Consider the following 72,089-nt stretch of genomic DNA (forward strand, 5'->3'; position numbering starts at 1 on the left):
TGAAATGTAGTTTCAATTATACCAGGGTTCAGTTTGGAAGAGAAGTGCTGACTTTTAATGGTTCACATTTTCAGCAAACTATTGGATTGCTGACAAACTCTAAACTTCTGTAGAAAATTGATTTCATAAAAAGAAATTTTGAAATTGTATTTTAAAAAGAAGAACAAAAAATTTCAGTAAAAAGGTTTTAATAAAAAGGTAACAACTTTAAGATTTGACCAAAAAAAAAACATTATTACTGAACTGAACAGAAGTATTGTAATAAAATGTTTAGACTAATGGTAAGGCGACATAAAATAGACGATGCGTGGGCCACGGCGAAGAGTTAAAGGGGGAAAGCCCGAAGGGATCATGCCTCTCCCCCCCTCCCCGCCTTCCTTAAGAATTTTTTAAAGTTATGTTATACTTGAATACTGTTATATAAGTAGAAACACTTTTATCTTTTTATAAATGTCAGACATCATAAATACACTTTACAATGCAAACTGAAAAATCCTAATTTAATTTTTTGGCTAGTTTATTATTTTTTTTTAAGTTACACAATTAATTTCTATACTTTTTATACCTAGATCCAGATCAGATTAGGCGAATTGACCACTTGGTTCCATACTACTTTAGGCATATTTTAACTTTCCTTAGATAATGTGATTTAAATCTACACCTCGTACCGAGATTAGATTAGGCAAAACTTATTTCGCCTATTACATGAAAAAGCCAATATGTCTTGCCTGATAATAGTTTGTAAGACTCCCGCGCTTGTCTTAGTTACTCGTCAGCAACTCTGTAACCGTGAATAATAAAAATGCCCAATAGAATTTGAAATGTAAAGTAAATTAAACCTTAATAGTAGCACATTTGGCCGCAGGCGGCCGAATGTGCTACTATTAAAAATTAATTTAAAAATCTCATTTAAAAATTTCATTTTTTATTACAAACTTAATAAAGGAATTTAACAATTTCATCGTATTTAAATTAAAATAGACAAATTTTAATTTAAATTCGGTGATTAAATTTTTTTAAGTACAAATAAAATAGTACAAATAAAATTGAATAATGTTTTTAACCCCCAGGAAGAAATTATGTCTCTAGACAAAATAAAAATATAAAATTTTCGAAAAAAATACTGCTACCAAATTTTTAAAAGCATATTTAAGTTTGTTCTCTTTTTAAGGGCACTATACCTGTACCGCGGATTAAAAGTATGGAACGCATTTTTTTCACTTTGAAATTCACAAAAGTAAATAGTATATGTTGTATCTGTGACTTAGAGTAATAATTAACAAATTCATTCAAATAATTTAGAAGTGATATAGAATTATAACTTTGAAATGTGTTATAATTTGATTTAAAAATAATAATTTTAATGACTATTCACTTTCAGATGATCTTGCAAAAGAACTGGTTGAATGTGGCATCATGATTAATGAAAATCAAGAAGTATCTGGACATTGGACCGGGCAAATTGACTTGTGTCGGATATTCAGTCACGATGAAACACCACAATTTGTTAACTTTGGTGTTAATGGTTCAGCAAGCGGTTTAGTATATGGTGGTTGTGGTGAAAGATGTCAAAAAATGTTGTTCAAAATATTCCTAACTTATTAGTTTCGACAACAGAGAATGGATCACAAGATCACAAATCCTTCCATGCATTTAATAAATTATTCGACAGACACTTGATTGCAAAATAAATACTTCGCCCTGTTTTTGTACTGAGCGATGGTCACAGTTCTCGCTTCCATTATACCTTACTTCGATTTCTTAGAGAAAAAGAAATACATATATATATATATATATATATATATATATATATATATATATATATATATATCACTTCCAGACACTACTGGGGCAACACAACCACCCAACCAAATCAACAAGGCACTCCAGGAACACCACGCCAACGAAAAAGAAAATCTGTTCAATCAACATCAAACAATTAATAGAGAAGCCTTTATGTTGTCTCTTGCAAGTATGAGGGACAAGTGGGCCACGCCAGAATCGATACAAAAAGCTGGTAAGAAGGTTGGTATTGCTAATGAAAGTTTTATTGTTGCATTTATGCAAAGTAATAAATTCCACCAAGCTTCTATGTAAGGCGAGGAAGCTGCTTCTCCTAGCGTTACTGATATTTCAACAATTCTAAATAGCAAAATAAGTTTTCATATATCTATGAAACGAAAAGATAGCTTAATGTATTGGAAAGAGAATGCTTAAAACTGGAAAGAAAAATATTTGTCATTGCAGACCATGATTACAGACTTACATGAATAAAGCATCAATCTTAATGAAATACAAGGTCTTTTGACAATCCAAATAATAAAGTCAACTCAAAGTAATGGTATGCACAAAGCAACTACAAGGATACCTTGGCTCCATGGAAGGTCATGATGTGCTAAAACTCGTAGAATCTATTAACAACTCAAAAGAAAAAAAAGTGCAAGAGAAAGAAGACAGAGAACAAAAGAGAGTGAAGAAACTGAGTTGTTCTATTGATGCAAGGAAAGATGCATTTCGAACAATAGCATTTGCAAAGCTGCAAAGCTAAAACAATGTCCCATGTGTCGAATTGTTATGAAATCAGTATGTGGTAAATCAAAGTGCATCGTAGATGGTAAAAGACCAATTATGATTTTACCTAAATGTTTATCAAAAAAAAGAACCGTTGCAAAAAATTTATTTAGAAAGTCTGATGATAACGAAGACAGTACTGAAAATTTTTTTTTTTCGCGCAATTTACCTGTACGATATTCCATATTCAGCATACTTACCACTAATTCTTGATAAATAAATAAAATATAAACAGAAAAATAATGATCTAAATAAAATAAGTTTTTGTCAAATACTTTCTCACTATTCAAAAATCCGAACAACACGAGTAAGACAATTGCATATTTTTTCAAACTGAAACCATAAGTACCATTTGCCTCTAGTGAAGCAACAGTTTGTAAACTCCCTAAAAAGCCTCCTCATACAAATGCGACTAGTGAAGCAACTATTAGTGAACAACCTGAAAATTCATCCTTTATAAATGAAGTTTAACAAGAAGAAACTATCTACACCGAAAACCAATTTTTTCATCCGTCCAAATACTATGTTTTTCCCAAAACAAAAATGAGAGGTCGAGATGGTTCATGCCAAAACTGCTTTAAGGATTTTCCATGTGTTGATGGAGCAATATGCGTACTTTTAAAGTTTTCACTAAAACGAGAACATTTGTTTGGAAACATTAATGGAACATCGAAATAGACTTAGGCTCTGCACCATTAAAAAAGGTGTAGAAACTTTGCACAACTAGATGGACCATTCTTGTAGAATGTACTAAGAGAGTCATCGATAATTGTATCAACTTTTGCAACAAAGTGACAAAAACAAGAATCCTTGGAACATTTTTTATTTTTGGGCATTAATCTCTCTTATAAGCTTTACGCCATGACTGATAACTTGTTAAGATCCCTTCAATTACCAAAGATGTCGGCAACCAGTGGAAGAAAATCTGCATATTTAGTGATTGATACAATAAAAAGTATGAGAAATGATGACCTATTTATTTTTTGCGGTGGTTAAGAAAGTAATAAACTCAATCAAATTAATTGTTAACCTGTTTTTTAATAGAATTGTAATAACAAAAGGCATTATAATAAGATCAATCGGAACCAAATAAAAGTGCAGGCGGTGAGATCTGTTGCAAGGACACGCCTCTGACGAGTGGTGTTAGTTCAGGTCTCGGGATCAATCCAAAAAAAAAAAAAAAAAAATAAAAGTGCGATTTACCTCATACAGACTATTTAAAAAAAATTCGATGCCAATTGATTTCCGAGATATCGGCAAGATAGTTCTGAATACGGAAAAAGAAAATTATCCAATAATCCAGAATATTTGGATCAAATCGTGTTGAAAAGTGGAGCTACATCGGCCACACTAAAAAAACGCTCTTTTTCAATGCAGAGAGTTAAAACGTAACTCAGATCAACAATAGCTAACAAATTCTGCTGCACGGGATAAGCGCAGGAGTGAGCTCGCAACATTTACTAGTGTTTGAATACAAGATAATGATTTTACTTTGCCCCCCCCCCCCCCCACCCCCTCTGTTTTATTGCACGCTGTGGCCAATGCAGTGGCGCAAAAGTTTGCATGTGATTTTGAATGTACTTTAGAATGAATTTATACAAATGAGTACCAACCACAATCCAATCATAAGTTACAGTCACTAATAACCAACTCGATGTTAAAAACAAATGCGAAGTACATTTATTTCAAAAAGTATGTGCTTGTTTTCCATAATATATTTTCGTTAGAAGATAATAATCAATCAGATTTGAGGCTGATAGATAGCCGAATGCTACCTTTCCGTATCTATCAGCCTCAAATCAGCTGGTAGATACATATAGATCTCGAATGATAATCTACTTATGTATATAAACTAATGAATCTACAATTCATCTAAAAGTTTTTTAATTTGATTTAAATTTTATTAAATTATAAAAATTTTAATATTTCATAAAATAAAAAACAGGTTTACTAAAAACAGTTTTTTTATTACTAAAAAACAGAAAAAAATTCTAACAAAATAATAAAAATCAAGAAAGATCGAAATCTCTGAAGATTTTTTTTTAAACTAAAAAACAGAAAAAATCTTGACAAAATAACAAAATATAAAGAAAAAATTGAGTCGAATTAGAATTTTTATAGTTTAAGTAAGTAACAGAATCAAAATCTCAAGAAAAATTCTAATGGAACAATAATTTTACTTTATTTATATTAAAAAAAATAAAAAAATAAAAATGTATTAGCTAAATAACACAAAAATCAAAAATTTCAACTGAAGAATTCAAATAAAACCTTAAAAACCTTGCAATAATATTTAGATATTTAGTTTTATTTTAAAGTTTATAAATCTCAGTTTTTAAGTAACTTCTTTTAAAAATAAAAAATGTTTTGTTAGCAACGCCATTTACTTTCGCCAACTTTCCCCGTGGGAGCAATCATTAATCCAATGATAATAAAAACAATGTAATAAAGAAATAATCATTTCAAAAATACCATTATTCAATCACTTTTTATCAATTCATGACCTTGAAAAGTGATATTTCTTTAAAAATATATATAATACGGCCATTTCAGAGATCGCAAATATATATATATAAATAAAAAAAGAACGACTAATCAACACTCTAACGAAGCAATAATTTTTTTTAATTGTTTTTTATTATAAATGTCAAATACTCCTTAGTTCCATAAGTTCTGCTTTTTCTTTCATTCTATTTGAATTATCTTTTCTAATCTGGTCCCGGTATTTGTAAAAATAACATAACTTCGGGACAAATATGAAGCCAAGAAATGTGTAACTACTAAGTAAATAAAAAAATGAGGAAACTATATCTTTGTGAAAATAATTGAATTTAGCTACAGCGAAAGCCACAGAAAATACGATAGTTATAAAAAATGATACCGACGTTGTTAATACAAAACTCCAGCCTTCATTATACTTCATGTCTAAAAATTGTTTATTTCGAATCTGTAGTCCCATTGACAAAATAATAAAAAAAAAGCACACTGCGTTAACAATGTGAAAGTAGAAACTCCGGGTCGAGAATCCACAGACGTCAGTCGAGTATGTATAATTGTCTACTCCAACCTCAACTACAGTGAAATAACCAATATTCGTGTGAATACAAGTGAAAGGAACAACAGATAATAGTAGCAAAATAATTACTTGCAATGTTTTATTGGATATTATGCGATATAAACAGTTAGTTTGATTCGATTTAGGAGATCTGCTGATTTGTGATGTATTTTCAAGAGGTTCCCTTGCAAATGCAAATTGTTTTACTGCTTTCATCGTTACATCTGGAAACGAACACATAATTTTAAAAGAATGGTCAAAAAACATATATTTGAGCCAGCTTGAGAAAAAAAGCTTCTGAGAATACAAAGAACGTAAGTTGCTGAATTCAAATATAAAATTGCAGCTGTTATTTGGAAAAAAATGCCAATGAGATAAACAATCCACAGTGCTCTTCGACCTTTCCTGAAAATTTTTGAATCAAAATAGCGAAAAACAATGACCAGACAAAATATATTCATAGGATACACAAATATTGTTAATAAAGCTAACACACTTAGATGATACGGAAATGTAAAAAAGCTGATTATTTTTTTTGGTAACCTTGAACAAGTCATTATTTCTAGTTCTGCTTTTTCTAAGCCTAGCTGGCATATAACACATGTATTGTTAATAACAATGCTATTAAAAGGACATTTTATACAACTCCAGCAGCAGATTTTGAGATTGTCATTAGCATGTTCCTTTATGTAACCTATATCACAAGGTTTGCTACAAATCGGAGTAAAATTAAAACCCACCCATGTTTTGCTATGGTCAAATAAAAAATTTCTTTTACATTGTCCAAGAACTTTGTCATTCTTGAAATAAGAATTAGTGCGATTTATTGACCAAACACCAACTTTAGTAGACTTGAATGCTCTCTTAGTAGGGTTGTGGTATACAAAGTCATAGCTAATTATTTCAGGTTTAGTATAGTTATCCCAAAACACAGTTGATGAAATAGTGTTGTCTGGATATGACATTAAACGAAGAATATTAAACAATTCTTTCCTTACATTACTCACATTTACGGTAGAATATTCACATTTGAAGTAAGTAAGGTGTGATGTATCACATTTTTTTTCTATTAAAGTACGGATAGCCATAGCGCTGGCATAAATAGCGTGAATCATGTAATTTACAAGAACTTTTTCTGTGTATGGTCGTCGTGTTGTAAACCATTCCACATTGTATGGAACATCAGAACATCTAGTAATACGACAATGTTTTTGCATGAAGTTATATTTTTTGGCTATTTTATAATACGTATTACTTACAATGCCGTAATACTTAACAGCATTTTCTTCAGAATACCATGATTGATTCCGACTCGGGATTAGATAACGAGACTCCATAAAATTTTTAAACTCCGTATGTTCTGCGTGTGTTAACTCAATTGAAATTGATTCTACATGTAAAATATGCATGTGATCAGACATTTTTAAACTCCGTATGTTCTGCGTGTGTTAACTCAATTGAAATTGATTCTACATGTAAAATATGCATGTGATCAGACATAGGAGGTGAAAAATATAAAAAATCAATTGCTCCATAAAACTAAATTATTTTAAATGGATTGGACATTAAATTTTTTTCAATAATTAGTGCTCTAAATTCCTTCAACAAAAACAGAGAATCTTCCGGATTTGTAAAAGCAATAATTCCTTTTATTCCATCTTCATAGGAGTTTCGAAGAAACTTTCTGTATTCGTTTTCAGGTGCAATTCCATCTACATCATCATAACTTTTTAGAAGATATTTTCTATACACCATAGTATCAAAATCTTCTAGAAACATTTTAATTTCCCTAATGCATAGATTTAAATCGCTTGCCCAATTCTTGAAAACCTCTGTGTCATTGTTTATATACATAGCTTCTGGGGTTGTTAAATTAAAATAATTCCACCCCAAAGAAGTCAATAGGTCTAATAAACCTTGCATTCTGAACCGATCTGATGGCACTGTTTTAAATATATTTGTTGATTCATATTCTAAACTAACAGTTGTTGCACCGTAGCTCACCATAACTGTTTCCGTACTGTCTGCCATTTCCACAAAGGAACTGTATAAGTTTTCGTTGGACCGATGATTATGGGAACATCAAACAAATAAGTGACCAATGTGTCAAATGTAAGAATTGTTGTAATATCTTGAGGATGCGCATCTGCAACATCATGACCCAAAACCTTATTCAGAGCCATTTTGTATCCGTACAAAAAATCTGTTTTCGAGTTGACTTGATTAATTGCAAAGACAGCTGCCTCCATATAAACAAGATATGGTTGATAAAAACTATTATTTGGATCATTAGTAGCATCTCAGGTATCAGGAACAATAATGTTAACAAGAAAAGTACGATCATCTAAAGTTAAATGAAAATAATACAGTACAATAAATGATCTATAACATAGCTTAATCCAAAACACATTTTTAACACTGTTTATTCAACAACTGAACTTTAATAACAACCCAGATCCATAAAACTCATTCAACCTCTCCTAAAAATTACCTTCTATTATAAAACATAATAAATAATTATTCCATAATAATATAGTTTTAAAAAAACGTTTTAAAGCTAATTTATTGAACCATACCAGTTAAACAATTGCAAGGTTTCAATTTATTTTTTCTTGTTTTGTTTTAATCTATTTAAGCATTAAAAAATATATTAAAAAGTTTAATGTAATGCAAATATTTAATGTAAAAAACTAAAAAAAATTAAGAAAAAACACTTTTTTTTCCCAATCAAGATCAATGCACTTTAGATCAATGCAATTTAAAAAATTAGAAAAATGGATTTCTTTTGTATGCCTAAATTAAATTTGTATTTATAAATGATGCGCCTAATCATTCATACTTAATGGTGGGGTTTTCATGGTTGCGTTTTGTTATGGTTGTGTTGTGACCAGCATCAGTAGTAACAATTCCTTAATTTGTAAATATTCTCTAATAATGAGTCTGTTTTGCTATGAAATGATTTGAATGTAAAACATGATACAAGTGCATGTTAAGGTCCTTAACTTATTTACAAAGCTAATAGACATTTTTTAGTACCACAATTAATATCGTCATAATAGCCCTGTTAACTAGATAATAGTATTATTGAAAAAATAAAAAATTGCTAGCTAGATGGAGAGATAAAAGAAGAAAATAAATCAGTGATACTCAAACTTATATGGCCTCACATAAATAAATGTATTTATATCAAATTTGAATAGAATAAAATGAAAATCATATTACTTGACAAATATAAAATGTTGTTATACAAATTTAAAAATATATAATAATTAGAAAATGAAGTATTTAAGTCATAATCTCTTCTTTAATCGCCGCCGACTGCAAACTAGGGGGTTTAAATACATTTTTATTTGATTGTGTTTAAGGGCGCACAAGGGGCATTATCACCCAACATGAGAACCACTGAAAAAAATAAACAAATTTCGCAAGTTTTTATAAAACTATTTTAAAAAATACTTTTAAATAAAAATAAGTTTAAAAAAAATCAAGTTGAATTTGTCAATATTAGGATATGTAATGAAATTGAGAAATGAAACTTTGTCGTTTAAACGAAAACATGTTTTTTTTAATCTTTTATACAAATATTTTTTATTTGATTCCGTAAACCATTTAGCCCTTAATTGAAAAATTTGGCTTTTGGGATTTCATTTTTTATTAATTTAATAATAATTGCGAGATTGCGCGGACGAACTCAGATGTGTTTTTTTATACAGCTGGTACGGTAGCGGCGTCTTTTACTTATCTTTCGGAATACAAGTGTAGTATCGAAAATTTAATAAACTATTTGAATATGTAAACATCTAATTTATGTAAGCTTAAATAATGTTAATGAAAAAATTTGTGTATAACGTTAATAATTTTTTTAATAACTTAAAATTTACATAAATTAACTAATTACATACTTATATGTAATTTTAATAAATTTTCAATACAACACTTGTATTCCGGGGTGATGATATACATATAATATAATGATATACAAAAATATTATTGCAATTACTAATGCTATTACTTTTAAATAAAAATAAATATTTTTATTTTATTTTAACTAAAGCATATTTAAAAGTATAGTTTGAGATATGCTTTAATTTATGCATGAATATAATAATTTTTTTTAATTTATGCAACTTCATGTCTAGTTTTGATGACCAAATCTTTTTCTCATTCGGAATTTTTTTTCAGTTTTTGATTTCAAATATTTAAACCCTCATTATTTCAATTATTATTATTTTGTTTGGTTTAAAAATAGTTTTTTTAGTTATTGAGTAATTATTACGAGATTGCACGGACAAACTTAGATGTGTTTTGGTACCGCTGGTGTTGGCGTGGTGTGGTGTTGATGTGGGCGCCTTTAACTTGTTACTTTTTTTTTAATAAAATTAATTATAGATGTTTTTTCTTTTATATTATATTAATTATATATATAACTATTTTATAATAACTATAGATGAAATTAATTTATAGAAGTTTCTTAAATGAAAATAATTATAAATGTTTTTCCAATACAATACATTTGGTACTAAACAATTTCTGCTCATTTGAGCTGGTTCATTATTTTATCAGAAAAATACGAAATATTTTTTTTTTGTAATTTATTCAATTTACTTAGTCACTATATTTTTTACATACAATTAATTTTAAAACATTTATATAAGTATATTTATATGCATACATTTATAAATAACGTAAAAGTTAAAAACAGGAGCAAATAGAAGAATGCCGTCTTATCAACTATTAATAATTATATAGATGTTATAGATGGTACAGAACAATTTCTGTTCATTTGAGCTGGTTTATTTTTTTATCACAAAAAATATAAAAGATTTTTTTTTTGTAATTTATTTAGTCACTATATATATATTACATGCAATTAATCTTAATACATTTATATAAGTATATTTTTATGTCTACATTTATAAATACCGTAAAAGTTAAAATAATGACAGGAGCAAGTAGAAGCCGTCTTATCATCAAGCTCCTTTCGATTGCAACTTTGCAATAAGTTTCACTTGAGATTAACGTGACATTAAAAGTTCGTAAGTAGAAATAAAGCAACCACTAAAAATTAAAAAAAAACAAAGCCTTGTACGTAACGATCTAATAGATGAGTATAGAAAAAAAAAACTATTTGTGTTGTGATATAATCATCGTTTGTAGTCATCCTAAAGCGATAAATTGTTTTTAGTTAGTTATTAATTTGATCTTTACAAATAGGAGAGTATGTTGACGTCACTTAAGTTAAACAGATGCTGTTTGACTGCCGCTTTAAAGAGGTTTAATGACTTTGTGTTTTTATTTCCTCTTTAAGGTTCGAATTCCAGGGTGCGGATTCACAACACTTTCGTAAGTCCAAAATTCGCGTAAAGTTTGCGTAAGTTTTGCTTAAGTTCAAAGTTACGCTAAGTGGTATTCACAAATCTTGCGTAAACAAAAACTTACGAAATTCTAAAGTTTTTACGTAAGTTATTACTTACGCAAAAAGTCTAAAAAACGGTATTCACAACATTTTCCTAAAAAGTGCTCAGCAAACTTTACGCAAGAAAAGTTACGTCTGCTATTTTCTGACTTAAGTTTAACTTTAAATCATCTAATAATATTTAAAAATGGCGTTTTTATTATTATGAAACATTTCAGATTTTGTTTGTTATTGTAAATAAAATATAATTTTATCTTAATTTTATACTGCTATGCGTTAAGTTATTTATTTAAATAATACAATTATAGTTTTTCTTTTTAGCAACAACAACAATAGCAGTATATTTACCAAAAGTTTAGATGTACTACATAAACTTATTTTATAAAACTTGTTTTCACCTTAAATTTAAGGTTAAAAAATATACACACAACCTATATAATGGATGGTTCACTCTCTCATAGCCTAGCTAAAACAAGGAGAGCGACCATAGTACGAGTATATCATATAGTTTTGTAGTAATAACTTATTAAATAAGTTAAGTTAACATAATAACTAGTTATTGTCATACATCAAAACTATATGATGATTCCATACTATATTAACTTATGGTACAAATCTATGCTATACATCTTTCATACATACGTCTTTCTCACTCTCTCTGTGTTAGAGAGAGACTCTCTCTCACACTCTCTCATATCTAGGCTATGAGATAGTGAACCATCCATTATATAGATTGTGTGTATATTTTTTTAACCTTATATTTAAGGTAAAAAAAATATTTGTGCTAACATAGATACAATATTCACAAAAATATGTAATCAGTTCATTAGTTTTTCAGATATCTATTTTTTTAAATTTATAAATGTGAACAAGACTACTTAAAAGTATAATAATGCTAAAGTTATCTCTGAGTAATCAGGCTATTGAAGTAAAAAAGAATTATAACCTAAATATTAAACTTACTTTGAATAATGACGCTATGTTTTTTTGATAATTTCAGTTATTCAAAGGTATTAACAATATTAAGATTATTTTGAATAATAATGCTCTGTTTTTAGTTATTTCAATTATCAGGAGATAATAATATTTATGGATAATTTAAATTATTAAAAAAAAGAGCATTGTTTTTTAAAGCCTAATTTCTTGGTAAATAATATTGTTATTTGCAAATAACAAACATATTCTGTAATAGTTTAAACTGTTTTGGTAGATCTTTTTTTTTGTATTTCTATATAAAATCTCATTGTTGTATTTTGTTATTGCAAAGAGCACATAAAAAGTTCCTTGATCCACCAGTTAGTCCAAATGGAGTAATAGCGCTTTTCACAATTCAGTAGAACTATTAACTGTTGCTGTGGATAATAGTATTACAACTCTTGAGATGACAGCATATTGTTCACACTGGTTGTAGCTATTAGATTGTACTGTATTTGGTGTCTTAAAAACCTACTACAATACTTGTTGTTGTGATTTAATCAATACTTGCTCAGTCAAAGAGTCAATCTTTTTTATACTGCACGTACCTGATTCACAGAATTAACTTTACGCTATCCATCAAATATAAAAATCATGTTTTTATTCGTGCAAATATGATACCATAAATTCTCAATCTGAAATATCACTGAAAAAAAACTTACAAAAAACAAGTGGGTTTTAATTCAAACTCAACTTTTATTAAATAATACGATTGAAACATTTTCCATAACATATTATGAAAAATACAATGTATTTTTCATAATATGTTATGGAAAAGTTGTTGAACTTTTGCTTATGTTATCAAAATATTTCTTATATTTCTGACAATAGAAAGTTTGTTTATAAATGGTTTCAAATATACTAGAATGCAATCAAATGTATTTCTTGAATTTATTGAAGCAATTTCTTTATTTAATGAAACCGTCATTCCCTATTGTAAATAAAAGTGATTTCGATTTAAGTCAATAATATGATAAAACAAGACCACTGAAAAGAAAATTTAATAATTATCATGATTTTTTCTTATACCCTAGGGTATGAGAAGAAAGAATGAAAACAAGAATTAAAAAAAAAACACTTTAGTTTAGCACTTCCATTATTTTATGAACGTGAAATTTTTGCTAAACTAAAGCATTTTGTTTTAACATCCTGAAGCAATGAAATACAAGTAGCATGATCTGATCAGGTGTGAACCCAGACCTTTTTTGGTACTATAGGACTGGTATGGGCGCCAAAATAATGCCTCAAAATATTAATCTCATGTTGTTTTTCTTTTTCTTTTTATATTAAAAACAGAAAAAATGGTTCTTTTAAATGCTAGTTTTCTGTATATTTACAAATAAGGTTTGCGGCAGGTTTAGAGTTAGTGTTAAATAAAACCAATGGGCATTCACTGATGGCCTCATTCAGGAAGCCGAATTATTATCTTATATAAGCCCAGGATAATACAGTTTATATTACCAATTTGGATTTGAATAAATATGCCCGAATTACTTCTTAATGAGTGCTTGTAATGTTTATATTTAAAATAATAGATGTGTAGCATTTTGTTAATAATCGATATCTCATTTAAAAAACCAACCGACTCTTATTTGTTTCATTTTTAATCCAATTATTAATTATTTTTATTATTTTGCTAACAGATATACAAAATAGATTGAAAGATTGTTTATGCTATATATGCTATTACTTTTAAAAGTAATTGCACGTATATGCTATATGGGGCTATTCAAATAATACGAAACACTTTTTTGCTAGACTCTCTTCTTTGTATATGTAACATTTTAAACAATATCTCCCCGCCTTATTTGTGATGTGACATTATTTTTAAACAAATATATCTTTGAGTTTGCACTTTTATGCTAAAGGTTTACTATTCCGCTGTGATTAGAATTTATATTCTAAAAATTTTGTCATGTCACACTGTGGCTAACCACCCCCTCTCCCATGTGATATTTGGTGACACTTTCAAACACCTCCACCCTTTATAAGAATGTCAAGTATTATTTGAATAGCCCCAATATATGGTTTTGCTACATTTTTAAATATAGCAATAACAACAACAAAATAATTGTAGTAAATTTATACCCTGACTCTAAAAAAGAAACATTCACTGTTTGGTCACATTGCCCTGAGTGTCTTAATAAAAAAAGAATTAGTAATACTAACTACTTCCTTTATACAAATAGTTATAAAATGTTTGCCTTAAATTTTGCGTAAGTTTTTGCCTAAGTTTTGCGTAACTCATGCGCAACCTTAACTTTACGCAAATGCTGCGAAAAAGTTGTGAATACCAAATAGTTACGCAAAAAATATTTTGCGTAAGTTTTTCGTAACTTTTGCTCAGCTACGCAAGAGTTACGCAAAAGTTGTCCAGAAAGACCAGAGCCGCGGTCCACGAGATAAAATAGAGAAGTCGGTTTTTTTAAGTAAAGCTTTCATAATTTTAAAGTTTTGAAAAGAGTACTTCGTTTGGTATTTCTGATCAATGGTGGAAAATTGATTTTTAAAGTATTTTGGTAGCAAGTTGTTTTGCGATTAAAACATAAATAATAAGTTTTGGAGGAGGTTCAGCTCATAAATATTTAGAGGTCAAATTTCCCTGAATAATGGTTTGGCGTGGGTATATCTGTTAGCATTGCATACTATTCGACACGCTTGTTTTTGTTTTACGTATATTTTCTTTAGTTCTGAAGAGTATGTGCTTGCCCAAACGATATTGCAATAGTTAATATAACTGTGAATTAACCAATAATATTTGTTTTTTTAGCAAGTTTTATTTAAGTATTTTATTTGAGCATAATAATTAGTTTTTGTGGTTTTAAGCGTAGGCATAAACATTCTATAAAATACAAACTTTATTATTTGAAACACAGTTATTTAAAATGAGGTTAAATGCAGCTGAACGAGAATCTTTTCGAAAGCGACTAAAAATGTTTTTTGTAAATAAACCTAATATAAAAAAAAAATAATCGTAAATCATTTTGAAAAGGATTTCGTAAATCATTTTGAAGGATTTGCTCGAAATACGATATATGATAACCTAAAAAGACTTCAAACTGTTCAATCGTTTTCTGATAGAAAGCACCCTGGTCGTCCGACATCCTGGACTAGAGAAAAGAAAGCCGAATTACGAGACTTGTCAACAATCGAAAAGGGGTCAGTCAGAGAAAAATAGGTATTAAATTCGGTGTAAATCAATCGTCAATTGGTCGTCAGTTAAAAAAAATAAATATTAAATATAGAAAACAGGAAAAGAATCCAAAATACACTATAGAACAACAAATAAAGGCAAAGAAAAGAAGCAGGAAACTAGTTAACCAACTCTATAACACAAAATCGCTTCTAGTCATTGATGACGAAAAATACTTTTGTTTTGCAGGGGACAACATGCCTGGAAATTCTGGATACTACACAAACAACAAAAAGACATGCCCAGAAAGTGTTCGTTTTATCGGAAAAGAGAAATTTCCAAAAAAATTATTAATGTGGATAGCTATATCTGACCGTGGTCAGCACCGTGTTTCGCACTTTCAAGGCTGTAGCGATCAATTCATCAATCTATATTAATGAATGTTTAGAAAAACGACTTCTTCCATTTATTCACAAGTATCATGGAGACTTTAACTATTCATTTTGGCCAGATTTAGCAAGTTCTCATTATTCTAAAGATTCTCTAAATTGGATGGACCATTATGTCTATTACGTTGATAAAGAATCCAATCTCCCAAATGTGCCTCAAGCACGACCAATTGAAAATTTTTGGGGACATTTGGCACAGAAGGTTTACGAGGGAGATTGGCAAACTTCAACAGAGCAAGTTTTGATTTTTCGCATTAAACTAAAATTACAAGAAATTGATTTAAACTTTTTACAGTCGCTTATGAAAGGCGTCATAACAAAATTGAGATCAATTGCAGATGGTGGTGTTTTTTCATATAAAAAATAATATATTTTAATTAAAAGATAAATGCTTTATTTAAAAAAAATATAATAGTAGTTAGTTTTTTTATTTATAAGTTATTGACGTTTTTATTTTGTCCGATAACTTCCGCATCACCCGTCAGACAATTATAAATTTTTAAATTTTAATTGATTTTTAAATTGTAAAAGATATTAAAAAAAAAACTAAACCAAAATTTTTTCAAGCGCGATTATTTTTAATAATAGTTTTATATTGTAAAACCGCATAAGTTCGGTCAGCTAACCTTGGAACATTTATTTATCACGCATAAATAAAAAAATTTCAATTTTTTTTCCTCAAACATACAGAAAATTATATTGATAATTGATATTGTAAAAAAAAAAAAAAAAAAAAGAAATATAAACTAGTACTCAATATTTAGTTTAAAATGAAAACATCTACTTTGACCGAACTTTCAATACCGTCTCATTAGTTCGGTCGCTATATAAATACTCATAACGTATCACAAACTTAACGTGACAAATAATGAAAACTAAATTATGATATATAATGAAGACTAAATTATGATATATAATGAAAACTAAATTATTATATATATTCTGGTAATAACAGAATTTATATCATAATTAAGAAGGGCGCAGCCCCAGGCTTCATTAACATCCTTAGTTTATGGGGCGTCGCCAAGCCACCTTGCCCAATAAATTAAGGAGGCCATCGCCCCAGGCTCAAAAAAAAAAGTCTTTTGGGCCACAAAAGAAAACAAGAAGGAGCACATAAAAAAAGGCCTTTTTGAATATAAGTAGTATTTTTAATTTTTATAGTCAACTATTTTATTTCTTTGGCCATAATCACATTTGCTATGCAACTGGTATAAAAAAATTTAAAATAATTTTTTCAAATAATTTAAAAGGTCTTTTCAGTTAATAAAAAAACACTACTTTGCTTTAAATGAGCTTTGTATGTTTATTTGCAATTCTTGAACTTATTGTTGACCATAGTAGAACAGCAAGATCCACAGAACCAATCGTCACAGGATTCGCAACGCATCCATAATTGTCGTGGATCTGTTATTTTATCTCTAAAAAAAATGTCACAAGCGTAATATTTTCTAGAACTCAAAGAAACGTCGGTTAATTTTGAAATTATGAACAATTTTGTTATTCAAATAAAATACCAAGGTGTGTATCCATTATAAAAATGTCAAAATTTACAGGTCAAGTTACCGGTAAATTTTACATTTGCAACAATTATCAACATTTCACAATATTATACAGCCTTCGCTGTTTATCACTAGCAGGTTGCATTTAAACGTTATTTTTTTATTATAGATTCTCATTTACGAACTATTTACAAATGTTATTTTAGAAAAAAAAGTTTGTAAAATTTGAGTTTTGCATGCTTTTTTTATATTTTTTCTTAAATGATCGAAGTTACATGGTGGCCGAACTTAGACGATTTTACGGTACCTATTTTTTAGCAATTATGTGAAAAAATAAAAATGAAGAATAAAATTAGCTGAAATGTTTTGACAATAGAATGGCGAACTTAAGGCCAAAAATACCGTTTACCTTATCTTACGCAGAATAACAAGTTAAAAAAATGTTTAAATTTTCAGGTCGGAGTTCTGCGAATCGGTATTGTGAATCGGAATCGAAATTTTAGCATTTTGTGAATTCAACACTCTTACAATACTAGTAATAAAAAAAAGGTTCTATTAGAAATGATCTATTTGGAAAATAAACGTGTTGCTTTGAGATTATATACTTAACTTAAAATACACCAATTGCGATTATTTAAGATTTTCACCGAAACCAGCCCATATCTCTGCAAAAAAAATATTGATGGCCTGACAATTTACAGAAAATTATTTTATTGTTTGCGACGTATGAAGAAGTAGTCAGGGTTAGGGGTTGATATATTAATAGGTTGGGGTTATTATATTAATATGTAGGGGTTGTTATATATTTTAGGGTTGTTATAACCTTTTTTTTTTCCTTTTTGAAAAACATCTTTTCAAATACCATTATCGTTATTTAAACAGTCAGCAGTTTCAATAGTGTCAATTATTTAAATTTTTTTGAAATATAAACATTTATTTTATATCTAAAAAATGTTCATTAATAGTTGTCAAAAGTCGTTGTTTAAAAGTAATATCAATAGTATGGCGGTGGAGTATTTTTTTTTTTAAGTTATGAAACGAAAGAAACGCGATTAGAATTTCATTCATTCAAAGTTTTTGCAAACTATCGGTCACTCTTTTACTTAGAGATTTTTCCATTAAAACATGCAAGCTATAGAATTTAAAAAAAAGCGCTAAAACTTTATTTTAAATTAAAAAACATAATTGAGATAAGTTCGCTAAGTTTTAACTAGGCAAATTAACCTAAATTATGCAAAGGGTTCTTTCATAAGTTTAACGATAATGTAATGTAATATATATATATATATATATATATATATATATATATATATATATATATATATATATATATATATATATATATATATATTTGTTTTCGATATTTATTTTTCATATAGAAAGATAATCTCAATAACTTTAAGATTTCAAATAAAAAATTTTTCGTTTTTTTGTGTTCATTTTTTGCGTGTGTAAACATTTCAATAACACGAGTCAAGTAACATAATTTAAACTTAAACTTTTCTGATTATTTTTCTCAATATAAAGCTACTTATAACTTTAGCCTTAACATTTTCAGATTCTCAGTTTAAGCAACTTATTTCAACTTAACAACATTAACATACCAAATTGTTGGAGCATACAATGATTAATAACTAACAACCATAGACAAATCTTTAACATCTTTCGTTATTATCTTTTGAAAACCTGAAAGATGTAAAGAAAAATGCATAGTAAATAAAACGCAATTGTTATCGGCAAGAAAATTAAGTAAAAATATAATCTAATTAAAAAAAAAATCTAGTTTTGTCTAAAAAAATTAAAACCCAATATTTAATTTGTATTTCTTATTAACTTGATTAAAACTTACAACGAAGTTTTAATGCTTAACTAATCATGTTTTTTTAAAGTAAAAAAAATCAACATACAGTTTTTATTAGCTTGATTAAAACTCTAATTTGAAATAAAATAAACAAAAATTAAGTTTTTTTTCGAAACACATACAAGTTAAACTTCTTTTGCGGTCGTCATTTGTTCGAATAAAATTTAAAATTAGAACGTGCACCCAGCGTGCACACCAAAATTCCACATTCTTTTTCTTTTAAAATTCGAATAAAATGTCACTCCATCTGCTTTGTAACAGTTAATAATTTTAAGAAAGCGCATATATTATTTCCGCCTCCCCCTTTGTCAACAAGTTGTCAAACTTCTCGAGACCCCCTAAAATATTACGTCAACATTTGATTATCTCTCCCCCTTCCTTCCAAAAAAAAATTTAATTGAAATGGAAAAAAAAAAACTATTTTGAATAGAATAGCTTACAACTAAAACAAAAAAGAGTAAGCTATTTAGAGAACCATTTAAAATTACAAATGCTCTGAAAGAAAAAGTAAATAAAAGTAAAAGGTATAGAAAAAAGTTATTAAACTTTTAACTTAAGAACATATTTCCAGTTTATAACTATAAAAACTCCGAACAAAAAAATAAAGATTAAAGGGTTCAAAAAAATCTATAGACCTTGCACGTTTAAATTATGAACATATTTCAAATTAATGCAACACTTCAATGTGCCAATCTTCCTTTTTTAATCTTCCTCCTTCAATCCCCTCCTTCAATCCTCCTCCTTCAATCCTCCTCCTTCAATCCTTCTCTTTCAATCCTCCTCTTTCAATCCTCCTCCTTTAATCCTCCTCCTACAATCCTTCTTCTTCAATCCTCCTCCTTCAATCCTTCTCCTTCAATCCTCCTCCTTCAATCCTTTTTCTTCAATCCTCCTCCTTCAATCCTCCTTCTTCAATTCTCCTCCTTCAATCCTCCTCACTTTAACTTGATAACTAGTTAAATTTTACAGTAAAAATTGTTTCTAATAGAGTTTAATAAAACGAAAAATGCATTTAACAAATTGTATAAATCAATGGTCAGCAACCTAATGAGACAGAAAACCCAAAAGTTATAATTTACAAAGTTTTAGTCTACTGTGCAAACAAAAAAGATTCATGTATGTACATGTTCTACATTATACTATATAAACGTTATTACCAGGGGTCGGCAACCTTTGGCTTGCAAGCCACGTGTGGTTTATTTGGTGTCTAGATGCGCCTTCTCGCACCATTATTTTTTTTGATTATTTTTACGTTTGTAATGTAAATTTATTTGAGGGATATCGTACAATTTTCTAAAAGTTTTTAACCTGTAAGAAGGGACTTTGTTTTATCGCACTGCCTCGTAATATAACTAAATATAAATAGAACAGCATAACATATCGAAGGCCTAAGATATGAACAGTTTTAAAAATAACCATTTCAAAATGGTGAAATCAGTAAATTTATTTAAGTTTCATATTAAAAGAGAAATTTTGAAATCAAATGAAAGCTTTGAAATTTGATTCACAAACCTTTTTGATAAATTTTTTTGTTAAACTTAATTTCTTATATTAGGATTTATTTTTGATATTGCTTTATTTATAGATAGAGAGTAAGATGGGTTAATTACTTTCTTTCAATTATATTTATTACTTTCTTTCAATTGTAATGAGTGTTTTAGAAGGTATATTAGTAGAATTACTGATGAAATGCTGGTTGTACTCTCATTCATATTTCTGATAGCCTCTTCAAAAGGTCGAAGAGTAGGCACTAATTTATTATGCAGCCATTCTTCAGAAATATATGTGGGATGTTGTGTTTACTAGCATACAGACACGACGAATCTTTTATTTGAAACGAAAGTAAACCAATATTGTCGTAAGTTTGAAAAATTAAAAAAGTATTAAGAATAAATGTACATTTCTTACCGCGTATTACACTCTTGCACCACCCCTAATGCTTTTTAGTTGAATTGGCTCCTTTTGAGTTTTTTGTAGTTGCGTTTCAGCAATTTGAGTATGATTAAAATGCGAAGAAATATTTTTGCTTTTCGATATTATTTTTTATTTCTTCATTAAAATCTAACATAGTTCTTACACAATGTTGTAATTGATGTACGGTACAATTTACATCAGAAATATTAGCTAGCCTAATGAAAAAGTGAATTTTTTTTTTATAATTGGGGGGGGGGGGTTATATGTCATTCTAATAGCATTTCATTAAATTTTTCATGATTTACATCTCCGTGTGTCGACCATTAAATGGGTGGCTCTTTAAAATAAGTTTAATTTTTTCAAAATTTTCAGTGATGCGCAAAAAGATCTCAAAAGATATAATTCATCACAAATAAATGAAGTAAAAAAGTGTCTTCCTCTTAACTGATATTTCTGCACAATAAACTGTAAAAGTCGTCTAAATCCGATACCTTCCAAAAAGTTGAAAGGTAGGTCCTGCAGAGCATTGTTTGAGAAATTAAATTATCTATTTTTTTTGACTTATAATTAGAAGAAGCTCATTATTGATTCCTCAGCAAAGCGTCTTTGAAAGTGATTTGATTTTTCGCCTCTTGAAAAGGACTTGAAGTAGAGAAATATTTTTTCTTCTGCTTCTAGCTTAATAAATTCTTTGTATTCACTTCCATGCAAAGACTTTAAATAACATTTTAACGACGTAGTACCTTCTTTTCTTGAATACGTTTTCCAACAAACTTTGCAATTTGCCTTATTAGCGTCAACTTTATTGAAATACTTTCATATAAAACTTGTTTTTGGCTTTATCGTTTAGTCTTTAAATAAAGCTATCAAGTCAATAATGACAAATACTACACTCATGCACTGCTAAGATTTTTAATTCACAAGTAAAACAACTTTAAATAAATTAACTTCTTTTAATATTAAAATATAACTGTTTCGAATTACAACAATCAAGTTCGATAGAACGCGCTGCGTTTTAAGTTTAAATTTTCGTTAAAGTTTCGGTTTAAAATTATCGGAGACGGTTCCGATATTATTAAACCGGAGTCAGATTCGGAGGTGGAAGTCAGCCGGAGTCGAAGCTCCGTAACATCCCTACATTAAATCATTCACCATTGTCTGGTCAGTGGGTGCGTTGTAGTTTAAACATGATGAGTCATTATGAATTTGAAAATTTAAGAGTTTGTCTTCACATTCTAGGAACATTGCCTGTAACCTCTACTGCGTGTGAAAGATCGTTTTCAGCTACGAGGTGATTAAAAAACTGCACACGAAGTACTATGTCATCTGAGAGAACGAACAGTCTTGCTTTATTGCATATTCACCAAGATATAGAATTTTATGTTGAAAAAGTTATAGACTTATTTGCACTTAAAAATCGTACATTAAATTTTACAGATAAAAACTGTTAACCATTTTTTTTTTTTTTTTATCATTATTCATTTTCATTAACAAGTTTTTTTTATTTGTTAATTTATAAGTTAACTTTTATTATTTTATGTTTAATGCTTTTTAAGTTGTTTTTAATTTTTAATTAAAATTACTCTATATATAATTACTTTACGTAATACTTTTTCTGCATCAAAAGCAAAATTATTCTAGTTATACTGTAACAATTGAAAAAAGTGGGAAGGTTGTTTATTACTTTTTTATCTAATCAAATTTTTACAAGTTGGTCAGAAACCAAGTTATCAAAAATAATTTCTATTTAATTTTTAGAATTTTCTTATTTAATTATCCGATGTATAGTTAACATTTGGTTATTAAAAATTAGCTTATGTGTACTTGTGATAACATTCGGTTATTTTAAATTTAAATTCTGAGCGAATTTTTATATCAGAATATGTTTTATAATCAGATAATTATTCTTGAAGTAACAAATAACTTATAAGCGAATACAAGCAAGATAATCTTCGAAATTTATCGTCAATGTATTTCCTATTTTCAGACATTGTATGAATAGAGTATAAAAAAATTTCTAGTTCCCAGTCATTCTAAACCTCAGAACCAGTCTTTCTAAATTTTGAAGTGGCCGAAAACGAAGGACAACATCTCGTCAAAACGACTAATTGAAACTGAAGCAAAGAAAATTTATTTCACTATAACATCTAAAAGAAAATTCAAATTTATTAATTAGTGTTACTCAAATAAAACTTAGAATAAATGAAGCGACATTATGTTGACGTGCGGCAGGAAAACACCATTTATTTGAAGATAAAAGCAGCAAAGCGTCATAAGTTCGATTGAGAACATGCAGAAAAGAAAAATTTGGGAAAATATCATTTAATTGGACAAAAATAAACTTGAACTAAATATTCCAAAACGTTGCCATAAAGTGCTGATAAGGTCAGGGATGCAGATAAAAGTACACAAAAACTAGAGTTAAACACTGCTAAAGCTTTGTTATTGTTTAGGCTGTTGTTCGAGTGAGGATGTTCGTAAACTACAATTTATTGATGGTAAAATAACAACTAAAGGCTATATTGATATCATAATAAATAATTTTCAAGACTTAATTTATCAATTAGGTTTAATGGGTAACTACATCTTTTAACATGGTGATAACCCTAAACATACTGTCAAAACAACGAATAAATTTTTCGAAGAAATTCACAAGTTTGTTGCCATGGCTACGTCAGAGCTCTGATGTTTTACTGATGTTTTACTTTTACTCTAATGATTTAATTTTCTGTAAATCAAAAAGAAAAAAAGAAAAAATAATAATAAAATTCTAAAACCAAAATGTGTAAAAGAAAATAATTTTTTTCAAAAATTTAATACATTTATAAATTATATGTGAAGTTTGTTTTTTGGGTTGGTTGGGGGGGGGGGGGGAGCTAGTATAAAATTGAATCTTTTGTACATAATTGCTTTTTTTTTAACATATCATCTCTCATATCTAAATTTTATCTTATAATTGTTTCGTTTGGTGGAGTTTAAAATAGCGTAAGTTACTGTTATAATTTACAGCCTAAGTTATAATTTAAAGTTTAAGTCGCAGTTATAGTGTAATGAGCAAGTAACGTATTTAATACTATTAAGATATTGCTTTTAGTAATATCTTAATAGTATTACAATTTCCGTTATAGATAAAGTTTTGACAAACTCATCTCTATACTCCTCTCTAAGAGAAAATATAGTTAAAACTGATATTTCGGTTCGCTTCTCAATTTACTTTTCAATAAATTAAGATATAAAAATAAACAAACTTTTCATTATTAGTATACAATTTCATGATTCTAAGTTTGAACAAGATCTTGGAGTTACATTTTCTACAAATTTTAAATGGAAAGATTCAGTAACTATGGCAATTGGGAAAGGAAATCAAATGCTGGGATGAATAAAGCAATCATTTGCAAGTTTCGATTGTCAACATATGAAATCTCTTTATTTTACATTTATTTGTCCACTTCTTGAATTCGCAATTCCATTTTGGTCTCTTTATATGAAAGGAGACTTTAATGCGATTGAAAAAATACAAAGAGAGCTACTAAAATTGTTTTATCAATTAGCTAATCCTATGAGTTTTATTACCTATTATCAATGAACTTTTTCTAGAAAAAATTAAATACCAGAACAGTAAAAATTCATCTCCAGGAGGCTGGAGAACAGAAATTGATCTCCAGGAGGTTGGAGAACAGAAATTACATTAAAAGTACATTTTTTTCTTTTTTTACTTTTTCTTTTTGTTCAGCTGAGATTGCATTAATTATTCTCGTTTCAGATTCACTGATAGGAGGTGCTCCTTCGCTTGTTTTCTTAATAAGACTATTAAATAGCGGTTTGTTGTTATTCTATATTACTTTACTTCAATTACCTATTGTACTTCTATATTATTTTCTTTGTCACGAATTTTTGGAAGTTTAGAAAATTTGGAATTTTGGAAATTTGGAAAAAAAAACCCTGTAAATTTGTATTAAATTGTCAAAAATGCCACTTTCCAGTGCGTTCTCACGTACACAACTTCACATACGTAAGTGAAATTTAAGTATGATAATATCCCAGTAAGCACATGAACGTTTTTTAAATGTTTTTTTAACTTATAGAAAAAACGTTTTTTAAACGTTCGGAACGGCAATACCTAAAAAACGTTTTTTAAAAAACGTTCTCAAAAAACCCAAAAAGTAAACGTTAAAAAACGTCTTTTGAACGTTAAAAAGATTTTCTCAGAAAAAAATTACAATGATTAATAAACAATTAATTTAATAAACTTTGACTTTTTTTGAACTTTTAATAATATTACTATTTAATAAACAAAAGTTTCTTTATTGTTTTTTTTTATTCTAAGACCAAAATGTGTAAAAGAAAATAATTTTTTTTCAAAAATTTAATACATTTATAAATTATATGCGAAGTTTGTGTCCTCATTCTTTTTGTACTTTTTCCAAACTACTGCCGATAGTTTGTCTTCAAATTTTTGAATATAAATTTATTTTTTACAAATTTTGACTTAATAATTTTTTTTATTTTTATTTCTTCATTTATTGAAGAATATTTTAGAAGTTTGTTTATTTTTATATCTTAATTTATTGAAAAGTAAATTGAGAAGCGAACCGAAATATCAATTTTAACTATATCTTCTCTTAGAGAGGAGTATAGAGATAAGTTTGTCAAAACTTTATCTATAACGGAAATTGTTCCACGATTGTATCTATAATTATATATATTTTCCTAAAACACCATAATAAACACTTCCAAACAAAGAAAAGTAGATTAAAGTAAAACAATTGAATTGAAAATGGTTACTAGCTAAATTAAACATTTTTCAAAAACTCTTCATAAAGCATTTAAAAAACAGAAACGAAGTCAATCTATTTATTTTTTTAATTTTATTTATTTCGTAATTAAAAAAAAAGAATACATTGCCGAGTTATATAAATAAAATCTACATGACCATGGCTAAAAGAAGACAATATTTTTATCATCATAATATGCTTTCATCCGCAAGTGTGTACAATAGTTGTCCCAAAAAAAAAAAAAAAAAGACTATACCCTCAAGTGTTTGGGATTTGGTCTGAAGAAAAAGAAAATACCCATATGTTTTTGTTCATTTAGTCGACAATTGCAAGATGCACATTTTGTTACTTTCGCTTTTGTAATAAATGTCATGAAAAAAGCATTGCTGTGTAAATCAAACAGAAAGATTTATTAGATAAGCTTAAGAATGTCTATAAATTTTTCTAATAGATTTACTTTTTGAATTGAATTTTAACTAGTGCAGAAGCACTAGTTAAAATTCAATTCAAGAAGTAAATCTATTAGAAAAGTAAATCTATTAGAAGTGTTCCCAATATCAACTTTTTTTTTTTAAACATAAAATGTTCAAAAATGAAAATAAAGCAAGGTGCAAAGAGAAAATACAACTGCTCTATTAGTTCTAGAAGAACTGTTTACCTTCTTAATTATCCCATAAAAAATTGCCAACAAACCAATGAATTTGAGGAAAAACTTATAAAGAAAAAAAAAGTAATTGTGAACTACTACGTTATTAAAAATAATTTTTATTTATAATCAAGTATTGATTTTATTTCCAGAACAACTTTAAAATTAATAGAGGCATATTAACTTAACAACAAATTTAAATAAAAAATATAATTATTAAACACTCTTAGATAAAATAAAATGACTAAAAAAATCATAGAGCTCACTCTTGATGAGCTTATTGAAGCAATATCAATTGTGGCAACAAGATATAGTATTGGAATACGACCTCAGACCGCAATTATGTCTGCCATTCTTTCGAAATCTAATGTTAAACTTAAAGAAATAAACATCTCTTGGTCTTCTGTTCACAAAAAACGGTTTCAGATTATTCAGTCAACAGGAAACCTTCTAAGAAATCAAATAGTTGATTTACTAAAAGGTAAAAGACTAGTTCTATATTTTGACACTAAACTAGTTAAAGAAATTTCAGAAGACCTTCAAATATTTTTTGTTTATGACAGAATGGCTGTGAGTGTTAGTTCTCCAGATGCTCGAGATTACGACAATATATTTCTTGGGATTTTCCAACTAAAAAATGGACTGGAGCATGTCAGGCAATTAAACTAATAAAGTTATTAGAGAACTACGAGTGTGTTAATCAACTGTTTGCTTGCTGCTGCGATACAACCAGAAGTAACACGGGGAAATATGCTGGAGCAATTCAATTGCTGAGCGTAAAACTTAATATCCCTTTAACATGGTTGTTATGCAGGCATCACATATATGAGCTGCATATGTCTCACTTCATGGAAGTACTCAGAGGAAGTAGTATGAAAGATACTCATGGAAGTAGTATGGAAGATACTCATGGAAGTACTCAGAGGAAGTACTCAGACAAAAGGTTCCCACAGAGCATAATTTTTGAAGTTAAAAAAAAGTGGAACGAAGTTTGCACAGAAAAGAACACTCTAAATAATATTGTAAAAGTGTGTTGAGATAACCTAAAAGTTGATTCAGTGTTGTACACTCTTGCAAAAGATGCCCTTACTTTATGTTCAAAAACTCTGCTCAAAAATACTTTTACAAGAGGTGATTATAGAAACCAGCTTGTTGTTTTGTATCTTGGTGAAAATGGCGCTTGTCATTAGGCACGTTTTATCGCAGATGGACTTTACCTCCTTACATTGGAAATGAAAAAAAATGTTGTTAAATAATGACAGAAAAGGAAAAAAATGAGGTACAGAAGGGAAGTTTTTTTTACCGCTATTCTTTATGTGCCATGGTTTTTTTAAAGCACCCAAGAATAACCTCGATTCTTTCATGGCAAGTCTTAAGACGCAAGAGCAACGCAATGACCAGTAAAGATAGTCTTTAACAAAGAGTATAAAACGACATTCTTTGTACTTAACTTCTCACCTTGCTGTGTTAGCGATTGGAGATAACGTAACCGTAACGTTGAAGACTATGAAAAAATAAAAATAATTAATAACCTATTCATACATTTCATATTGGGGATTTCCTATGCCTACATTTCATATTGGAGATCCTCAAATTATTCCAGTTCTTGATTCCAATTAATAGTTACACATCCAGCAAAGTTGCTAACTTTGGATCAAAATTTTTTTTATATTCTATCTTTATAGACCAAATCACATAGTTTGGAGGGTATAGTCTCTTGATTTTCAAATTTTCATCATTTTTTGGGACACCCTAGTGTACAAGGTAAACATACAATTACTTGGTAACATTTTAAAAATATATACAAATATTTATAAGTTTGTTAAGATCAGATACTAATTTATAATCAAAAGAAAATTGTTAAAATAAAATGAAAAAAAAATCACACCGAAAAACTAAAGATAAGTTAATAGTATAACTTAAAGAAAATTTAAATTAGGTACAAGTTAATAAGATAGTTGTTAAAAAAAAATAAATAAATAAAACAATAACAATAAAAATCTTAAAAAAAAAATTGATTTCATTAACATTGTTTATAAGTTTTTGTTTAAGTTTTTATTTGAATGGAGAAAGAGAAGAACAATTTTTCAGCTTGTTATTTAATAAAGTGTTCCTTAACTTAGGACCTCTGATGGCAATAGAAAATTTGGTAACCAAGTAGTGCATTTTAGGATGCTTATAACTGTAATTTGAAAATCTTATTACTCGTGATTAAATTTATTTATAATTTATTAAATTTATTAAAATTATTTTTATTCGGTTACTCATGATTTAATTTATTGAAAAATGAACAAAATATTATAGAAGTAATTTTATTATAAAGTTTGTAAATAAATAAAAGAATTTAATAAAAGTTCAACTAAAAACATTGAGTATGTAATGGTTTTTAAGTAGTTCTATAGAATGTGTAAATCTACCTGTACTTGAAATTAGTGAACGGAAACTTTCGGCTTCGGCCGAAACCGAAATTTCTGCTTCAACAATTTTTTTACTTTTCCTGGGTGCGGATTCACAACTTTTGCGTAACTCTTGCATAACTGAGCAAAAGTTACGAAAAACTTACGCAAAATATTTTTTGCGTAACTATTTGGTATTCACAACTTTTTCGCAGCATTTGCGTAAAGTTAAGGTTGCGCATGAGTTACGCAAAACTTAGGCAAAAACTTACGCAAAATTTAAGGCAAACATTTTATAACTATTTGTATAAAGGAAGTAGTTAGTATTACTAATTCTTTTTTTATTAAGACACTCAGGGCAATGTGACCAAACAGTGAATGTTTCTTTTTTAGAGTCAGGGTATAAATTTACTACAATTATTTTGTTGTTGTTATTGCTATATTTAAAAATGTAGCAAAACCATATATTGGGGCTATTCAAATAATACTTGACATTCTTATAAAGGGTGGAGGTGTTTGAAAGTGTCACCAAATATCACATGGGAGAGGGGGTGGTTAGCCACAGTGTGACATGACAAAATTTTTAGAATATAAATTCTAATCACAGCGGAATAGTAAACCTTTAGCATAAAAGTGCAAACTCAAAGATATATTTGTTTAAAAATAATGTCACATCACAAATAAGGCGGGGAGATATTGTTTAAAATGTTACATATACAAAGAAGAGAGTCTAGCAAAAAAGTGTTTCGTATTATTTGAATAGCCCCATATAGCATATACGTGCAATTACTTTTAAAAGTAATAGCATATATAGCATAAACAATCTTTCAATCTATTTTGTATATCTGTTAGCAAAATAATAAAAATAATTAATAATTGGATTAAAAATGAAACAAATAAGAGTCGGTTGGTTTTTTAAATGAGATATCGATTATTAACAAAATGCTACACATCTATTATTTTAAATATAAACATTACAAGCACTCATTAAGAAGTAATTCGGGCATATTTATTCAAATCCAAATTGGTAATATAAACTGTATTATCCTGGGCTTATATAAGATAATAATTCGGCTTCCTGAATGAGGCCATCAGTGAATGCCCATTGGTTTTATTTAACACTAACTCTAAACCTGCCGCAAACCTTATTTGTAAATATACAGAAAACTAGCATTTAAAAGAACCATTTTTTCTGTTTTTAATATAAAAAGAAAAAGAAAAACAACATGAGATTAATATTTTGAGGCATTATTTTGGCGCCCATACCAGTCCTATAGTACCAAAAAAGGTCTGGGTTCACACCTGATCAGATCATGCTACTTGTATTTCATTGCTTCAGGATGTTAAAACAAAATGCTTTAGTTTAGCAAAAATTTCACGTTCATAAAATAATGGAAGTGCTAAACTAAAGTGTTTTTTTTTTAATTCTTGTTTTCATTCTTTCTTCTCATACCCTAGGGTATAAGAAAAAATCATGATAATTATTAAATTTTCTTTTCAGTGGTCTTGTTTTATCATATTATTGACTTAAATCGAAATCACTTTTATTTACAATAGGGAATGACGGTTTCATTAAATAAAGAAATTGCTTCAATAAATTCAAGAAATACATTTGATTGCATTCTAGTATATTTGAAACCATTTATAAACAAACTTTCTATTGTCAGAAATATAAGAAATATTTTGATAACATAAGCAAAAGTTCAACAACTTTTCCATAACATATTATGAAAAATACATTGTATTTTTCATAATATGTTATGGAAAATGTTTCAATCGTATTATTTAATAAAAGTTGAGTTTGAATTAAAACCCACTTGTTTTTTGTAAGTTTTTTTTCAGTGATATTTCAGATTGAGAATTTATGGTATCATATTTGCACGAATAAAAACATGATTTTTATATTTGATGGATAGCGTAAAGTTAATTCTGTGAATCAGGTACGTGCAGTATAAAAAAGATTGACTCTTTGACTGAGCAAGTATTGATTAAATCACAACAACAAGTATTGTAGTAGGTTTTTAAGACACCAAATACAGTACAATCTAATAGCTACAACCAGTGTGAACAATATGCTGTCATCTCAAGAGTTGTAATACTATTATCCACAGCAACAGTTAATAGTTCTACTGAATTGTGAAAAGCGCTATTACTCCATTTGGACTAACTGGTGGATCAAGGAACTTTTTATGTGCTCTTTGCAATAACAAAATACAACAATGAGATTTTATATAGAAATACAAAAAAAAAGATCTACCAAAACAGTTTAAACTATTACAGAATATGTTTGTTATTTGCAAATAACAATATTATTTACCAAGAAATTAGGCTTTAAAAAACAATGCTCTTTTTTTTAATAATTTAAATTATCCATAAATATTATTATCTCCTGATAATTGAAATAACTAAAAACAGAGCATTATTATTCAAAATAATCTTAATATTGTTAATACCTTTGAATAACTGAAATTATCAAAAAAACATAGCGTCATTATTCAAAGTAAGTTTAATATTTAGGTTATAATTCTTTTTTACTTCAATAGCCTGATTACTCAGAGATAACTTTAGCATTATTATACTTTTAAGTAGTCTTGTTCACATTTATAAATTTAAAAAAATAGATATCTGAAAAACTAATGAACTGATTACATATTTTTGTGAATATTGTATCTATGTTAGCACAAATATTTTTTTTACCTTAAATATAAGGTTAAAAAAATATACACACAATCTATATAATGGATGGTTCACTATCTCATAGCCTAGATATGAGAGAGTGTGAGAGAGAGTCTCTCTCTAACACAGAGAGAGTGAGAAAGACGTATGTATGAAAGATGTATAGCATAGATTTGTACCATAAGTTAATATAGTATGGAATCATCATATAGTTTTGATGTATGACAATAACTAGTTATTATGTTAACTTAACTTATTTAATAAGTTATTACTACAAAACTATATGATATACTCGTACTATGGTCGCTCTCCTTGTTTTAGCTAGGCTATGAGAGAGTGAACCATCCATTATATAGGTTGTGTGTATATTTTTTAACCTTAAATTTAAGGTGAAAACAAGTTTTATAAAATAAGTTTATGTAGTACATCTAAACTTTTGGTAAATATACTGCTATTGTTGTTGTTGCTAAAAAGAAAAACTATAATTGTATTATTTAAATAAATAACTTAACGCATAGCAGTATAAAATTAAGATAAAATTATATTTTATTTACAATAACAAACAAAATCTGAAATGTTTCATAATAATAAAAACGCCATTTTTAAATATTATTAGATGATTTAAAGTTAAACTTAAGTCAGAAAATAGCAGACGTAACTTTTCTTGCGTAAAGTTTGCTGAGCACTTTTTAGGAAAATGTTGTGAATACCGTTTTTTAGACTTTTTGCGTAAGTAATAACTTACGTAAAAACTTAGGAATTTCGTAAGTTTTTGTTTACGCAAGGTTTGTGAATACCACTTAGCGTAACTTTGAACTTAAGCAAAACTTACGCATACTTTACGCGAATTTTGGACTTACGAAAGTGTTGTGAATCCGCACCCTGTTTCGGCCGAAATTTCGGTTCAAATCGCAACCGAAATGAACCGAAACTTTTAAAAGATTTTTATTAAGTTTTAATATAGAGTGGGATCATGACGGTTTCCTAATTGTAATCGTTTGTTAGTAAATCAATTTTTAATTATAACAATTGTAAAAATTTTAATTGAAATCACGTTCCATAATAGTTTTAAGTTACTCTTCTCAAATCATTCTTAAAATAAATTAACATTTAAGTAAAGCAACCCAAACCAATAGTTTCATCAAAATTTTCTCAGTGCTAAATTTTACAATTGAAAATAATCGATAAAAAACTGGTTTATGGAATCATTTTACCGTGACAGTTAGTGATTTCAATTTGAAAATATCTCGTGGATCGCACAATCCAAAACTTCAATCACTTAGCGGACTTTCATCACATTTAAGAAGTGGTTTACTCTAAAAAATATCCTAACTGGAAAAGCAGCACAACTACCGGAAGTCCTATAAATCTTAAAAATTGATTCAAAGTTTAAAGAAGGTCTGAAGTTTCTCGTGCTACCGTGGCGCAGTGGTCAGAGCGCTTGCCTTAAAAGCAGGAGATCCAGGCTCGAAACGAGCTTCGGATATATTTTTTGCGTCACGGTAATGAAGGAGGCGTGAACTTCCTGGTTAAATGCACTTCCGCGGTGCTCTGTGACAAAACCTATAGGTCTTCTTTGGGCACCTAAATAACAAAACAAAAACAAAAAAGGTTTATAGATTTATATTAGAAAATAACACTAAAAGCAAAGTTTGGTTTGGCAAAAGTAACAAAGAGATTCCTTAGACCTCCACAAACATCTGCCAAAGTTAAAAGGTTGTTTTTAACTGCTGGAGAAATTCTTTCAAATGAAAGAAACAGACTTTTGCCAGAAAACATGAAAAAAAATGTATTTCGCAGAGAAAATACTTCAATTGTTACCTTTAATTATTAAAATGTCTTGACATATTATAGTTTTTACCAAACTATGTTACATGGTGATTGCTTAGATATATGTAAAATAGTTTTTTTTTTGATTTAATACGGTGATCATAAAAGGTTCAGGGATTTTAAACATTCATTTTCAAATTTCGGCCAAAATTTCGGTTTCGGTTTCGGCTACGGCTTTACTGAACCGAAATTTCGGTACTTTCGGTTTTGGCTTAAATTTCGGTTTCGGTCGATCACTACTTGAAATAATTCCGACAGCATATTTTTGTTTACGAAGCAGTTTTTTATTTTTATTTTACTGACATTAGAGCTGCACCATGCAATATTTGAATAGTTCATATAACAATGAATGAGGAAGAAATTAAATATTTTTAAGGAGTTTTGTTTTAATAATGCTTAACTTTGTGTTGGATGTAAATATTTTTTGAAACTTTATCTTCTCTCGTTCTTATGTGTTCTCTACATGTCACATTTTCTTTAAGCATCACTCCTAAAAACTTTAATGACTACTCTCTAATTATTTTAGAGTTGCCAATATAAAGATCAGGAAGTTTTAATGGAATATTTTCCTTCTCGTGAAGTCTATGAAAAAAGTATACTTAGTTTTATTTAAATTTAAGGATAATTTGTTTGCTTTAAATAATTCCAGTAGATATAAAAATTCCTTGTTTACTACTTTAAATAAAAGGTTGACATCTCAACTGTAATAAAATAAACTCGTGTCATCTGTAAATAAAACTGAGTTTAAAATGTTTAATAACTTATGGGAATTATTTACATTAATAAGAAATAAAAGTGGACCCAGAAGTTTCTTCATGTGATATGTATTGTTTTCTATTGTTTTTGATCCATTCTAAATATGTGATTTTAATACCATAACTAAGGCTTTGCTAAGATCAATAAATATTCAGCGGGTTAACTTACTTAAGTTAAATGCTTAAAATATATCGTGAACAATATTAATAATGGAAAAAATGTTTATAAAGCTTATAATAACTTTTATCATATATTTGAATATCACTACAATAAGGCATTCCTAATAACAACTAAATTTATTAAAACAAAAACTTTATAAAATCCCTGGACAACACCTGGAATTATAAAATCTTTAAATAAAAAGCAACGATTGTATGAAAAGTTCATTAAAAAATAACTTTTAAAGATGAAACAAACTATAAAAACCATAATCGTCTTTTTGTGATGATTGTAAAGCGCTTAAAAAAGTTTTACTATAGTAGCCGATTACTAAAATACAAAAATGATATTCAAAAAACTTGGAACATAATAAAAGAGATTATAGTTAAAAAAGATATGTATATTAGTTGTTTACCAAAAAAACTAGTTTTAAATTACTATGAAATTATTAACGACACAATAATTGCTAATTCGTTTAACCATGCATTTGTTAGCACAGGTCCAAGATTAGCATCAAAAATTAAAAATGTAAAACTCGCTTCAAATCATAACTAAACTCTAATAATGATACAATGAACAATAATAGCTAACAAAATTAGAAATGCTTGATGCCATGTACTTACTTAATCAAATAAGGTAATAGAGTTGATGTAATGTAATGGAGTTGATGATGTAATGATGCTGATGATGTAATGGAGCTGATGATGTAATGGAGTTGATGAAGCAATAATGTAGTAGTTAAATCAATGTCTTATATAAAAATTCCACTTTTGCATCTGTTTTCGCTTTCTTTAGAATAAGAAATTTTTCCTGATAAACTTAAAGTTGCAAGTTAAGACTAGTGTCTCTTCCAAAACTTTGTATTTGCAATCAAGACATAAAAGAAGAAAACACTCTAAAATTTCTCGACACGCTTTTGATGAAAATGTGGGGTTGAGAGATCACATGCAATATCTCGAAAATACAATCTCAAGGAACATAGACCTGCTTTGCAAAGCAAGACCTTTTTTAAATCCAACTTGCTTAAAACTTTTATATTTCTCGTTCATTCATTGCCATCTTAGTTACGCAAACATTGCTAAGTGCAGAAAAATTAAAAATTAAATGAAAAACTATTTAATAAACAAAAGCATGCAATTAGAAACATTTACAATGTGGGCCGTTATACACACCCCCATGCATTTTTTGTTAATTCAAATATAATGAATGTTTATCAATTAAATGCCTATCAAATTCTTACATTTATGTTCAAAATTAATAAAAAGTTTTACCCACTATACAAAATAAATCAGAATAGATATTTAACTAGATTTTAAAATAACAATTATATTCAACTCAAAAGTTATTTTGCGGCGACTGAATGTTTGATTTCTACTATAGGGCAAAAATTATGGAATAAAATATTAACTAATGAACTTAAAACTGTTGCTACGCTTAATGAGTTTAAAAACAAACTGAAGCCTATTGATGAACGACGTAGCGCTCAGCTTTTTATGAAGTTGTAATGGTTGTTTCTTTAAAACTATCCAACAATTAGATATTTGTCAATTTCGGCTTGACGACCTTAGATAAGGATTGTTATCGCTTCAATGCTTCTTTCTTTTTATGAAAAAACTATGATTTATAAGAACTATTCACATATTTCAAGGTATATGTTAGTGTAAAAGGAAAGCTTCAGGATTATGCATGCTTGCATAATCCTGAAGCTTTCATGCTTCAGGATTATGCAAGCATGCATAATCCTTTTACTGGCATGCTTTTTAGTAATATAGTTTCTTTGTACTAAGTACTGTTTTATCTTTTTTTTTAATTTTTCTTAATAGATACGAAAACAAAAAGATAAAGTAGGACTGTAGGACCAATGATTTTTATTTTATTAAGTCTTTAGAAAAGCATTTTATATTATATAGTGTTACATTTTTTAATTTTTATTGTTTTACATTTGCGGTATAGACTAAATGGCTAAGTGATTAGACAAATTATTTCTTCTTCTTGACCCTGCTATTTGTTTTATATTATGGTTTACGGCTTGAATAAATTTATATCGCAAATATATAAATATATATAAATATATATATATATATATATATATATATATATATATATATATATATATATATATATATATATATATATATATATATATATATATATATATATATATATATATATATATATATATATATATATTCATGTGGCGTATCGACAGGCATCCCGTAAAACTTCAAGGAACCGCTTAATTGCTTTTAACGGTATTTTTTATTTATTTATTTTTTATGTATATATATCGCCGTTTAAAAAATGCTACAATACCAAAATGTATAAATAAATAATAACATGGCCGGGGCAAAAAGAAGATAAAAATAGTCTTATCACTGAGCCGTGTAGTTTACATCGTATTTTTACATTATAAAGCAGTAGTTTTATAAGATAAATATTTTATTATCCGTTAAAAATTAATTGAAATATATTTTTTTTTAATTAACAAAAGCCAAAAAACAAAAAACAAAAAAAAAAAGCAAAAAAAATATGACACAATTTAATAAAAGACAATGCAGATTAAGTTTTAAGTTTATTTACATTTAATGAGAGTTAAGTATGTACTTAACGAGGGTTAAGTTTTAAAGACTCGTCTAAGTTGGAGGAGTTGTCTTTAAGGGGGAAGTACCCCTTGAATTAAGTAAAAATTGAAAAAAAAAATTTTGTTTGTTTCGGAAACAAAAATTAATGAAGAACACAATGAAATTAAGAGATATTGTAAACAATGTCAGGAAAGTGGAATAATTTCAATTTTTTGAACCATACTCATCAAGTTTAACCATAGCAACGCACATAGCAACGATAAAGCTTCTGCTTATCTGCTTATTTCTGAGGCTCACATAAAGTTATTAATCTGCTCATAATAAAGACTTTTTTCTACTTTGTTTTTACTTTAATTATCTACTTTGCTTAAATTAAGTTTGACTCGATTGCCTCTAATTATTTCAGTTTTTAAACATTCTTAAAATTCTATTATTTACTTTGTTATGAGTTGTTAAGTGTAATAAGAACATATTTTGTCAAATTTTAATAAAAATTAGTCTTAATTATGGGAAGAAAAGATAGAGTCAAGCAAAGAACTAGAGTTACTGGAAAGAAAAGAGTTTTTTGTGGTAACCAACACACTTTATCATCACCAACATCAATGACAAACTCAAAAAAATATTCAGAGGTTGATACTAGTTCTTCAAGATCAGCCAACAAGATTGAATATATTAAAAATGATGTTCCAAATAAAAATGATGAAAAAATAAATGGTTATAGAGTAATTGATGTTGAAATTTTAAACACTATATTTGAATCTTTATGTTGTCCACAGTGTATTAACGACAATAGCTTGGTATTGAAAGAAAACTTTGTGAAAAAAAAAGGATATGCTTCGAATTTAATATGTTGCTGCAGTGTTTGTGGATATAGAAAAGATTTCTATACATCTAAAGTTTGTAACCGCACTCATGATATTAATCTACGTATTGTATATAGCATGAGATCAATTGGGCAAGGGTATTCAGGACTTGAAAAGTTTTCTGCATTAATGAACCTCCCAAGTCCGATGAGTAAAAAAAATTACAATGGTTCTGTAAAAGTTATTACTGACGCTGTTACTACAGTTGCTAAAGAAACAATGCTTCAGGCTGCAAAAGAAATTAAAGGTAATAGCAACAACATTGTTGATACTGGAGTATCAACTGATGGAACTTGGCAACGTAGAGGATACAGTTCACTGAACGGAGTTGTGACAACATTGTCGATGGATAATGGAAAAGTGTTAGATGTTGAGCCAATGAGTAGACTTTGTAAGCAATGTCAACTACGCAAAGATATAAAGTCTAAGAATTCAGAGAGCTACAAAAATTGGTACAAATCTCATAGTTGTAACGTAAATTGTATTGGCTCAGCAGGAAGTATGGAAGTGACTGGTGCCAAACGCATATTTAGTAGATCTGTCAAAGAATATGGACTGCAGTATATTAAATTTTATGGAGATGGTGACAGTAAAAGTTATCCAGCTGTGAAATTTACTTATCCTGGTGTTGAAGTTGAAAAGTTAGAATGTGTTGGGCATGTTCAGAAACGAGTTGGGACACGTCTAAGAACATTAAAAAAAAACATGAAAAACCTCTGTGGCCGTGGAAAGTTAACAAACAGTCTTATTGATAAGCTTCAGAATTATTATGGGATTGCGGTAAGAAGTAATAAAAACAATCTACAAGGCATGAAGAAATCCATTCATGCTACACTTTTTCATGTTGCCTCATCAAAGAAAAATAACTGGCACACTCACTGTCCAATTGGTGAAAACAGTTGGTGCAGATATCAGAAAGATAAAGCAACTGGCAAATCAACGTACAAACCAGGTGGAGGACTTCCACTATCAATTATAAAACATTTAAAACCAATATATGCAGATTTAAGTGAGGAGTCTTTGTTACGTAAATGTTTGCATGGGCAGACACAAAATCAAAATGAAAGTCTAAATGCAATGATTTGGGATCGAATCCCGAAAACAAAGTATGTCAGCCTAACACAGTTAAAATTTGGAACATATGATGCTGTAGCAAACTTTAATATTGGGAGAAAAAGTTCTCTTTTAATTTATAAACAGTTAAACATGACTCCTGGGAACTATACATCAAGTTTGTGCGATAATCAAAATCGAAAACGTATTTATTTAGCTGGATATAAAAATCTAGAGTCATCCAAGAAGCGGCGAAAGGTTCTACGAGGGTTGACAAAAGCATCAAAGGACAAATATGAAAACTTTGAAGGAAGTCAGTATGCCCCTGGGTCATTCTGAAACTTTATTTTAAACATAAATTAGTTCTATTTTATATTTTTTGTGAAATTTAAATTTTTTTTTTCTGTTTTTGCGTTTTTCTCAAAACAAGGTTTTTAAATGCCCCGGCTGTGATAACTTTGGAACTGCTTGGTGTTTAATGATGAAATTTTCAGTAATTGTCCTATTTTATACCTTCTGTGATTTGAACCTCCACTTTTATGAAATACTTGACAGAACACGTTCTACGCCTATTTCAGTTGCCTAATTTTGACCAAAATTCATTAAACGGCAATATATTTGCCCCCTGAAGAACTAACTGTCATATTTTTCATAAAATTTGAGGTTCAGATCACAGTTCAAAGTATTAGTTAAAGGGAATTGCAGTATGACAGTTTGAATATATGTAGTTCTTTGGATAAGTTAGCCGGGGCATTAACTGTTTTTTGGTTATTTTTTCAATATTTTCCTGGTTACCATGGAAACAATGCACAACTTCTAAAAAATTTCATTCTGAAATGTAAAATTTTGACATTATATATTGTTTAAAATCAATTTTACTGTTTGAACATGAGTTTTAACGTTTTTGGGGTACTTCCCCCTTAAACATTGAACGAGTTTCCGGAAATGTTTTAAGAGCTCGTCGAAGGAACTTTTTTTTTACATTTCATTTACTTAATACTAAATAAAAAAATAGCTTTTGTAAACGCATTTATAGCAATGTAAATTTAGCATCATTGAATGATCAATTATCAATGCTTCATTGGCAACATATTGATCATTCTCATGACGCAAACATAGCTTATGACAATTTTCTTAAAACATTCTACGATATTTATAAAACAAATTTTCCTTAAATTTAAATAAACCAAAAGCTTAAAATTTTCAATATAAAATATATTATTAAATCAAAGCAGTTATTAAATCAAAGGGTGGTTTTTTTGACGAAAAAAAAATTTAATTATTATAATGGTTTTTGTACATTTTTATTACATAAAACTGACTAATAATGTATAAAATAGGATCCTCCATGGACTAATGTACTAAGAAAAAATCTTCCAAAATTAAACAAAAATTGTATATTAAGTACTTGAAATCCAAATTAGTTGAAAATAAAACCATTTATAAAAGTTATGCTAGAGAACTCGAAAGGCAAACAAAAAATTAAAAAAAAAACCAAAACGCACTTGGCAAGTTTTAAGAGAAATTATTGGTAAAGCTAAAACTAAATTAGGCGCTTTGCCTAACGGTATTAAAGTTATTGATAAAACTTTATATGCTTCAAGCGATATTGCAGTTGTATTAAATAAGCATTTTATTTTAGCAAAATATATTCCCTATACTAGTAATTTATTTGAATTTTTACCTCAAAAAATAACAAATCTTAATTGCATTGAAATACCCTTTAAGGAATTTGAAGCTGCTTTCAAAACGATTAAACCAAATAAAGCAATAGGATTCGACAGTATTAACGGAAACGTCGTTATAAACTCTTACAACTTTATTAAAAATATCCTATTTAAAATCCTTTCGTTTTGCGTTAGGCAAGGAGTTTTCCCTGATCAACCTAAAATTGCCAAAAAAACGGCGATATTTATAGGAGGGGATGCAACTAATGTAAGTAACTATCGCCCTATCTCTGTTCTCCCAGTATTTTCAAAAATTTTAGAGAGAATCTTATATAATAAAATCAACGCTCATCTTTCTGTAAATAATATTTTACTTAATAATCAATATGGTTTCAAAAAAAATAACTCCACAGAGCATGCAATACTTCAGTTTACACGTAGTATTAACGAGTCGTTTAATAAATCTGAATATACATTAGGAACTTTTTTTGATTTATCGAATTCTTTTGATACTATTGACCATCAAATTCTTATTAAAAAGCCTGAATTATATGGAATCACAGAAGTCGTTTAAAAATGTGTAAAGAATTCTTTAAATAATCGTGCACATTGATTATAAATCACCAAAAACGTTACTAAATATTTGTTGTGGCGTGCCACAAGGTTCTGTACTGGGACCTCTTCTTTTTGCTTATATATGTCGATGATCTCTATAAAGCATCGAGCCTGAGGACAATAATATTTGCCAACGATACAAATTTATTTTTATCGCACAGCAACATTATATTATTTGAATTCATGAATTAAGAACTTAAAAAATTTTTCGACTGGTTCAAAGTAAATAAACTTTCAATAGATATTGACAAAACAAACTGGACCCTATTTTACCCAATTTCCAAAAAAAAACTAATACCATACGAAACGCCATCTATATTCATTGAAAATATTCAAGTAAAAACTATTAACTATGCAAATATTGCGTGGGGCAGTACTAACAAAAGTACTGCCCCACAACTCTTCATCGTCATCAGAAACTTATAGCACGTTTAGTTAATTCTTGTGATAGACGAACTTATTTAAGTCTCTCTTAAAAAAAATAATTTTTTCTTTCAAACATACAAATAGTTAAAAAGCTGAAAATGTATTACGTGTAATGACCTGGCCTCCCTAAAGCCCAGACCTCAACCCCATTGAGTTACTATGGGATGAACTGGATAGAAAAATTAGAACTGTATGTCCAACATTAAAATCTCATTTATGGAACATTATAGAACAGGAATGGAATAATATTCAAAAAGAAACAATTAGAAAATTAATTGAAAGAATGCCGAGAATAGTTAAAGCAGTTATTAAATCAAAGGGTGGTTTTTTTGACGAAAAAAAAATTTAATTATTATAATGGTTTTTGTACATTTTTATTACATAAAACTGACTAATAATATATTTTATATTGAAAATGTATAAAAAATATAATTTTTATTAATATAAATTGAAAATTCAATAACGTAATTATATATTAATTTTGCTTTTTCGAAAAATCTCCACTGTCCTAACTTCCGTGAGCGGCAGTGTATATCAACTTAACGCATATAATTTTCTCTGTTTTATATACAAATGTAAAATGAAGCTGTAATGCTATATTGCTATTAAAATGTAAATGTAAAAAAATTTAAAGCCTATATTGATATTATATTGTGCGGCCGTGGCGCAGTGGTTAGAGTGCTTGCCTTATAAGCAAGAGAATCCAGGTTCGAAACGAGCTCTAGATAAATTTTCGCGTCACGGTAAGGAAGGAGGCGTGAGCTTCCCGGTTAAATGCGCTTCCGCGGTGCTCTGTGACAAGACCATTTGGACTTCTTGGGGCACCTAAAAAAAAAAAAAAATTAAAAAAAAAAAAAAAAAAAAAATTGTCTGTCAAAGTATCTTTAAGAAGTTTTTTGTGAACTTTTTATTTTTGAACATTTTTTTATTATTGCATAACACGCCAGCGACTAAAAGAAGGCAAGGATGTTGCGTTTATCATTACAATCTTTTCATAGAGCCCCTTTAATCTCTCATTAAAAAAAAAGCACTTTAACTTTTAAATTAAAATATAAATTCAATAAAAGAAAGTTTATTTTTTTTTAGTGTAAAAAATTGAAAACAAATAAGAAAAAAAGTAGAAGAAAAAAAATTTGTTCTAATCTGAAAATAAATACTGAAAACTATAATATATATATATCAGGAATTTAGTAGATACATTTTAGTTTGTCATTTAAACAATGAAATGTTTTTTAGGTCTTTGATATTTTTATTTTAGAAATAATTCCATATTGATGAACCACGGTTTGTAATTAGAAAACTTGACCGCTGTGATTTAATTTTCCCTGGGTGATAGTTGTACCTGTTATTTGAACGCAGGTTATATTTTCAGAAAATGATATCAAAAAATTATCTGAAAAAACGCTTGGTTGATGATTGTTTTTATACTTATACATAAAAATTAATATCTGTAATGTGTTAAGTTCCTCAATATCTATTTTTTTATAATTGTATTTTTGGTTTTGCTGAGTTCATCATTCTTGTTTTTATTAGCCGGTTCAATCAGTTAGTAATTTATTTTCAAAGCCCATCAGCTACAGCTATCTATAGAAATAGTTTTTTAAATATGTACTTTTTAAATTTAACTATATACATTAGGGTGATGCAAAATTTGTAGGTTCAAAACTTTAGTTGTCCTCAAGCTTGCCCTTGTTCTCTATGACAATAGTAGTTATTGGGCAAAATTTGAATCAAATCGGATGATATTTAGGGGTTGCCATGTTATGTCACATTTTGGTATAAGGTTACAAAAAGTAAAAAAAATATTTTTTATTTTTACATTTTTTATATTATATTACTGAATTATTTATTATCAATTTCTTATTGATAATAAATACTAAATACTATTACTAGGCAATAATAAATCAATCATCTTCATCATTCAACAGTCATCTTCATCAGGGTAGACTTTGATGCAACTGGAAATTCCTTCCGGTGAAGATCAACCAATCTAAGAAGAAACTGCTTTTGGTTTTCATCTTTCGTAACGCTTGAGTTAAAGGATGTTATAAGTGCTATGCCTCGTTCCGCGCAATCGTTGACGACTTTCATTTGACGAACCTTGTGCTTCATTTCAAGATATGTTGAATCCATATCCCACTCTGAAGATTCTTTCATTAAAAATGATTCAGCTTTTTCTTTTCCATTTTTCAAAATCAGATCGAAAAGTTCTGCGGTGCGTTGTGTGACGAAGGAAGACAATGGGCTGTGACAATCGAATGTGGCAGCATCAAGTCTTTTGAGAGATTTCTGCCTTGGCTGTTGTTTCAGGTTGTTTGCCATGTCTCTCTTGGTGTTGTTGTCGACACGGGAATCGAAGAAAGCCAATCCTATTAGATGTTCAGAAAAATACCAGAGGTGGCGATGCAAAACTTTTGCTGCATTTATTGCAATTGTACGATTTGGATATTCTTGAATCCGTTGAAGAAGCTTGGCATCATTGAATGGTGCTCGTTCAGCTAACGGAGCTTCATTCCAAAACTGTCCGTATACAAATGCCACAAAAAGACTTATATCTGTTATTCCTTTCTTTTCCTTTGCAGTAATAACAAATTGATCCTGAAACAAATATATCTTTATACAATATATAGCTTTTGCCATCCAACGTGCATTGTGTGTTGCACCTGGAGCCCGAAACTTCACTTTGAACTCCGATGTTGTAGTTGATCCTCCAAGGAAAATAAGGCACAAATTCAAGAGTTCTAAGTAATCATCCCTGGGTTGTTGACCTTTAATTGCTTCACTATAATATACTACCATTTCTTCACGGAGTTTGAGAAAAAAATCGCAGTTGTAAAATTCTTTATTCCCTATAGTGAACACCTCCTTGTTGATTGCTGGCCATTGTTTCTGGAAACGGTTAAAAATTCCAACTTCAGGTCCTCCACTGGTTCCAAATGCAGTCGTGAAAATGGTGGAAAGCATGACTTCAAACATATGGTGCCTGCATGCTATCCATATAAGATTACGGTCAAGATTCTGCTCCATTATTGTGCAGGCACCATTGTTCAACCCAGTGTTAGATGAAGTAGTGTCAAAAACCAGTCCCCGAACAAATTCTTTCAATTTCCAGTCTTTAAGAGCCTTCATGCAAGCATCAGCCTGTTGCTCACCTGTACCTCGATCAATCTTTGGAACGCCCAGCAATTTTTCCACCCCACCACCAGTCACAAGGATGGCAATTCTATCCACTTTTTTTTGACCACCAGTGATATCAGGTAAGAGCTTTCCATCCCAATGCAGAAGAAGTGGATCATCAGGAGAGAAATCAACCTTGTCAGCTGTAGTCACCGCTTCACAAACAGATCGCCTTTTTCTGCGGATTGTGCTGTACGACAATGATAAATCTTTTACCGAGTGACCAAGAGCCTGAGACACTGTTCCAACCACGAAGCGATCAGAAATATTAACACGATCAAGAGATGATACAACATTATTTGTTAGAACTTTCATCTTCTTTTTCGTTGAACCACTTGTGCTCAGTGTGCTGGAAGCGGAAGGAGTCTGATATTCATCATCATCCGAGGAACTAGAGCTACTTTCACTCACAATGTCAACTGCTGATGAAGAAGAAATGAGTTCTGTTTTTTCCATCAGTTCCGCTTGACTTCTTTGACGCCTCAATTCCATTTTAGTTTCTCGGACTCGTTTCCGTGCCTCCCTAGCTGTTAAATTCCGATCAATTCCTGCCATACTACAACTTAATGGATCTTCTTGCTGCTGACGTAAAAATGCTTTATCTTCATCGTTTTTTATAACTTCTGATGCATTCTTGGTTGAAATATCAAAAAGTTCTTCAAGGTCAGCGTGGAAAATTCCTTCTTTCATTTGACAGCTGTCCAATTTTGATCCTCGTTGTTTTTTCAGCAGCAGATATTCGTCATAAAGTTTTTTTAACTTTCTTTCCGCATTGTCAATTCTTTGAGTTGGAATTTTTCCTCTCTCCCATATAACAAGAACTGCTTCAATTGTTGCCCGAATACTTTTTTCACTTCTTGTTTCTCTTCTATATGATGGAAGAGCAACCTCCGAAGAACATCCCCTCTTGAAGGAAGTCTGGCAGTCGACAGAGTTTGTGTAGGTTTACCAACAAGCCACACCTCAGCAGAAGATCTAGTGGTTGCCATATTATCAATTTCTAAATTATAAATAAGTAAACAATGAAAAAACAAATTTGCGAAATTTGAGAAAATCACAAAATTTTACCAATGGTTAATTCATCTTATAAAACATGGCAACCCCTAAAATTGCTTCTTTTAGTCTAATTTTTGGTACACATGATCCTAGGTGATAAAGGAACACAGGCAACCTTGAGGAGAATGTTTTTTGTGACATTTTTTTTTTCTATTACAATCTGAATCACCCTAATATACATATATAAATTTATTAAAAAACTTAATTAAAAACTTTATTAAAAAAACTTTATTAAAAAAGCAACCTTGTCTTCAGTCGCTGTCAGCAAATAGCCATACCTAATACCCACGTAAACTGCTGCAAAAAATTTTCGCATAGCGCTTTCTCTCTATTATCCATTCCATTTTGGAAATCTTAAGCTAAGTCACTGTTCTTCGTGTCTCGTTCACACTTTATTGAATTCCAATTAAAATGGAATTCCCCTGCAGTGATATTTTCACGCTAAAGACGAATTGTAAGATTGCGTACCATACGCAGTACATCTTAATTCCTCCCACATCCTCCAAAAATATGGTTGCATATTCAAATTTTGAATTACTGGTCGAATCTAGAAGAACATAAGAATTCATTAAATATATGTTCGACGTTATTAACTACTTAAATAAAAAGGATTAATAAAAAAATATTTACAAAAACGTAAAAATCATTAAGCAATGTAAATGACATTAATATTAAAATAATTGGATTTATATTATACCGGTGCAAAAAAAAAAAGAATAATAATTTTATAAACTTTATTTAAAACTTTTTTATAATTTACTTTAATAAGCCTCTCAATGACATTGAACTGGCTAGACCAACGGGTAGTCTGATCTAAAATTGGAACGAGATGTGAAGCTTGGTCTCTGAAGTCAATCCACTTAGAATTTCTTGCAGTTTTGACAACTTTTCTTGCATGACTAATGAAATTTTTTAGTGTGGGACTCTTCAAAGCATAATTCACGGCTAGCTATAAAGTGTGGACAGCACATCTTTAAAGATATATAACACTCATGATACCAGTCCACTTGCTAAGACTGCTGCCGCATTGTCCGCTGTTGAATGACCATCTTCGCCAAACTCATCTGTTTCTACTGAAGGGTGGGCATGAATAATATTTTTATTAACAAGTTTAAACTCTTTGACCCAAAGAACCATTTTTTCAACTTAAAACAATTTTCTTTACATCGTTTATCAAAATTTGTTGAACTTTTGCCGTTTATTGATCATTCCTAGGCATAGCGCGTTGGCGGATTAATAGGTACTTGTCAAATTAGCAAGGGTGTAATTATATAGTTATCCTCCAAACTTAGGTGTCGTTGACTTTTTTGAACAGTTGCTTGTTAAAATTAGATTTTAACAAGCAACAACTTTTATATTAACGTCAAAGTTCAATATGTTCTTAAATACAAAAAAGTTGATTTACAATTCACGATCAGCACGAACCTTGATAATGCCAACCTAGCTTTTATAAAAATACCTACTTAAAAAAATAATAAATTTAAATAAAATTATTGCAAAATAAAAAGTTTGGAGAGCAGAGAAAAATTTTACGATTCAAGAAAGGGAGGATAGTCCTTTGAAGAGCAATATTAATCTTATGCAGGAATGTGTCTTCAAATAAAATCTCATTTAAATTATCAATAAGTGTGACAAGTGTCATTAGTTTAAAAATTTATTTCCTTAAAAAAAACTATGCAAGAATTATTTTGTAGTAATTTATGTAATTATTTCCATAATTTTAATCGTGTGTAATTTATAATATTTGTAGGTATGTTAATGGATTGTTATCCATTATAAATTCAAGTAAAACTTGTAAAAGGGATTGTTTGATTTAGTAAAGTTAGATTTAGTGAATTGCCGAAAAGCCAAATCAAGCAAAGGTTTATGATGAAAATCGAAAATTTGTGTGCTTGCTCTGTCAGAAAAAATGTTCAAAACAGCTAACTGCTTTCCAAGCAGATTGAATATGCCATCTGTACGAGACAAAGATCAATATCAATGATTCTCGGATACCATTAGGACTCTGTGAATAGCGTAGAACAACTTTGCGCATGAAACGTGATCGAAAAAAAGTTATACTGCTTTCTTTTGTTTAATTTCAATTCAATATAATTAAGACATGAAACAAGAGGCGCGATGTGTTTCGGCCTAATCTGCCAAATTGGTCGTTCAAAGCTGCAAGAAAAACCTCCTCTTGAAGAACAAACCACCATTGAGAAAGAACCAAATTTACGTTACGCAGCGCCTGTATCTGCCCTTAAGGAAAAGGTTTTCCCCACCAATGCTCTCAAATAAAGTTCAGGAAAAACCTTCAATCTTTAGCAGCAAAAGATGCCTATGCAGACACACAATTGCATCTTGAGTTATTTCCATTAAAAAATTACCCCCTGAAGAAACTATTTGATTTGCTAAAGCATCTAGCGGGCCGTGTAATATGTATGTTTTGATTTCAGGTCAAAGTAGCGTCCGGTCACTATCAAGCGCTCCACAATTGACCGACCTAGCTCTTGTAAATTTACAATTAAATACGGGGCTATCAAACGACGGATTAAAGAAACTGGTCAGAACTTTAAACCAAATATCAAGCAGCAAGACAATAGAGCCAAATTTTTACAAAAATTTTCTTAAGAGCAGGCCAACACTTGAGTGATTTCTTCACCTGCAGTGGTCTAAAAATTACCGACGAAAAAAGATTCTGGTACAGTTTAAATTGTTGTTTACTGCAACGATTTATTAAATCTTGCAAATCATGTAATTCAATCTCTCAAAATTTTTGATGGATATTTTGTTAAGCTTGAATTGATAGTGGTAAAGGTTTTCTCAAGTTATGTCTAAGCATTGTTGATACTGCGATTAGGGTTAATACCACCTCACCGCCTTAAAAATAGCCTCTCACTTAACGGACTGGCAAATACACTGGAGTTAAGAAATAAATCCTTGTTGCGGTATCAGAAGATTTGGCAGAAACTCACTCTAACATCGAACAAATATGGTCACTAGTTAATGCAAATGGAGTTAAACTAATAATACTATTTAAAAACTTTGGCGTATATATAATTCTGGCATTTATAAAATTCGCCGAATGGTCACACACGAGCAGTGAATGCCTGAGGGAAGAAATGAAGTTCATTAGAATAAAGGATTATTTTTCGAACAAAGCATATTTTGACAGTTGTCAAGACAAAAAATAAAGATTAATAAAGAAATACTTAAATTTTAAATAAGACAGACAATGCACCTAAACAGTACTACTAATAATTATAAACAATAAATTGTTTTATAAACACTAATATTAACGAAGATATACAAAAAATATGTCACCAAACAAAAAATAAATAAAACAAAAAATTGACTACAAAAATAAAAAGTATGCATCCAGCATTGAAAGGCTTTAGAATGAAAAAAACATTAATGCCAATATGTAAACATAATTTGTGTAGTGATTAAGTAATAAACATCTCCTCAGAGTTGCGTCTTTTATTACTGGCGTTTCGATGAGGATCAGCACTTATAACTTGTTTATCCCGTCAGACAAACGTTCTCGCCATTTATGCTTTACCCCGCAACTTACGCCTATTCCATACTGCAGTAAAAAAGGATTCACTACAAATAGCCAAATCCCAACCATACCCACATTTGTAAAACACTAATATTTTTTTGATGATATGATATAAAAAGTGTCGATCTACTGCACAATATAAATAAAAATAATTAAATAAATCACTTACCATACCACCGGAACACAGTGGGCCAGTGACTGCACAAAAGTATAAAAACCAAAATCAGAATTTACACTTAAAGTTTTAATGAATATACTAATGCTGTGGTTGAAGTAGACGCAAATGTAAATTAGAAAAAAAAATTATAAAGAGAAAATTGTCGTTTAAAAAATTGGAAATAAATAAAATTTACATAAAATATTGCTTTTTTTAAAATATTATATTATTACTCTATATATTATCTAGATTTTTAAAGTTGTTAGACTAAAATTGGTATGTAATTAACATATTTATAGCAAATTTAAATATGCTTAATTTGTAATATTTTAATGTCTAACTTTTGCTTTTAATTGACAATATATTTTTTTTATTGCTACATCTTGCTTTTATACTCAGATATTTTAAAGCTTATATATGTTTGCTTTAATAATTTCATAAATCTGGCTGCCACTAGGCGCCACTTAGGTTTTCTTTTACGTTTGAACTCTTTTACCTAACAAAAAATCTGTAATTGCGCTCAAAAACTTTTATTTGCACAAAATTTTAAAAAACGTGGAAAACATATAATACTGTCTTAATCATACAAAACGTATTACTGAACAATAATATATATATATATATATATATATATATATATATATATATATATATATATATATATATATATATATATATATATATATCCTAATTTAAATTTTGTTTTTATTTATTTAGCGCTTGTCAAACCAAATTGATTTAATAATCTATTTTGGTTGCTTTGGTTGTGGCTATTCATTTTAGATGTTGAAATGCTGTTTTTATTAAGGCTTCATGAGTGTCACAAGAAGCAAAATTCACTAATTTATTTGACTCAACAGTCTTTCGTTTGTTTATTTTGATTATGTTAAGAGATGGATTCAAAGTAAACTAACCGGTGCAAGGTTTATTATAAAGAATTCAGTTTGGCTTGAAAACGATTTTAATACCACATTAATGAAGGACAGTAAAAATAAACAACTCGGCAGACCTACATTATCATTTCAAGAATCATCATTAAAAACGAAGAAAAGTTGCAACTTTGTCAATTTCAAATTCTTGTGAACTATTGTTTGCTAAGCTTGTACTACTTATAGATTACATTGTCAAAGATTTTTGATGATTGTGAATGCATGGGAACAATATAAACATACAAATTTTAAAAATTCTGTAGACGCTCGTAAAATCTGTTAATTCGAAAAACTAATTAATTAAATTAGAATACAATTTTGTTCTACAGGAAAACAAGTTTATCTAGCAACGTGTAATCATATTAAACTTAAATAAGTTTTGCTTTTCACGAGCAAGGGTCTCATTATAAAACAGGTGCTAAATAGTGTACATAGCGCAAATAAAACATATGCAACTAATAAAAGTTAGTTGCTGCTAACCAAAACTAGGTATCCATAGCAACTAAATAAAAAATATATTCACGTTTTTAAAAAGCGCGACCTCATATAGGTACTTATATAAAATTTGGTAAACATAGCACTCGTAAAAATATCTGCAAATACCAAAACTAGATTTTTGCAATCCGAAATTTAGTATCCAAAGCAACGAATTAAAAAAATAACACCTTCATAAGAAGCGCAGATATCATATTATTACTCATCCTAATTTTAGTCAATATAGCCCTAATATTAAATTAGTTATGAATTTTGTCCAGTAAAAGTGAATTCTGGCCCACTGTGCGGTAGAAAAAACTGCGCACAATAAATTAAAATTCAAATAAAAACGCCAGAAACAAAACTAAAACAACTAAAGTGTGTAAACAGAAAATACTAATAAATTTTCTTCTAAGACCATTTAAACTATACAGGTACTTCCAGCACAAATAAACCAAAAACATTCAAATGGCAATATACCCTATTAAAAACCCTATTAAAATTAAATAAAACACAATAGAGGCTTCAAAAAACTCTAACGCTGTCATAGATACTTCATTCGAATTTTGGCAACCAATCTAAAGTTTGAAAATGAAACAACCCGCGCAACTTAAAATCATAACTAAAAATCAAGTAATATATGAAAAAGTAGAATATATATATATATATATATATATATATATATATATATATATATATATATATATATATATATATATATATATAGCCTACAAAAATGTAAAGATTTAAAAATGTAGTGAAGGATATAAGAAATTCTCTGAATAATAATAAAAGACAAAAATTGTGCATGTGGAAATTAAAACAAAGCTGAGTAATGAATGTATATATATAACTATTGCAATCGTAACACAAAAAGTTCACACCGTCTTCCCTTGGGGCTCTACAGAGAACAAACTGTCGAAACTGCTCATTAAGACTTTTACTGCATAACTGATCTGAACAGTACGCATTTTTAAAAAACTGCTACCATAACTTGATTTATTAAAATAGGCAGCAGATAATCATAGCTTGAAGTTTATAATTGCCACTTTACCCGTTTTAATCTTTAACTGCTGTTAGTAGTTACGAATTATGTAAAAATATTTGAGTATTTGACTAAGAGTATGTTCAGTTATTTTGAAAAACTTTTATTTGAAGAAAATCAAGGACCATATTATACAATTAAATCAGATTCTATTTGATGGTAATATAATGTAAAAAATAGAGTACATATTAGCTATTTCTTCACTCATTTTGAAAGTCAATGCTTTTACGGTTTCAAGTTCCAACAAGAAGTTTTTAACAAAATCGTTTTTTTTTTGTTTTACAAACTGATAGTCTTTTTACCAAGGTTTTGCACTTTTTTTTGCATTTTGGCAATAGTTTATACTTTAGGAAACGTCGAGATACTGATGCTATGCATAAGCCAAAATTTATTATATAGAATGAAAAAGTAAGGTGTAGCAATTATTATATAGAATGAAAAAGGAAGGAGTAGCAATAAAAAAAAATATATATATATATATCTATATATATATATATATATATATATATATATATATATATATCTATATATATATATATATATATATATATATATATATATCTATATATATATATATATATATATATATATATATATATATATATATATATATATATATGTATACATTTATATATATATATGTATACATTTATATATATATATGTATATATATATACATTTATATATATATATGTATATATATATATATGTATATATATATATATATATATATATATGTATACATTTATATATATATATATGTATACATTTATATATATATATGTATATATATATACATTTATATATATATATATATATATATATATATATATATATATATATATATATACCCACACACACATATATTAAAATTGGAAAAATCAATCACTTTCTGAAAGATAGTAATTTCTTTTTAATGTCTTTACTTGCTTGAACTTTTTTAGAGAAAAAATATTTTACTTTTAATTTTCTCAATTTTTTTCAAGCTAGAACATTTATACATTGCATTGCCCAGACAATAACAGAGAAAGTAGCGTCTATTATTGTTAGCAAGCCATTTATGTCCTTGCTTTCAGATGGCAGTCAAGCTCGCAAAACAGACAGTGACAAAGAAGCCGTTTTAGTTGGAGTGCAGCATTCTGGTGGTCCGTGTTATTTTTCTGTAACGCTATGCAATATGGCTGATTTCGGAGGTAGAAATGCTGATTCCTTAAAATTGGCACTAGACAGTATTTTTATAGAAAACAACATTACTAAATCTAAAATTCATTTATCGATTATTGATTACTGTATAAATTTGATTTCTGCAACGGCTGATGGAACCAATGTCATCATGAGAATTTACACTGGGGCGTTAACTCAATTAAAACAAATATGCCCTTGGTTAGTTAACATCCACTGTGTTAATCACTGACTAGAACTGGCAATTAAAGATGCTATGAAGCAATTTAAAGAATTTACAAAATGTGATACATTTTACACAACTCTGCTTTACCTTTTGAGAAACTGTTGCATACTTAAGGAGTCCTGCAAACATGCTGCTGCTGCCCTATCAAATGATTATTACTCACTAGGTAAAATTACAGGAACCAGATTTGCAGCGCATCGTCAAAAAGGTTTTAAAAAGCTTCTGCATAATTGACAGTCATATTTAGTTGTCCTTCAAAAAGCTCTAGCAAGCGAACAAGGATATTGAGCAGAAACAAGAGCAAAGTTCCAAGAATTATTAAAGAAATTTACTAGCTTCGCGTTTTTATGCAAAATTGGTGCATACGTCGATTTACTTGATACAATGAGCCCATTGTCACTTTTCTTGTAATTTCACGTCAAAACAACTAATTTTTTTTTTAAATGCAACCCTAGATAAATCCCAAAATTTCAAGGTCTAACTCCTAACGGTTTGTGAGTAATGGTTATTTAAATTTTGGCTACTATTATTGTTTCTGTCATTTCCCGCCATTTTTAAATTTACATTTCTCCTTATAAAACCAAGTATTTAAACATGTGAATTCTAAAAATAAGTGACTTTAACGTTAATCTCAAGGTGAGGAATTTGAATATATAAATAAAAAACTCATTTTATAATTAAAAAGTACCTAAATATCAATTATAAATGTTAAAACAATGGACACCTGCCCCAGTAAAATTTTTAGGTGTGCGGTAAATTTTTTAAGCTTAAAATTTCAAATTAGATCATTGTATGTTTGAAGAACGTTGCGTGAAAAAATCATTTCTGCCAATTACATAGTTTAAAAATTAAATGAAAAAAAGCTTATATAGTATATTTCGCTTATCGAAGCATTCAAAATAATTAAAAATGATGCATACTTGAATTGATTTACAATTTTTTATAATATATCCTTTATAAAATTATTGATTTACAAATATATACTTATTAATTTTGTTAAGATCTTTTTTTGAAAGTTCATATTTGTCTGATATTATTTGCACTTATTAATGTTATTAAATTGGTGATTGGTATCCAACGATAATCATCCCTTTTCAGCCAGAAAAACTGTTCAGATGGACCGTGTGGATGCATAAACTTTATTTTTATATCATTATATTCTTCATCTTCTTCTTCGACCACTGCAATCCACCAAAACGAGTCATATGTACATGCGTAATATTCGTACTTCTGCATTAGCTCAAAATTTATTAAACTTAAATTTTGGTAACTTGATTTTTTAGTTATATTAATAGATTTTGGATTTATATTGTTACTAGTTTTTTTGAATAACATAGATGTTTTCGAAACTGGTATGCAATGGTGAAATCCTCGAGTTCCTGGTATTGTTTTTCCCTTCTCAAATCGTTTATTTTGCGTAGCTCTAACATTAACCATAGTTTCTTTATCAATTTTAAAGAACTTTATTGTGAGCATTTTTTAAGTGCAAAATTCAAACATTGCATCGATTGTTAGTATTTGATTTTTCTTTGGACGTTGCAAACTTTTTCTTGCTATTGTTCGTTTTACTGTACCGCCTATTGCATCGCAAGAAGATTTGCCGTGACTGGTTGCAAAAATTATCCATTCAGCTTCCAATTAAAAATCTTGTGAGTGATGGCATAGATTTAGAAAATTTTTATAATTTTTATACTGTCCTCCACATCCATCAGAAAAGTAATACAATTTTAAAATTAAAGGAAGGGTTTCTTTGATGTAATTACATATAATAGTCTGAATTTGATAGACAAAACAGGTATCATGTATCGTATCGTCAGAGATAAAACAAAATGATTCGTGTAAAATCTTGCCATCTACTTTATAGTATAAAACAACTGGGTGAAGGGTGCATCCAGATTTACACCAATGATAACTTTGGATCTCATCTTGCACAGCAAATTCATAATTTTCTGAAATGTCACAAATCACGATACATTCTTTTTCATTCAATTTGAGTTTTAAATCTTTAAGAAACTTTGTTTGACATTTAGAAATATACGAGTGAGCTATTAGTTCATCAAAACACTTCACTACTAACTCTATATAAGTTTCAACAGTTTCAGTTTGTGTGACGAGTTGGGTCCTGTCAGTACCTTGCCATTGATTAAAACTTAACTCGTCATCAAAATCAAGTTCTTCAAGCTTTTTAAGAAGAAACAGCTGTAAGGCATCTGTTCCTGGGCAACTCAAACATCTATGAACCATCCGCTCATTTTTTGAAATGTTACAAACCACCTAAAAAACAAGTTTATTTATCATAATTTACTGTTAAATTTTCTATTATAATCATTAAATAATTATAATAATAACTAAAATCATGATAATAATAATTAAAAGTAAAAGTTATATCAAATTTAATTTCCGTTTAAAATAATATCTTTTTTTAGATTTCCTAACTTATAACGTACATTAAACACACTTATAACTCAAAACGAACCTTTTTCATCAAATGTTTATAAGTTATACCCCATTTCATTGTATATAAAAGAAGAACTGCATTTTGATGATAAACACATACACACACTGAGTGAGCACCTGAGGCTCCAACACTTACACACCACTTAGGACGCAGACTGCAAAATTTAGAAATTCCAAGATTAATCCCTGGATTTATAACTTTAAATTGGCTGTACAATTCTTTCAGGTTACACAGTAGCAATCGTTTTTGTACTTGTATTCTGTAATTTTTTTCATTTCCAACACTTACATAATCTTTTTTACCAGACATTGTTCGTGAGTATTCATCATCTTCATAAAAAACTTTGAACAATGGAGACAACATTAAGTGGAACACTTTTTCCAATTTTGTCCAATGGAAGTGAAAATATGCTACTCTCCTGTTTCATAAGACGTGCTGTTCGAATAGCATTCACACTAACTTCAAGGTAGTTAGAAGCATAGTCTCTAGACCAAGATTCAGGAGTTAAAGTGAGAATTTTTAATTTATTTTTATAGTCAGAAACATTTATCTTTTCTTTCATCAATAGTGTCAGTTTATCCAGATCAGATGCTTTATTTTGATCTGTTTTCGAATAAGACGCAGTAGAATTATCTATAAAATGTGAATTACTTATTCCATAATGGGCTGCTAAATCTTCACCAATCTTTTTTATTGATTTTTTATATTTTTTCATTGCAGATGCAACACGTTGATGTAAAGCAACAGAATGTAAATTAATAGGAGATTCTCCTAAAATTTCCGGGGATAAATTAATATGAGTAAATGGTTCATCTTCTTCTATTGATATTTTATCTACTTCATTTTCACTAGGGTGTTCTACTGATAAAACTGCATGTGACTTACAGCTAGTACATAACTTCCAACCAGGTAAAACTCTTAATCCCAATGCCTCGAAGTGTCTGACCAACATTAAAGATATTGTATATTTACCTAAAAAAAATGGATATTTAAGATACGTGTTGTATACTTTTACAGATAGTATTCATATATTTGAAATCAAATTACCTTTTATTTTTTTTTTATGCACTTTATAAACATCACAGCAATTGCCATTTTTCTTTTTAAATCTTTTTTGAAAGTAGTGAAAATGGTGATTACAAATGCTAAATAGTTTTTCACAAGCACGCAACTTAGATCTCCATAAAATGTTTTGACGAGTATCAATGTCTAGGTCATGTAGTAAAAAAATCTCTTTATTTCTAGAATATGAGGTTTTATGGCATTCTGACTTTAAAACTTTACCAATATCACGTGAAATCATTTTGATTTAAAAATGATTTCATGTGAATTTAAAAATGTTATACTTGCAAATTTGAAAATGCACAAGTATTAATTACATTATTTATGTAGGATTAATTGCAACATTTAAATTAGACGAATATGTCTGAATTCAGCAATTAAACTTTGATAATTGGAAAGACAAGGAAACAAAAAGGAAAAAAAAATGCATTAAAAAAACTTTCATAACTTAAGAAACACTTCGATTTAGATAGGAATTATCATTTTTCCTAAATTACTATGACAATATATATACATTTATACTACAAAAGTAAAATATTTACAAAACTATGTATTTGGCAGAAATGATTTTTTCATGCAACGTTCTTCAAACATACAATGATCTAATTAGAAATTTTAAGCTTAAAAAAATTTACCGCACACCTAAAAATTTTACTGGGGCAGGTGTCTATTGTTTTAACATTTATAGTTGATATTTAGGTACTTTTTAATCATAAAATGAGTTTTTTATTTATATATTCAAATTCCTCACCTTGAGATTAACTAAGTCACTTATTTTTAGAATTCACATGTTAAATTACTTGATTTTATAAGGAGAAATGTAAATTTAAAAATGGCGGAAAATGACAGAAACAATAATAGTAGCCAAAATTAAAACAACCATTACTCACGAACCGTTAGGAGTTAGACCTTGAAATTTTGGGATTTATCTTATTTTATAATGTACTAACTATGGTAAAAATGTAAAGAAAATCCAAGAACATAGGGTTGCATGGCCTGGTTGTTTTGACGTAGAATTACTCAACAGTAAGTTGACGAAACTAGAGGGAGCTTATGAAGCATTTTGTAGTTCAACGAGAAAATTTATAGTTAAAGAAAAAGATGGCGTGGTTTTTCTTGAATCAGGCTACCTAATGAAAGGGTACAAAAAGAAAAAAATAAACAAAAAATACCTTGACATCAAGCTTGATGGCACGAATAATCCAAAACAGGATGATGTTAAAAGAGCATTAAAGCTACGCAAAGAATGCATTAATATTTTGATACCTTTAATTCAATTTCGATTTTCATCATTCAAGGATAACAAAGTATTGACCTCCATGGCATGGCTAGATCCTCAATATTGGACAAACGATAAAGATAATGGTATTAATTGTAAACATACCTTATGTAACATTTTCGGGAACCGCTTGAAGCAGCTAACGTCCAAGAAGGTAGTATTTTCCAAGAGTGGATTGCTCTACAAATAACAAGAAAAACATGTTATCTAAAATTGTCTTGTCTCAAAATTTGGGAATAAATATTTAAATTTACAAATTTAGATTTCCCAAATATCTCGTTGTTAGTGGATTTGTGCTTGTGTTTGTCTTCGTCCAATAGCGCTGTATAAAGATGCTTCGCACCTTGACTACTATTCTTTTGGATAAACGACTAAGCAAGAAGCATAGTACGATGGAAGAAAGCATGTTCTTTGCTGAAAATAGCCATGTATGGACCGATGAAGAACGCGAGGAAATATTAAAAGATGCTGTAAATAAACATAGAAGGCTAAAATTTCCTGTTGAAACAGATCCTGGCATTGCCATCATTCATCAAAAAAATAAACGATGCTCCAACAAACGTTGAGTGTGACATCAGTTTGTCTGAAAATGAACTATCAGATTCAGAGGAAGGCGAAGAAAATTTTGATAAAAGTGATGACGACGAAAATGATAGCTCCAATGATGATAACTGTTCTGCTGATAGTCGCGACTGTAGTCAAATACATGAGATATTTTTATTTGTATTTATGACTATTTATTGCTATTAAACACATGTTACAATACAAATATATATATATATATATATATATATATATATATATATATATATATATATATATATATATATATATATATATTTTACAAAGAGATTAAAAAAATTTCTGAATCTTCTGTTTCGTTCCTTGACTTGTATCAAATATTGTTGCTGAAAAAAGAACCCTAATTATAAGCAACCCTCGGAATTATGGTCGGCATTCGGCAATGCCAACCTAACTGCCGACCTGAAAGTATTTGAGATCGGAAAAAAATTGCCAACCTTGTTTCTATGTATTATGGTTAGACCTTTGTATCAAAAAATTTTTGCCAACCTGATGCCTACATCAAAAAGATTGAGGTCGGCAAATTATTGCCGACCTAATTTTTCCTAATTACGAGGGTTGTATAAGAAAACAAAAAATTTACAAGAATTGTGTAAACAAAATTTGAAGTAATAGAAATAAAAATATTCTGCTTAAAATTTTTTATTTATCCCAATTACTTTTGCATAAAATTTAAAATTTGAACCAAAACAATTTATGAAGTTTGATGCCACTTTTTTTCAAAATAGCCTCCCTAATTTACTTACGTTTTCAAACATCGTGTTGTGTTAAATTGATCGAATTCTAAAAACGAAAAAATACTGTGGGGGCGGAAACCCTCTCACCCACCCTCGCCCTCGAATACACCCTGGTCTCAACCTATTTATTGATATATTATAAGAATTATAAAGATTGGGAATTATAAAGATTTATAGAGCTGTGCAATTTTTTTTTTAGTTTTAATTTCTGCTTTGGTTTTTATTGTGCCATTTTCTTTTTTAACATTTTCGCGCTATAAATCTAAACTTCTAAGAAGCCGTGGACAAGTTATCTAATAATAATTGTATGTGCGTGGTCATTTAAGACATGCGATCGCACGCCTTTTACGAGAAGGCCTGATATTTATAAATATATATATATATATATATATATATATATATATATATATATATATATATATATATATATATATATATATATATATATATATATATACATATATAGATATAGAAATCTTAAGCTAACAAAAGATTATAATAAATATTTAAAAATCCTATCTTTAAGAAATACAAAAAAAGCATCGACTGAGCGGGCAAAAGACATTAACACAGCAAGTGGGTAAAATGTCAGCTCTTCTTTTATTCGACGGCACCTACTTTAGTAGGGATTAAGAGGGTGTATTGCAATTCGAAAACCATTATTACGGTGTGCCAATAACGAAAAACAACTTAAATTTGCAAAACATCCCTATTCGAAATTGAAAATTTCGAATTGTGTTGTTTTGCATTTGGACTCATCAGTGTACAGAGCCCAATTAAACATTTCCTGAGCCCAAATTCGAAATTAAAAATTTCGAATTTGGGCTCAGGAAATGTTTAATTGGGCACTGTACATTGATGAGTCCAAATTCGAAATTTTTAGAATGAAAGGACGCCAATATTTTTGAAGTAGAATTGAAGATGCCTATCAGCCCGAGTGTTTAAACCCTACTATTAAACAGAGAGGAGGCTCTTTACAAGTTTGGGGCTGTTTATCTTCATCTGGAGTAGGTGATTTGATCAAAAGGAGGACATTGTAAATATTAAGAGTTTTTTATAAAGTTTGACATTAAAAAGTTTGTAATTGTTTCATATTTTGTGTGAAATACATGTGTTTTAATAAGTTCATAATTCTGGACTACAAACTTAAATACTAGAGAAGAATTCTACAAGATTTAAAAAAAAAAATGTAAGTGGTCTAAAACTTATTCGCAGTACTGTATATACATACATATTTATATATATATATATATATATATATATATATATATATATATATATATATATATATATATATATATATATATATATATATATATATATATATATACACACAACACACACCATTACACAAATATCACATGAGAAATATGAAGTTTTAACTTTATTTTTGTATTTATAAAAATTTAGCAATTAAAGTCATAACAGTCAATAACAAAAACAAACAACTTTAAAATTATATAAATTATAGCATAACATCAGCCCTCAGATTAAGGAAAAATGAGGTCAATAAATTGCTGACCTCAAACTCTTTGATGTCAGCATCAGCTTGGCAAAATAATTTTGACACAAAGAAGTTACCATAAAATATAGAAACGAGGTCCGCAATTTTTACCAAACCTCAAACACTTTTAGGTCAGGAGTTAGGTCAGAATTACCGAATACCGACCCTAATTCTGACTGTTGCATAAAAAACAAATAATTTACAATTATAAAGAATAACATTTTAACAATAAAATAACAAAATTTGGAATCTCACAACAAACATTAGATAAAACCTTTTAACTCTCATACAATATTTGGCTGTTTTAATATCACATTGTGACATTTTAGAGCAATTAAATTTGAAAGATGTAAATAGCATATGAATGCATGACAAACTTAAATATAATATTACTATTAACCTTACCACAAAAATGTTTTGCCAAGTAATTGCATCCAATTGTGCTAAGTGCTTTAATAAATTCATCATTGTTATCAACTCCTAGAAGCATACGATGTTCTAAAGCTTTAAAAAAATCAGTTGGTCTTTTAATCTTTTCAAGAATACCATCATTAATAGGTTGTGAATAATAGAATTTAATATCTTCAAAAATTTTTTCTAACAAATTATCTCCAATCTTTAGCAGCATTTCTTTATATATTTTATTATCAATTTTTTCAAAATACTAATATAGAATCAGGGATGCAGAGCCCCATAAAGGACTCAGGACTTAAAAATCATAAAAAGATTACTTCATCCTAGTTTTTGGTACCCAAGAGTTCTAAAAATATATATAATTTTATGGAGTGCTAATAGGAAAAAAATTAAGACTTTTAGGTTAGAGGAACAGTCATTGTTTGAACGTGGAGTCCTTAGGTATAATACTGATAAGGACTACAGGTTTAAAAACAATAAGCTTCAAGTCATTAAATCTCATAAATTTTTTTTCTTATAGCAGATCATAAGTCAACAAACATGTTTAGAGCTTGTGGGCACTACAGACTTGGAAAAAGAAGAGATCTAAAGCCAGAGTCCTCTTAGGACTCTGCATCCCTGAATAGAATTTTATACAATATTTTAAATATATAAACATTTTAGAATTGTATAATAATATTATTATTAATAATTGTTTATTAAAATTTAATACTAAATATATTGTATATTAAAATGATAATAGTGCAATATAACAAATAATACAGGATGCAGAAATTAATCTGTAACTATTGATTATTTTAGAATCTCTGGTCAAAATTAACACTTATGTATCAAAAATAATTCCTGGAAGCTATTTCAAAAATCGCAGACACAAGCTCATTATGATAACTGACCATGGACATTCCAACAGGACTCAGCACTATCAACACAAAGCTCGGGTGAATTATGATTGGTTAAACGCAAATGTTTCATTTTCTACCTTCTTTAAACAATCGCTGTCAAATTAACCAGATACAATCCCATGGCAGGCCTTGTTACGCTGCGTAACGAAAACGCGTAACGGATTTCTAAGAAACTCAAACTCAGCAAATATATTTTGTATTGGTTAGAAGTTATATTGCGTCACTAGCATCTTTTTAAGTACCACATTGTAATTAAAGTTATTTCATTAACGCGTTAAAAATCATACAGTTTTTTTTTCTCACTATAACAAAAGTTACAAATAAAATCTAAGTTCCTATTTGAAAAATCATTTTTATTATTTTTTTCAAGTTTTTTTTTTTTTTTTTTAACATCTTTGCTTCCAACAAGGCTGCAAGCAGCCACTAATTAAAGTTGGAAGTTACTGAAGGAGAAAAGATGAAGATTGTAGAGCAAGATAACGATTGACGGACGGCTTAAAAGATTGCAAATTATATGAATCAGGAAAGCAAGATGAAGGAAGCGAATTCCAAAGAGCTGATGTTCGAGGAAAAAAACTAGACGAATAAGAGTTTTTGTAGCACTTAGGAACAGTCACAGAAAAAGGATGACACTTGATTGAATGACGAGTAACACGAGAATGAATTATAGTAGATGGCACTAGAGACGCTAGCTCTTTAGAGCAGTGCCCATTATAGTATTTGTAGAAAAGAGAAAGAGAAGCAACATTACGACGATGTGATAATGGTTGGAGGTTGGCTGCAAGAGCAGATTCAACCATGTTTACAATACGTTTTTGCACCTTGTCTAAAAGAGAAAGGGCATCATTAGAAGATACGCCCCAGATATGGCAATAATATTCCATACAAGGCCGGATTTGAGATTTAAAGAGATAGAGAATAGAATCCGAAGTAAGAAAGTGACGAGCTTGATAAAGAGATGCAACCTTAGCAGATGCTAATTCTGCAACTGATTTGATATATGTTTTCCAAGAAAGATTGGAAGTAAGAGTTAATCCTAGAAGATGAAGAGTAGGTGACTCATCGAGTACATCCCTGTTCATAAATATAGGAAGATCTAAATTATTGCGATAACGATTGGCTGAAAAAATTGAGTTTTATCTGAATTAAAGTTCACCAGCCACTGTGAGCCCCATGTTGTAGCAGAAGTGAGACCCTTTTCAAGCTCAAATGCCCCCTCCAAGCAATCAGAGGGTGATGGTTTCTTATCACGACAAGAATAAATGGTAGAATCATCAGCAAACAATGCCACCTTAGATGTGAGAATATCTGGAAGATCGTTAATGTAAATTAAAAAGAGTAAAGGGCGAAGGATAGAACCTTGAGGAACCCCTGAAGTTACAGAATAAGAAGAAGAGTGTTGTCCATCGAGGACAACTTTTATGCTACGATTGGAAAGGAAGGATTCAATGGTCTTAAAGATGTTGCCGGATACACCATAAGAAGAAAGCTTATGGAGAAGACCAGCATGCCAAACTTTATCAAAAGCTTTTGAAATGTCAAGAGCAATGGCCTTAACCTCTCCACCTTTATCTAATGCACGATAAAACCTATCAGTTATTACTGTTAGCAAATCAGCTGTAGAACGAGAAGATCGAAATCCATATTGATGGTCAGAAAGTTATTAGTTATTAGATTCAAGATGAGAAATTAAGTGTTTGTTAATTAAAGATTCAAAAACTAAATTTGATTAAAATTTGACTAAATATAAAGATTCAAAAACTAAATAAATGAACTAAATTTGATTTTGAAAAATTTTTTTTTTCATAAAACGTAAAATAATATTTGATTATTTTCTTATAATTTTAGAGTTGGTTTTTAGTTATATTTATTAACTGTTAATAAATTTTTTCTTATTTATTTTGTGAACTCTTTTTAATAATGTTTTTAAACAATAAAGAGTTTTTTTTTTATTATTTATCAGTTATCGACAACATATTTGTGATCATAATTTATTTTCATAAATTAAACGAACGTCATTAAAACTTTACGTTATTGAATTAACTATAAACAAAATATCTTATTAATAAAATATTTACATCAAAATAAATGCCGCATTTTTTAAACTGACAAAAAGTAATTTATATATTTAATTCCTTGAGATAAAACTTAAAATAATTCCATTTTTTTTAACTAATTTTTAACAAAACAACAAAAAAATTATTAAACAAACTTTTTCTTTAACAAAAAGTTCACAATAGCGGTTAAATACTTAGGCAAATCGTACGCGAAGGCAAATCGCCTTTTCACAGGCAAAATGCGAGCTGCGTAACGCTTCTTAACAAGGCCTGCCATGGATTTCTTCATATGGGGTATTTTAGAAGACAATGTATGTTCTAAAAAATGTAAAAGTTTGGACTCGTTAAAAACAGTCCTTGTCAAAAATAGGCTAAAATACCTCAAGCTCACATCCGCCCAGTATGTGATTGATTTATTATTAGACTTGATGAAACTAAAGGTAAAGGAAGACATACCAAAAAATTAAATTTCATTTTTAAATTTTAACTTTTTTACAATGCTTTGTTTAGGAAACAAATAGTTATTTTTTGTAATAAAAAATTGAGAACATATTTATTTAGTTCGTTTGCTGCATCCTGTATAACATATAATTTAATATATTTATAATATGTAATCAAAACTTTCAAGTTGAGGTTTTATAAAATGTTTACAAGTTGCAGCATCGGAAACGTTGGGAATTGCTGCAGTAAAGTTTAATAAATAATTTTTTAATATACAAAAAGTTAAGATTTGTTTTATCTCATATAATATACAAAACTTAAGAAAAAAATATACTTGGTAATATATAATATATTTCACCACTTCTATGGCTTTGTTTATTAGTATTTTATTCATTATCCGAACTATCATAATCATAGTTCAGATAATGAATATAATTCTAATAAACATAGCTCAACTATTTTTTTATTATAAAGTATAGCATCTAAAAGGTTGTCACATTGCATTGTACATTAAGCATCTAAAAGGTAGTTATGTACTATACCAAAAGCTTCCATTTCACAATAAATATCCTGTTTTATGTCATCATAATAAGGCATGGTGGATAATTCTGTTTTGAGGAATTTTAATGCATCCTTTACTTCTAAACTTGTACAATTACCAGCAATAAAGTCCATAAAGCTTCTGACTAACGTGATAGTATCAGGAGCATTTGCTATAACTTTCTCTAATTTTACTCTCTTTTTTTGGTGTAACATTATACACCTCTAAAAAAAATCATTAACAATACATAGTTATAACTTTATAATATTGTATATAATTATACAATATATAAATTATAAAGTTACATTAAATATCTTAATGTTTAATTAAACGAAAAAAAAGTCTTTTAACAGCTTGTTCAACTTTCAGCTAAAAACACTAATACTTATTAAATTATTGGTTGTGGTTTTTAACTTTTAAAACTTTGTAAAACTAAAAACAAAAACCAAAACCCAACCTTCTGATAAACAGCAGTCTAAAATACATGGATAAAATATTTTGCTATTTTAGTACCGGTTTTGTCTAATTGTGAAATTTAGATGTAATTTTCAACAAACAGATATCTATTGAAAGGTGGTGGCAAGTTAAATAAACTTTTATTTAACATATATTATATTAGATATTAGACTGTTTTAGTAACGGTTTTGGCCAATTGTTAAATTGTGACATAACTTTTGGCAAACAGATGTCTACTAAAAAAGCAAAGCGATGTCAAGTTAAATAAATTTATATTTTATAGAATATTTAAATATTTTTCTTACTTTTTCGAACAAAATAACCAATAAAAATAAGCCATATAAATAGAAATAAAAAAAATACATGATTTCTATTTTTCAAAGTTGTGAAAATAAAATAAAAATAGTTTTATAATAAAATTAATTTATAAAATTAAATTTTAAATGCTGCAGTACACATTGCTATACATTACAACTGCTATTTATCGGCGTTTCGGATATTATTATCTGTTTTATCATTTCTTTTAAAAAATATATATATACAAAACTTTAACTAAATGAATTCTTTAATCATGTTAAGATAAAATCATTTCGATTTCATTGAAATTTTAAGTTTTTTACTTTTTAAATTCTTTATTTATTTTTATTTAAAGAATCACACTGTATCATAGTTATATAAAAATATATAAATATGTATTTATATACTAATTATCATTTATATAAAAATATATAAAATATATTTATTAATTAAATATCATTTATATAAAAATGTATAATAATCAGGAGCTATTCTAGACTGTTTTCAACAGCACTGACTTTATTTGGGTGCCGCCAAAAAAATAGTTCACATATTGAGAAACTCTGTTTCTGCTAAATTTACGGTAGGCGCCATAATATAAAAATTCATATAAAAATATATAATATATATTCAAATATTAAATATTGTATATATAAATATATTGAATTATTAAAATTATTACTTTAATATATTTTTAAAATAATATAAATTTCAATCAAATATAAATGTTCTGACTTGGTTACTTGTGGTTCTTTATTTTCTATATAAATTGTACGTATAACTTTAAACGGAATAGTATAAAATACTATTAAAAATTGATAACAATATAATTTTTTTACTTAACGTTTTTTTTTTGAAAAAATATTTCTTTATATATATACAAGTGTTGCATGAAAGACGTGCAAACATAACTTATTTATTGATTTTTATACTTACTGGCATATGCATATAACATTTAGGTAGATTTTTTACATTTGTATAAAACATTTGTTTAATAATATACTATTTACATATGCTATGCGCAATCGGTATAAAAGGTTCGTAACATGATTTGTGTTTTACTTAAATTTATATCCTTAACAGCCCAGGGGTTTGGTACGCTGTCATAAGTGTTGTTTTCGAAGGTTTAAATCCACTTCTTCGCATTATACATTTTTTAATTTTTAGAATCTTATATAATCTTATATATAAAAATTTTTCTCATTTAACACTATGTTTTATTAATAAAGACTCATCAGAAATTTCTGATGAGTCTTTATTAATGAAACACAGTGTTAAGTTTTAAAGTCTTTGGTCAATTTAAAAATATCGATCCTTATACCTAGTAATGTCACATACTGCATACATTACTGTGTGTAAAATATATGCCTTGAAACTTTAAAACATCCTTGATTGCAATTTATGTTTGTTATTGCTTTATTAAACAACGTAATAACTATTTGTTTTTAGTTGTAAAATTTAAAATAAGTTTAAAAAAAACTTAAATGTGATACACACACACACGCACACATACACACACACACACACACACACACACACAGTTTGTTGTCAAATTTTATACGAACTGAGGATTATTAAACTAAATGAATAAAAAAAAAAACAAGGAATATTATAAATTTAAAGCTTTATAAAATGTTAAATATGTTCGAAACAGCTAAAAAAATAACAAAAAACTTACATTTATATTACTTTAACATAATATCAAAAAACTTTTTTTGATATTATGTTAAAGTAATATAAATAGAAACACACACAAAAAACTTTTTTTGTGTGTGTTTCTATATTTGCCTATAAAAGATAAGATAATCATAGAAAAAAACATTTTCGCTGCAAATTTGGTTTTATCACCTAAGCTAATTTTGTTTATGGTTAGAGGATATTTAGCGGTTAGCATTGTTAGCAAAGTTTTTACGCATTAGCAAAACATTTACGCAACGCGAAATTTAATTGTCTTAATTAAAAAAACAAAGGGAATGTCCATAAATTACGAAACACAAACTTTCACAAATAAACAAAACAAAAAAGAAAAGTTTTCCCTTGCGTAGTCTTATTTAAACAAAAAATCAAAGTAGAGCAATTAAATATGAAGAAAATATACGCGTTAAAGAGCATATTATCTCCTTCTTCTGTTTTTTATATATATATTGCATTGCGTAATTTATAGACGATCCCTAAGTAATTTATGGAAGGTCGCAAATTAAAAATGACGCATTGGCGGTCTCTAAAGTATCCATTTTAAAGGTTTACGATCTTTAGCGGTAGACCGCGGGCCATAGCATAAAAAGATGCTTTGATGTTAACTTTCATGGTGCAGTCGTAAGATCTAAAAAATGCCGATGTAAATAAGCGTTTTAGGTTGTGAAAATTCAAAAATAAAATTTTCTCAATTCAAAGACCCGCAGTTCTTGACTTATCGTGCTTTGAATAACCATTAAAACGATCTATCGAATTTTTGTTTACTAAATTTAAAAAAAAAGTTTTCCCCATAGTGTGTTTATATTCACAACTACCAATAAAGTTACGCTTTACAAAGATCAGTTCACTTTCTAGCGCATGTCAGGATTAGCGCTAGATTCATAAGCCATTTAATGGTGACTCCTGTATTACGATTCAACCTAAATCACTCATACGGTTGCACCATACACTAATCGACATCAAATCGCTCATATAGTTGCATTTCGTTTATTATTTCTTTACTTAGCAGTTTAAAAAAAGTAATTCTGCACCTTTTATTTTCGCAAGACTTAAGTGTTGCAGAAACCACTTTTATATTAAAGATTTTTATTATTTTGTTCAAAATATTATGTTATTAATGAGTAATAATAAACAAACTATTTAGCTAAGTTATGTACTGTCCATAATCCAAGTTCCAAGTTGAAGTAAGTCACGTAAGTCACTATTTAGATTTTCGGCCATGTAAGAGATGGTGCCCCACAAAGTTTTCTTTAAATTGGTGGAAATATAATGATTTGACCCATATATATATATATATATATATATATATATACATACATATATATATATATATATATATATATATATATATATATATATATATATATATATATATATATATATATATATATATATATATATATATAGTTCTATAGTTTGTTGGCTTTAGGAAGAGCGGAAGGAAAAAAGTGATTCTTACGCCAACACATACGTCACTTTTAATTACTTTTGACTTTCGTCCAACATTTCCGTGTTGGACGAAAGTAAAAACCATTAAATTAATTACAAATTAATCGTTTTTTAAAAAAACCACAAAAACGCAAATTTAATTGACCAGAATGTTTTTAAAAACATTCTGAATGTTTTTATAACATTTTGATTGTTTTTAACAATATAAACAATGTTTTTATTTTTATTTTTTTTAATAAAATGTTTTTATTTTTATTTTGTTTAATAAAATGTTTTTATTTTTATTTTTTATACTGTAAATCATGCGCGGAGTGTTGCTACATCGACTATCTTATAGCCTGACTCGCAAGGGAGTGCTGCTACATCGACTGACAAATAGCCTGACTCGCAAGGGAGTGCTGCTACATCGACTGACAAGTAGCCTGACTCGCAAGGGAGTGCTGCTACATCGACTGACAAATAGCCTGACCCGCAAGGGAGTGCTGCTACATCGACTGAGGGTTTGGTTGGGGCAGGCAGTCTATCATTATTAAAAAAAAAAAAATTCCGGTCTTGCATTTTAATTTTTACTTTTTGTCAACAAAATATCGAAAAAACTTTCGGACAACATCTAAGGGTTCTATATATATATATATATATATATATATATATATATATATATATATATATATATATATATATATATATGGGTCAAATCATTATATTTCCACCAATTTAAAGAAAACTTTGTGGGGCACCATCTCTTACATGGCCGAAAATCTAAATAGTGACTTACTTCAAACATTATGTCTAAAAATTACACTAAAAATTTATCACAAAAATGCTAAATTTTGACTTTGATGTAGAATTTAAAAAATGTTCCAATTTTTATATTTTCCATATTTAATATTTTTTAGACTATGATATTTACTAGCTAAGTGAGAAATGTGGCTGGGATCATCCGCGATCTTGAGCGCAAATAAATTTTGAAAAATGTTTTTTTTAAACAAAAAAAAATTTTTTTTTTAAACAAATAAAAAACTTCTTCAAATAAAAACAATATTCTTATATATATATATATATATATATATATATATATATATATATATATATATATATATATATATATATATATATATATATATATATATATATATATATATATATATATATATATATATATATATATATATATATATATATATATATATATATATATGGGTCAAATCATTATATTTCAACCAATTTAAAGAAAACTTTGTGGGGCACCATCTCTGATTTTCCTGATTTCTACATATTGTTATGTGCATCATGTAGATAGGTTAAATTTGAAATTTCAGACTTCCATGTACAACGGTTCGGAAATTATAGCCTTACAAACATGACACAGTGGCCCCCCTCAATTTACAAATGGTCAAAACAGACTACTTTAGAGCTGTATAACTTTTTTCTCACTTTCAACAAGTGTCTCATTTTTTCTAAAACTATTTTCTGAATAGTTCTCTCTTTGAAAAAGTGCTTTTTATTAACTTGTGTTAAATTAGAAAAAAATTATGACCTCCTCAACTTTGGAAAAAATCATAAAATTGCTAAAATATGCCAAAATGAAACTAGCTGTAGCATTATTCTGTTCATCCACAAGTCTTTACAGATAGCTTTTCTGATTAGCTACTACTGTTTACAATAAACGGGCAAAATATAGGCAGCATGTTGCAGTTTAGAGCTTAAATATATCTAAAAGCAAAATGTCCACTCGCCTAAAAAGTCCAATTTTCAGCCATTTTGAGATGCTTGTAAATTTTTCTAACACTTTGATTTGATCTAAGATTAGCAGTATATAAGACCATTAGACCTAACTATCTGAAAATGCAAACATTATAAACTTGTCAAACCCACACCATAAATGCCAGCATTTTTAAATCACCCTATTTTTCAATTATCAACGTTGTATGTGTTACTAGAAACCAGTGCCCCTCTAATCTGCCAACTGGCCTATGTAAAGGGTGCAACTATTTATAAGTCATTTCTTAATAAAAGAAAACATATGGTTGGTTGTCCTCTCCTTGATCTAGTCTTTATAGTAGATAGGGGCACAAATAAAGAGGGCAGTAACATTTTAGAGACCTTCATTATGGTTCAAATAAAGGTCTCTAAATTAATTTAGATATTTAGGTACTTAATACCTAAATATCTAAATTAATTTCAAAATGAAACCATTATTTCTTTAAATTCTATTTTATTATAGGTAACCAGTGGTGTTTATGTGGTCTGGACCCCTCCCCCCCCCCCACTCACTAAGGGGAGGGCGAGAGGGGGAGGGGGTTTGGGGTGGCACCAATCTTAGATCAAAACAAAGTGTTAGAAAAATTTACAAGCATCTCAAAATGGCTGAAAATTGGACTTTTTAGGCGAGGTCACATTTTGCTTTTAGATATATTTAAGTTCTAAACTGCAACAAGCTGCCTATATTTTGCCCATTTATTGCAGACAGCAGTAGTTAATCAGAAAAGCTATCTGTAAAGTCTTGTGGATGAACAGAATAATGCTACAGTTAGTTTCATTTTGGCATATTTTAGCAATTTTATAATTTTTTCCAAAGTTGAGGAGGTCATAATTTTTTTCTAATTTAACACAAGTTACTAAAAACCACTTTTTTAAAGAGAGAACTATCCAGAAAATAGTTCAAGAAAAAATGAGACACTTGTTGAAAGTGAGAAAAAAGTTATACAGCTCTAAAGTAGTCTGTTTTGACCATTTGTGAATCGAGGGGGGCCACTGTGTCATGTTTGTAAGGCTATAACTCCGAACCGTTGTACTTGGAAGTCTGAAATTTCAAATTTAATCTATCTACATGATGCACATAACAATATGTAAAAATCAGGAAAATCAGAGATGGTGAGCCACAGGCCATTGGTTGAAATATAATGATTTGACCCATATATATATATATATATATATATATATATATATATATATATATATATATATATATATATATATATATATATATATATACATATATATATATATATATATATATATACATATATATATATATATATATATATATATATTTATATATATATATATATATATATATATATATATATATATATTTATATATACACA

The 72,089-nt window shown here is 28.5% G+C and overlaps 1 non-coding gene across 1 annotated transcript; it reads right to left on the reverse strand.

The window, feature by feature from the left end:
- Positions 1-7,051: 7,051 nt before the first annotated feature.
- On the reverse strand, positions 7,052-19,373 carry LOC105843782 (metabotropic glutamate receptor 8). Its single transcript, XR_010636565.1, has 3 exons — positions 19,009-19,373; positions 18,706-18,787; positions 7,052-7,970 (listed from the first exon to the last, which is right to left on the reverse strand). It is a non-coding gene; the product is annotated as a metabotropic glutamate receptor 8 (transcript).
- Between the last annotated feature and the right edge of the window lie 52,716 nt (positions 19,374-72,089).

This window comes from Hydra vulgaris, chromosome 02 (assembly GCF_038396675.1).
Source record: "Hydra vulgaris chromosome 02, alternate assembly HydraT2T_AEP".
NCBI classification, from domain to species: domain Eukaryota; kingdom Metazoa; phylum Cnidaria; class Hydrozoa; order Anthoathecata; family Hydridae; genus Hydra; species Hydra vulgaris.